The 72,089-nt window shown below is 44.8% G+C and overlaps 1 protein-coding gene across 2 annotated transcripts; it reads right to left on the bottom strand.

Annotated features, from left to right (window-relative positions):
* Positions 1-17,626: 17,626 nt before the first annotated feature.
* TRIM33 (tripartite motif containing 33) lies at positions 17,627-66,425 on the bottom strand. Of its 2 annotated transcripts, XM_084866157.1 has the most exons (20): positions 65,778-66,425; positions 52,828-52,946; positions 52,267-52,411; positions 51,974-52,106; positions 47,400-47,516; positions 44,300-44,414; positions 40,962-41,108; positions 40,402-40,519; positions 38,694-38,968; positions 37,645-37,809; positions 34,346-34,546; positions 31,660-31,792; positions 30,091-30,154; positions 27,859-28,018; positions 26,176-26,525; positions 25,649-25,772; positions 23,971-24,045; positions 22,254-22,406; positions 20,732-20,782; positions 17,627-20,653 (listed from the first exon to the last, which is right to left on the bottom strand). In XM_084866157.1, the coding sequence occupies exons 1-20, from the start codon at positions 66,304-66,306 to the stop codon at positions 20,441-20,443; spliced, it is 3,387 nt and encodes a 1,128-aa protein (XP_084722283.1). In that variant the 5' UTR covers positions 66,307-66,425; the 3' UTR covers positions 17,627-20,440. The 2 variants fall into 2 exon arrangements, with proteins under 2 accessions (XP_084722283.1, XP_084722284.1); XM_084866158.1 differs by lacking the exon at positions 20,732-20,782.
* Between the last annotated feature and the right edge of the window lie 5,664 nt (positions 66,426-72,089).

Here is a 72,089-nt window from a genome sequence, read left to right as displayed (position 1 = left end):
CCTGATCCGAGCGATGGCCGCTGTCCCTGACCTCCTGGGCCGGCGTCCTGACCCTGAGCCTGTGTCTGGCAGGGACAGGCGTTCTGCTCTCCTCTGGGTCTGTGTTCGTGTTCTCTCCACACTCCCCTCGGCAGGCTCCTTCGGAAGCCGTCCTCCGCTTCCGTGTGTTTACATGAAAGAAAACAATACCGCCAGGCCTGAGTGGCTCCGTTGGTGGGACATCGTCAAAAGGTCAGGGCACATCCCTCGGTTGCAGGTTTAATACCCAGTCAGGGCGCGTGTGGGAGGCAGCTGATCAATGTCTCTCTCTCTCTCTCTCTCTCTCTCTCTCTCTCTCTCTCTCTCTCTCTCTCTCTCTCTCTCGTCAATAAAAATATCCTCAGGTGAGGATTTAAAATTTTACAAAAACCCACATGAGCCCTGGCTGGTTTGGCTCAGTGGACAGACCATCGGCCTGCGAACCGGGAGGTCCCGGGTTCGATTCCGGTCAAGGGCACAGGCCTGGGTTGTGGGCTCCATCCCCAGTGGGGGACTTGCAGGAGGCACCCGATTCATGATTCTCTCTCATCATGGATGTCTCTCTCTCTCCCCCTTCCTTCCTCTCTGAAATCAATAAAAATATATATATTTTTTAAAACCCCACATGAAATAAACCATCTGTACATCCTCCCAAGGAGCTCAATAAGCTATAGTACTCTGAGAGCAGATGAGTGAAGAAGGGTACAACCATCAGGCCGTGTGTGTGTGTGTGTGTGTGTGTGTGTGTGTGTGTGAGGGGGGGGGGGAGAGAGAGAGAGAGAGACAGCGGCCTCAGCACACCCCTTGGGGTCTGTGTGTGATAAGGGACCAGTAGACAATCAGACCAAACAAGCATGCATCCATCAGTCAGTATTTTACATGTAAGTAAAGCTTGATTCTTTCTTCTTCTCAGCAGACATTTCAGTCTTTCCTTCCTGTTCCCCAACATATTTCCCTGCCCTGAGTTTCCCGCTCTCCACCCTGTGTGCCGGGGGGTCCTCACAGACTCGGGTGCTCTTGGGGTTCGCATCTGTGGGCAGGGTGTTTGGCTCCCCCTCTGAGTCAGACCACCCACAAAGAGGCCCCAAACCTTGCATGGCGGTAGCTAAGCCCCTTCGGAAAGACTCCAGGAGGCAAAGGGGGCGAGCTGCACGGCTCTCCACCGGCCCCAGGGCAGCCCCGTTTCTCGTCATTGTAAATAAAATCACAGCAGCAGACGACTAAGATAGAGAAGTCCACTCAGCAGGCAGAGGAGGAGATATACTTGAGGGAGGCGGGACAATGGGTTTTCTGGAAAGGCTGCTGATTTCCCCCCGGGCCTTGTGTGTCACTGTGCCTCCTGCCGCACCAGGACAGTCACCGTGGCCGCACCGGGGGTCTGTGTGGTCTCCGTGGCCGGACGGTCAGTCCCTCCGGCAGGGCCCATGGGCTTGGCGGCCTCGGTGCCGGCAGGGCGCCTGGCAGAGCAGGTGCTGGGTTAAGGCTGAGTGAGCGCCCTCTTGGGGATCATCGCCGTCACCTCTGAGGACCCTGAGATGCTATAAGGAAAGCACTTGCTCGGGGTAATTGCTCGGTAAATACACATTTTACTGCAGAAGATAATTGCTCAGTCAGCGAGAGCAATTTTATTATACTTTTCAACAGCGCTTTGTAAACTGCAAAATGCCACCTTAATCTGTGGTTTTGAACTCCCAGTTTCCACGGCAGAAACGAATCCCCGGGGGGGGGGATCAGGAGCCCGGAGCGCGCCCAGGCCCCGGGCCCCTCTGCGGGGTGAGGAGGCTCTGGGCCAGGGCGTACAATGGTCAGCGAACTCATTAGTCCACAGAGCCAAATATCAACAGTACAACGATTGGCATTTTTTTTGAGAGTCAAATTTTTTAGTTTTATTTTTTAATATATTTTATTGATTTTTACAGAGAGGAAGGGAGAGGGATAGTTAGAAACATCGATGAGAGAGAAACATCGACCAGCTGCCTCCTGCACACGCCCCACCGGGGATGTGCCCACAACCAAGGTACATGCCCTTGACCAGAATCGAACCTGGGACCTTTCAGTCCGCAGGCCAATGCTCTATCCACTGAGGCAAACCAGTCAGGGCAGAGAGAGCCAAATTTTTTAAACTTAAACTTCTTCTAACGCCACTTCTTCAAAACAGACTTGCCCAGGCCGTGGAAGAGCCACACACAAGGGTCCAAAGAGCCGCATGTGGCTCTCGAGTCGCAGTTTGCCGACCACAGGCCTAACCAGTGGCCCTTTACTCACTGAGGTCCTCCCAGATTCTCCACAGCCTCCAGTCGTCCTTTCCAGAACACCCACTAAAGTTCGGCTCCTCTCAGCACCCGTGTCGCTCACAGAGCAGAGATAAAAATCCCTCTCCATCCATCCGTCCATCCGTCCATCCGTCCAAAAAACAATGTAAAGGTGCCTGCCGGGTGTCCAGCAATAAGAAAGCAGGCAGAGACCCCTGACCTCACGGAGCTATGTTCTAACTAAGCTCAGTAAGCAGGTGGCGTCAGGGTGACCCAAGCCAATCAGCGCAGCAGCCTCGGGGCAGAGCGTTTGCGGGGTGGGGGGCTACACGTGTTAAAAGGGTGGGCAGGCGGGGTGCACACCTACCGGAGGGAGAGGGTGCGGCCGGGAGGGAGTGGGCCGAGGGCAGGTGCAGAGCGGAGGCGGGCGGCCTGTACCCAGAGGGGGGAGCAGGGGCAGTGAGCAGGGGCCACCTCCGAGCTGGTCCCGCGGGGCTGTGGGCTCTGTGCTGAGGTCTGAGGGAGACAGGAAGCCAGCGGAGCGGAGGGCCGTGAACTCATACGGTTCTAACCCGATCCCGCTGCTGCCCTGCCCATCACAGCCCCGGGAGGAGGGCGATGGAGAGCCAGGAGGTCGGGAGGGCCGGGCAGGGACCAGGCGAGAGCTGGTGGAATTTGGAGTGCGGAGAAGTGGAGAGGGTGAGAGGAACCGGATCCTAAAGACCTTCTAGAGGTGGAACATTTGGGACTTGCTGATGGCTTACATGTGAGGGTGGGAGCCCTGGCCGGTGTGGCTCAGTGGATGGAGCGTCGGCCTGCGGACTGAAGGGTCCCGGGTTCGATTCCAGTCAAGGGCATGGACCTTGGTTACGGGCACATCCCCAGTGGGGGGTGTGCAGGAGGCAACTGGTCGATGTTTCTCTCTCATTGATATTGATGAGACCCTCCCCTCTTATCCTCCTGGAGAGACTGTGACATGTGTGTTCTCGCAGCTTTTGCCCCTAAAGCAACGCAGGTTTCCAAATTTAGCTTTTCTTTTTTTAACGTTGCTCGGGGCGGGCACTTCTTGAAAAGTAAGTGTATTTGAAGCTTCCGGAAGAATCTACCCGCACGTGAACTATATGATTTGCATGCTCTGCAGTGAATATCAATCTTGAAAACGCCTTGCTTCCAGCAGTCCTATCAGCAAAATTAGAATTGCAATTTTGTTTTGCCTCGGTTGTCTGATTTAGGTCTCACTTAAGCCTGGGGCTCTGTTTCCAAAGCCCGATAAACATTTTACACACCTACTCACGTATTACCAAAGTCCTTCCGAATCAGCCTACAGTAAAATTAATTACCGTGTCATGAGGCTGTCACTTCTCCAGAGAAATCATAAATATTTACTCAGAGCTGATTGGCTGTCACTGTGTTCAGTGGGAAGGGTTCCATGAAAATGTATCATTAAGTTTTTAGAAGGCCATTTCCAAACCCAGAGAAGGCAGTCAATCACCGCATGCCTTCAAAGACCCCCGGCCCAGGAGACCCCCGCTTCCCAGTTCCCCCTGGGGCGGCTGCGGTGGGAGCAGGGCGGCGGAGCCCCAGGGGACGGAGGAGAGATTGGGGGGAGATGGCGGAAAGCCGGGGGGAAGTCCCTGCCCATGAAGGCCGGGCAGCACGGCAGCTGGACCCTGAGCGCAAATCCCACACTCGCCCCGGGTGGCCTGGAGCAGCGCGAGGCCTCAGGAGAAGCACACGGACACGTGGGCTCAGGCCCAGCTCTGCCCTGGGCGCTGAGTGACCTCAGGAGGGAGTCTCTGGGCCTGGCTCCCCTGTCTGTCAGAGGCTCCAGCTTCCCGGGCTGCGGTGGGGACGTATGTCAGGGCTCAAGACAACGGATACGCAATGGTACTTCCCAGTGAATTATGCCTATAGCCGGCGATAGAGAGATGATAAATGATAGATAGATAGATAGATAGATAGATAGATAGATAGATAGATGGATGGAGGGAGGGAGGGAGAGAGAGAGAGAGAGCGCGCGGGTGGGGCAAAAGTAGGTTTACAGTTGTTCATATAGAAAACGATGCAATAATTAATAACAATACAAAAGAACTGATTTGTGTGTACTCACAATTGTAAACCTACTTTTGCCCAACCCAGTATAGATAACCATCTATACATATACATATGCACACATACATGCAAATACACAAATAGACATAACTATATATACATATGTAGTATATATTCTATACAAATACATGATATACTACAACATACATATATAGTATATATACTACATAGTATAACACATAGCATATATGCCATATTTATAGTATAATATACACTATAGAGTATAGGATAGTACAGTATACATAATTAACTGAAGTCAAGAGGACTGACTTTGGCCCTGGCCGGTGTGGCTAAGTGGATAGAGCATTGAGCTGCAGACTGAGGGGTCCCAGGTTCAATTCCAATCAATCAAGGGCACAGGCCCGGGTTGCAGGCTCGATCCCCAGTAAGGGGTGCAGGAGGGAGCTGATCAATGGTTCTTTCTCATCCTTGATGTTTCTCTCTCTCTCCCTCTCCCTTCCTCTCTGAAATCAATAAAGAAATATATTTTTTAAGGCAGGGGTCCTCAAACTTTTTAAAGTGGGGGCCAGATCACGGTCCCTCAGAGAGCTGGAGGGCCGGACTATATGAACTACTAATTCCTACTGTAACACCTCGGCTGCGCTCACTGCCCAAAAAACCTGGCGGGCCGGATCAGACTCCTCTGGGGGCTGCATGTGGCCCGCGGGCCGTAGTTTGAAGACCCCTGCTTTAAGGACTGGCTGGGTTCCCGCTCTGTCACAGATGCTCTCACTCTTCCCCCCGGCGCACTCCGGCCGGCAGCCTGAGGGTTAAGTGGGAACACGTGGAGACTCTGCGAGGTACCCAGGTGCAGACAGGTGCGCCCTCCTGCTGCTCCTCCGCTCCCCCCTCGTTCCGCCGGCTCTCCGCCCTGGCGGCCGCTCGCTCCCGGGGTTCATGGGCCTGGGCCCGCCGACGGCCGGTCAGGCAGCGGCCGGTCACCGCCCCGGCTCAGGCCGCCCCGGGGCCTCCTGTCCTTCCAGCTGCCCCTCAGCGCCGGCGAGCGCGGGGCAAGGCCGTCGAGGCGGAGCCGAAGCCTGTAAGTTGAACCGATGGTTCTCTCTTTGTGCTCTGCGCCCGCCCGGGTGACTAAAGCAGCGACTCAAAAAAAGGAGCTGAGCCCTGGCCGGTGTGGCTCAGCGGATAGAGCGTCGGCCTTCAGACTGAAGGGTCCCGGGTTCGATTCCGGTCAAGGGCACATGCCCGGGTCGTGGGCTCCATTCCCAGTGCGGGGCGTGCAGGAGGCAGCCGACCAATGATTCTCTCTCTTCGTCGATGTTTCTCTCTCTCCCCCTCTCCCTTCTTCTCTGAAATAATAGATAGATGATAAATAGATGATAGATAGATAGATGATAGATAGATAGATGATAGATGATAGATAGATAGATAGATAGGTAGATGATAGATAGATGATAGATAGTTAGATAGATAGATAGATAGATAGATAGATAGATAGATAGATGATAGATGATAGATAGATAGATAGATAGGTAGATGATAGATAGATAGATGATAGATAGATGATAGATAGATGATAGATAGATGATAGATAGATAGATGATAGATAGATGATAGATAGATAGATGATAGATAGATAGGTAGATGATAGATAGATAGATAGATGATAGATAGATGATAGATAGATGATAGATAGATAGATGATAGATAGATGATAGATAGATAGATGATAGATAGATAGATAGATAGGTAGGTAGATGATAGGTAGATGATAGATAGATAGATAGATAGATAGATGATAGATAGATAGATAGATAGGTAGATGATAGATAGATGATAGATAGATAGATAGATAGATAGATGATAGATAGTTAGATAGATAGATGATAGATAGATAGATAGATAGGTAGATGATAGATAGATGATAGATAGATAGATAGATAGATAGATAGATAGATAGATAGATGATAGATGATAGATGATAGATAAATAGATAGATGATAGATAGATAGATGATAGATAGATAGATAGTTAGATAGATGATAGATTCCTTTAAGGGGCTGGCAGGGCTGACAGGTGGAGGGAGCCGTGGGGGGCAGTGGGAGCTCCGGGCGGCCTGGCTGTGGGGTCACCGTCCTCGGGGGCCCCCTCCCCCCACGGGGCAGGAGCGGGGGTAACGGAGAAGCCGCTCGCTCTGCCGCTCGCTCCGGACCCAGGGGAGCTGTGGGCCTCGCCTGCCGCCCGCCGCTCCCCGGGCTGCGGGGCCGGGCTCCGGCCGGTGTTCCCGGTGAGTCGGGGCCCCTCGGAGCGGAGGGCCGTGTGCGGCTCCGCAGGGGCCGGGGCTCCTCGGGGCGGCGGCGCTCCGGCTCCGGCTCGGTGTCTCCGTCTGCCCGCGGGCCGGTGCGCCCTCCCCGGCTCCGGTGCCAGGCCCAGTCCGTCGGCCGGGTGGGGGACGGGGTCTGGGCTTCTGTCTTGAGCCTGGTTGACATTTTTGATCTTTTAGACGAAGCGTACCTGTCACCTTGGGGGAAGGATTAAATTTAAAAAGCTAAAAGGAAGGCGATGCTTCCTGATCCCGGGCCTGCCCGCGGGCCCCGGACAGACCCTCTGACCGGCTCCGGGGTGGGGGCCGAGGCCCCGGGGGGGGGGCCGGGGCGGGGACGCGGCCTGTGGGCGCCGGCAGAGGGTTTGCGGTTCTCACCCGCCCCCTCCCCGGGCTGCCCGCTCCCGCCGTCCCCGCTCCCCCCGTCCCCGCCCCCGCCGTCCCCGCTCCGGTGAAACAGGCTCCTCCGGAGAAGAGCGTCTGCCCGGTAACGGTTCATCGCGATGTGCCCGCAGGGCAGGCGCACTCCGGCTTTAATCAAACCTCTTCCAGGGCAGCGCGGCCCCGAGGGGGGTCCGTGCCATCGGCCCTCGGATCGACCACCCAGGGCTGTGGGCCAGCTCAGCTCGCCCGAGCCCCCCTCGCCTCTGTGACCTCCCCTGTGAGCCCCCATGACCTTCCCAGTGACCCCCATGACCCCTCGTGACCCCCTGTGACCTCCCCTGTGACCTCCCCCATGACCTCCCCTGTGACCCCCCTGACCTCCCTGTGACCCCTGTGACCCCCCCATGACCCCTCGTGACCCCCCTGTGACCCCCATGACCTCCCTGTGACCCCCCTGTGACCTCCCTGTGACCTCCCCTGTGACCTCCCTGTGACCCACTCTATCCCCTGAGCCACACCGGCCAGGGCACGGCCGGCTCTTGGGAGGAGGGTGTGGTCTGTAAAGCTGGTTGAGGCGATGTCTTCAGAATAGGGAGCCGGTGGGCACCTCGCTGATGGACAGTAGTTACCCCCTCGAACCCTGTGGTTCCCCTGCTGGTGCGGAATGGAAACCATTGGTTTTTCTGTCCAAGTAACACGTCTTGTTCAGACAAACCGGCTTTATTTGAAGCGTGGAGATGGTGGAGGAGAGGCAGCACTGAGCCCTTCCTGCTCCTTTAAGAAGGAGGGCCCAGCTCCTCGGCTCCTCGGGGCCGGGCTCGCGGAGCCCAGGCAGGGACAGCCACCCCTTCGCCGCGTCTGCCTCGCTTTGACCTGACTCACGTCGCGCGTTAGACAAACACTGATGTGTATGTCCGCTCTGTGCTGCGCCCCCGCGCTGTGTCACGTTCTGTGTTAGCTCCGCCCGTCTTCCTGGCGCTCAGTAAGCTGTTCCCGAGAATCTCCTCTGGGCCCCAAAGTGAGATCACAATGGGCAGGACTCATTTCCATGTGAGGCTTCTTCTCCTGGAGGATTGTCCCAGGAACAGGAAATGAAGACAGTGAGTTCTCCTTAAGATGTGATTTGGGGATCGACATCAGCAGAGAAATTAAAAAAAAAAAAAAAAAGTGTTCCAAAAAGCGAATGTTTAACTCTGATAGAGCTGGTCGCTTGGGAAATTGGTATGAAAACAGGCCACCCTCCAGCCCTAGGAGCTAACCAGCTTGTATTTATTGTATTAAAAAATTAAAACTTTGTCACTAATGTTCCATGAAATGCGATTCCGTGGAGCACAGAACGGAGTTAACAGAGTGTAGTTGATGGCAGTCATCACCGAGCTTATGAAGCTTTCAGAGAGAAGATCACCCGGGATGGATGCCGTCCTCCGGTGTGGAGGGCCGAGGGTGGTCTGCCTCTCCCCGCAGGCTGCGCAGGGTGTTTGTCGGGTGGATGACGAGGCTGGAATCCTGGTGCCAACCGCTCTGTGCGCAGCTCAGCCTTCCCCCGTCTTTTAAATTAAGCATGAAGGCTTCAGAGCTAGCCTGGAACCCACAGTTCCCGCATTTTCCAAAGGAGATATGAGCCTCAGCCCAGGCTCACAGGAGATGCAGATATAAATATGGTTTTTAGAGCAGAAAGACGAAGGGTCCTTATTTTACTTTGGCAAAAAAAATGCTCGTTGCAGAATTCTTTCAAATAGCATTAAAGAGCGCTATGGATTTTGTACTAAAAGTGAAGCCGAAAATCACAAAAGTTCAACTTATGTGCCATGTGTAACACTTGACAGTGTGTATGTGTAATACATGTGTGTGTGTATATATGTGTATGTGTGTATACGTGTGTGTATGTACGCGTGTGTATATATACGTGTGTGTGTATACATGTGTGTGTGTATACGTGTGTGTGTGTGTGTGTGTGTGTGTGTGTGTGTATCCAGGGGCGGCCTGCCCAGGGGCCACCTGAGCCCGGCTTCCTCTCCAGTGCTGAGATGAGTCCATCCATTTGCCGATCAGCACTGGGTCTTGGATCCAAACGCAGTTAGGCCGCGGCAGTGGCGGCGGAGAACGGAGCCCAGCAGATTGGAAATGCATGAACCTTCTGGAAGAGCTGTTTCCTGAGCTCGTGTCAAATCCGCCCGAGTTGGTGGCGGCAGCTGCAAAATGGAGGCTCCGGGTGCAGATGGCACCCAGTCCGGGGCCGGGGCCGGCTCCCGCCCGCCCTCCCACCGCAGAGCCCTCGCCCGGAGGTGGGCCTCCCTGTGGCCACCGGCACCCACTCCGCCACCGCGCCCCCAGGAGGCGGGGGCAGCACCAGCGGGGTGGGGGGGCAGAGAGGGGGTGCTCGCTCTGCTACCACATGTGCCGCTGCCCCGATGGCGTGTGGAGAGCGGCTACGGTGTTCGAACGGGTTCGAGCCCGGGCGATGAGAGGGCAGTGCTCTCGTGGCCACGCGCACGGCCCAGCGTGGAGGGCAGAGCCTCCCGGCACACACGCTCGGGAAGTTCAGGCGAAGGGAAATCACAGTTGACCCTGAACCCGATTCCCTCGGAGTGCCACGAGCCTCTCCCCGAAACAGCTGTGGTGTCAGCGTGAACCTGGGGTCCGAACACGTGGCCCCACGTGCCTGAGTGACGTGGGCTGGATAGAGTTCAGGTGCGTGTAGTTGAGCAGATCCGAACCCCTGAGAACTCTGACCTCACCCTCACTGGGCCTCGTGGGATCCCGCTCTGAAATGCAGGGCTTACAGGCCGTGGCGCTGTCGCTAGCTCTCCATCAGGGAGGACGGCTCCACCCAGACCAGCTTCATTCTCTCGTCTGTCTTTTCTCCATCCTTCACCCCCACCACCCCCTCCCCTCCCCCTCACACCACCACCACCACCCCCACCCCACCACCCCCTCCCCTCCCCTCACACCACCACCCCCCCCCCCACCACCCCACCACCACCCCCTCCCCTCCCCCTCACACCACCACCACCACCCCCACCCCCACCACCCCCTCCCCTCCCCCTCACACCACCACCCCCACCACCCCCCCACCACACCCCTCCCCTCCCCCTCACACCACCACCACCACCCCCACCCCACCACCCAGCCCCGCTCAGGCTCACCCTTGGCCGTGCTGGCAAGGCACAGGCGTGGGCCTTGGAGGAGCATGTGCTGCCAGCACACCCAGACCACTTCGAAAACTCCAAGCTACTGCCCCGGACAGACAGCTGCGTCCAGCAACGCAAATCCTTCGCCACCCTGTTTCTTTTTCATATTTCTCCCCCTCTCCCTCTCTCTCTCTCTCTCTCTCTCTCTCTCTCTCTCTCTCTCTCTCTCTCTCTCTCTCTCTCCCTCTCTCTCCCTCTCTCTCTCTCCCTCCCTCTCCCTCTCTCTCTCTCTCTCTCTCCCCCTCTCTCTCTCTCTCTCTCCCTCTCCCTCCCTCCCTTCCCCCCCCCTCTCTCTCTCTCCCTCCCCCTCATTCTCCAGCCTCAGTGCTAAGCTGAAACAAACCAGGAAAGTGGTATAAACCACAGAGATGGCCTCTGCTAATGCAGAAAGGAGGGGGAGCTAAGAGGTGACCGCCCCTCCCGCATCCCTGATGCAGACACTCGCCACAGATGGGCTGTGGGCCCCTCCCTGCGGCCCACACTCTGCCCTGAAAGGCTCTCTCAGCCACGAAGAGAGCGACCCGCTCCTCACGTGTTTATGCCTCTGACTGTATTAGACTCGGAAAGAAGATCATTTCATGTCTAATGAAGCAGGGCTGGCAGACAAACTTTTGTTTGTTTGCTAGAGAATCTGTGAGCACCGTTGTTAAACTTTAACCAGCTATCCTGCGTCCTGTCGGTTCAGGGGAGAGCTTCATGGCACTCGAGGGAATCAGGTTCAGGGTCAACTGTGATTTCCCTTCGCTGAACTTTCCGAGCATCTGTATTCCCGCCGTGGGAAACAGCTGGCGATGTGATCTTTACACGCAACACCGGGGTCCGCAGGGCCCCCCTAAACGTCCACGTTAATACAGATTTGGGGGATGTTTATTTCAGGAAGCTGGTGTCTAGTAGACAATCAGTGAGAGCTTTCTTACTATGAATAGTGTAGCTTAGTATGATCTGCTGGAATGTGGCCATCAGCTGCCCGTTTCCGTTGCTTTTCCTGGCGCCTCACGCCAGCAGCCAGAGGAATGACCGGCCCTCCCTCTGCCGGAGAGAGAACCAGTGTTTGGAGGCCATGGGTGTGAGCCCCGGTTTCCTGGGCCATCGAAGTCCGCTGAGCGAGAAAAGGGGAGCAGAGATCGGACCCCCAGAGTTCTCCCAGAAAGCCACCCCCTTTCCTGCCGGGGGGGGAGGGAGGGCCGAGAGAGCAGAGACACTGTGAGCGCCAGCATTCTCTTCGGTTCAGAGCGGAGCCAGGCACCAGAGGGGCCTCCCCCTCCCCAAACCAATGACCCTCCCCGGCTGCACCCCTGGGCTCAGCCTGCAGTCCGTACGCCCACCCAGCCTGCCCCTCAGCGACCCTCAGCCAGTCCTCCACGCACCCCTCCCCGGGGCCAGAGCCCACCCTGGACGCCCAGGAGCAGCTAGGAGAGAGGCCAGCGGCAGGCATGGGACGTGCAGGCCTCCGTGTCTCTCCCGATTCCCCCTCCCGGCATCCGGGCCGGGAAGCCCATGGACACCTGAGTGGGCAGGGATAATCAGTTTAACTTCAGGAAACGCTCCTGCTGCTCCCAGAACAGAGAGAAGCTGGGCCTCCATCATTAGGGATTAACGCCTTCAATTGTCAGGGCGGAGCCAGGTGCCGCGCCTGGGCTGGTGAGACCGCTGGGCCCCATTCTGAGCACAGAGCGGGCAGCGGGAACCTGTCTCCCGCCCTCCATCCCCCGGTCCCTCCCCCCCCCGGGCCCTCCCCCCCCCCGGGCCCCCCCACCCCCCGGCCCCTCCACCCCCCGCCCCTCCACCCCCCGGCCCCCATCCCCCGGGCCCCCCCACCCCCCGGGCCCCCCCACCCCCCGGGCCCCTCCACCCCCCGGGCCCCCCCACCCCCCGGCCCCTCCACCCCCCGGCCCCCCCACCCCCCGGCCCCTCCACCCCCCGGCCCCCCCACCCCCCGCCCCCCCCCACCCCCCGGCCCCCCCCCACCCCCCGGCCCCCCCCCACCCCCCGGCCCCCCCCACCCCCCGGCCCCTCCACCCCCCGGCCCCCCCACCCCCCGGCCCCCCCCACCCCCCGCCCCCCCACCCCCCGGCCCCCCCCCACCCCCCGGCCCCCCCCACCCCCCGGCCCCCTCCACCCCCCGGCCCCCTCCACCCCCCCGGCCCCCGGCCCCCTCCACCCCCCGGGCCCCCCCACCCCCCGGGCCCCTCCACCCCCCCGGTCCCCCCATCCCCCGGGCCCCTCCACCCCCCGGGCCCCCCACCCCCCGGGCCCCCCACCCCCCGGCCCCCCCATCCCCCGGCCCCCCCACCCCCGGGCCCCTCCACCCCCCGGGCCCCTCCACCCCCCGGGCCCCCCACCCCCCGGGCCCCCCACCCCCCGGCCCCCCCACCCCCCGGCCCCCCCACCCCCCGGGCCCTCCATCCCCCGGCCCCCCCACCCCCGGGCCCCTCCACCCCCCGGGCCCCTCCACCCCCCGGCCCCTCCACCCCCCGGGCCCCCCACCCCCGGCCCCCTCCATCCCCGGGCCCCTCCACCCCCCGGGCCCCTCCACCCCCCGGGCCCCCCCACCCCCCCGGTCCCTCCATCCCCCGGCCCCCCCACCCCCCGGCCGGCTGCAGCGCCCCTGCACGCCGGCGGCCTGCCCGGCAGTGCCCAGCAGAGGGCGCGGTGCCGCTCGGATGGAGGCCGCCGCTGCGGGGAGGCAGAGGGGACAGACCGGACCTGGCCACCGGCGTCCGGGTCACGGCACGTCCCGCACACGCGGCCCGGGACGCCATTTCACACCGAAAGCATTTCCATCCTCTGCGCAGCCCGCTCCGGAAGCAGTGATGGTGTATGGTGGGAACAAGAACGCATTTATAATCGCCCCTGATGGCGGTCTCTGCCCCGGACACTCTGGTCTTGGCTGCTCCTGCAGGCATCACCTCAGGCGAGTCTCTCCCTCAAGTGTTTGCGAATGTTTAACTAACAATGCTCATCCGGCTGTGAGGCTCCCATCAGACCTCGCAGAGACGCTCCCTTCCCTTTAAAGACGAACCCGCGGACGGGAGAGGTATCACCGGGACCTTCGCCTCAGCTGGGGAACCACCCTGTTTATCCGCCAGCCTGTTTCATTCCCCGCGCTGCCTCCCCGGAGCTGGGGGCCCTCCCTCCCGGGCCCGGGGGCGGCGGGGTCCCCCCAGTGCACCCCCTGGCTCTCCGGCTCATGGCCGGCCCCGGGCAGCTGCCTGTGTCCAGAGGCCACAGAAGATGCAATCCCAGCAGCTGTGAGCACAGCCTCCTGCCCCACCCCGGCCCCCGGCAGCCCCCTCCCCGGCAGCCCCCTCCCCGGCAGCCCCCTCCCCGGCAGCCCCCTCCCCGGCAGCACCCACCTCGGCAGCCCCCTCCCCGGCAGCACCCTCACCGGCAGCACCCTCCCCGGCAGCCCCCTCCCCGGCAGCACCCACCCCGGCAGCACCCACCCCGGCAGCCCCCTCCCCGGCAGCCCCCTCCCCGGCAGCCCCCTCCCCGGCAGCCCCCTCCCCGGCAGCACCCACCCCGGCAGCCCCCTCCCCGGCAGCACCCACCCCGGCAGCCCCCTCCCCGGCAGCACCCTCCCCGGCAGCACCCTCACCGGCAGCACCCACCCCGGCAGCACCCACCCCGGCAGCACCCTCCCTGGCAGCACCCACCCCAGCAGCCCCAGGCCCCCAGGCACCGGCTCCCACGCCCGGCAGGTGCCTCCTGAGGCAGACATGGCTCTGGCTCCCGCTGGGCCCAGAGGAGGAGGACCAGTGGGCACCATGGCCCTCTCCCCCTCCCCCCCACACCCACACTCACACACACACTCACACACACTCACACACACTCACACACACACATTACACACACACACACACACACTCACACACACTCACACACACACACACACACACACACATTCACACACACACACATTCACACACACTCACACACACACACTCACACACACACACTCACACACACACACACACACACACTCACACACACACACACTCAGACACACACACACACACACACACACTCAGACACACACACACTCACACACACACACACACACACTCTCATCATAACGGCCCTTCTTCCCAGCACTCCGCTGAGGGCGGAGGGGGCCCCAGAAGCCAGTGACAGGGATGCTGAGAGGCAGGGCGTTGTCATGGTTACACCTGAGGCCAAGCGAAGGCCTAAATCTGAGCTCTGCCCCTTCCCAGCGCCAGCTTCGAGCACACTGTGACCCCTGAGCCTAGTTCCTTCATTTTAAATGGGGCTGGTCAGGGGTCACCCCCCGACAGCCTTTACCAAGAGCTGCTCCAGGCCAAGTGCTGAGCGGCCCTGCAGAGCGTGCGGCCGCCGCCACTGTCCCCGCAGAGGCCCGGAGGCCGGCGGGGGGATGAGTGCCCCTGCGGGACACACCACGAAGGCTCCCACCCCGGGTGGTCACGTCCTGCTCCCGGCCCACTGCCCAGACTGCCCACGCCCCCGATGAGCCACCTGGCCTCTCCTCCTCCCTCCGGTGTTCGCAGTGGCTATCCTTGTTCCCTCCCCCTCTCCACTTTGAAACATCACTGACTCAGTTTACCCTATTCTCCGACCACAACCTTCAATCCTCCAGGCTGTTCAGCTACCCGGGCCCCAGCAGATCAAAACCCCCGTCCATCGAAGTAACCGCCTCCTCCTCTCAGCCCTCAGCTGCTCCCCGGGCTGTGGGCCTCACACTGGCTTCCCGCCTGCCCTCCGCCAGCTGCCAGCGTCACAGAAAATGAGCAACAACCAACGCCCGGCTGGACGGCGGCCCGGCCCTTTTCCCAGTGCCCCCACCCACTGCGGCGCTCCCCCGCGACTGAGAGCAGGACGGCTCTCCCACCGCGCAGGCGAGGCTCACACCCAGCACGTCCATCACCGTGAGTCCGGGTCCTGGGCAGCCCCTGGCCCGTTACCGACCCACTGCCCTCCTCCATCTCCGGAAAACTCTTCTCCGCGGCCAGGCAGCTGTCAGGGCTCCTGGGTTCCTCAAGAGCCGACACCGCCGCTCCGCTCCAGCCTCTCCCCGGCCGCCCGCAGGGAGATGGCCTCCTCAGGCCGCTGTGCTGCTGTTCCCCAGGGGCCCCTCCACCCCTCAGGGCTCCTGCTCACTGTTCTCCTCCGCCTTCCTCCATCCCAGCCACCGGCCTCAGCTCCTGGGATGCACACATCCTTTCAGCCAGGCTTGTGTGTTTTAGCCTCTTTTCTCTCTGCCCGCACCAGCTTTATCTGTCATTAGTGAGAGCTCACCGCCCTGACTGAAGTGCGGGCTCGATCCTTTCCTGTGTTCCTGCCACTCTGATCAATCTGCCCTGGCCCTCGCCGTCTCACAAGGAGTCTAACACTGTGAGGGCAGGGCTGTCTTTTCCCGAGTTCACTACTGTCCCTCCGGTGCCTACAGCAGTGTAAATATTTTTAATGAATTTAAATGATTCTCAACTCAATGAGGAAGAAAAAAAGAAATTCATTTGAAAACATTTTCAATTTTCTAATTTAATAAAAATAACCAAAACAATGTGGCTTTCAAACAAGGTTTAAACTAATCTAATACAACTTCTATAACACATTCCAGGGCATTATAACAAGGAATATTTACAGGCAGCTACTGTATTAAATAACCAGGAAAAGAAAATCTTACTTTTATTACACACCAGCAAAACACAGGAACGGAACAACTAGAAACTGCAACCTTGTTTTAAAAAATTAAATATGATTATTTAGAGAATACAATACCACAGAAACAGCACTTTTCCTTTAAGAATCATATCGAAGGGTAGGTAGCTATGTGCAAAAAGAACAGAAGTTGTGGGAGGAGGAATAAAATGAGGGGAGGAACCAGGAAGGCTGTGAATTTAACCCTTTCGTGTGTCAGCATTTCTACACAGGAAATTAACAGGCTTTCAGATTGCACAAATCTTTTCTCAGAGGTTCCTGTACATCTGTCACTGTGATTTAAAACATAGTAAATGCCTCCATTTTTCAGACCAGGAGCAGACATGCGTTTCGTTAGGATTGAGATTTAGGCCGCACTTGAAAGGGAACATTGCAGTGGCACTTAGGAAATCATTCTGTGCCTTCCCCCATACAAATCTGGTGAATTTAAGAGAACAGCACTTTTCATTGTAAAGATCACTTGCTAGAAAAGGGCTAAACTTCATTTGTGCATTTTGTAGTTTGATTATGACAAATATCCAAATGGATTTATTTTTTAGGATAATTGTTTCTCCGATACAATAAAAATATATATATAAAAGACCACAAAGGCAAACACGAGGAACTAAGACTGAAGAAATGCTACACATGCATTTTAACCAAGTAAAAGGAACCGTTATATCTCAGAGTAACATGTTGAAATCTGAAATGTCTATGTAAACTGAGGCATATAAATTTTTTTCTTAAAAAAGTACCTTCAATTTTTTTACTCAAACACCTACTTTTAAAAAAATATGCAACTTTCTCCAATTTTTAAAATAAAATGCCACAATATATTGTCATTAGCTCCAGCATACACTTTTCTTCATTTTTAAAAGACAGACTGGGTGATATGCATACAAACTTTCCTATGGAGTCACGTCCGGGAGCGGGTGGTGGCGTGCTGAGGCAGCGGACAGAAAGCGTGTTATTGCTTTGTCAGGGAGGAGAGGACCGTGAGGAGAACATCGGGTCCAGCACGTGATCAAACCGGGATGCCCCCGGGAAACCGTGGCTCACCTTCAGCGGATCACTGACCCCGATGGCGGGAGCGAAGAGCTGATGTTTCACTTAGGAGAGACGGGGTAGGTAGATTTTATAAAGCTACTCACTGACCTAATGCTCATTATGCAAGTAAGCAGTGCTAGCAAGAAGTGAGACTTTCATCCTTCATTTGTTGGGAGTGCAGGTAGGTAAGGGTGTCTGGCCAGTGTGGCTCAGTGGATTGGGCAGTCTCGTGCACCAAGAGATCTCGGATTCCTGCCCAGGTTGCAGGCTCGATCCCCAGTAGGGGGTGCAAGAAGCAACCAATACATTATTCTCTCTCATCATTGATATTTCTCTCTCCTTCCCTCTCCCTTCCTTCCTTTCTTTCTACAAAACAATAAAAACATTTTTTTAAGGTAAAGTGAGAGGGAGCCACAGCATCTACTCCCATTTTGGACACTAAGAGACTGTTTAATAACATAGGGTAGGCCATAATCCAAGGGCATAGTCAGAAGACCTAAATCTTTTAACTTATTAACACTAATCACTAATAATTACATGGCAGGATGCCTGCTGAGGTAATTGATAAATCTACAGATTGCACACTATAAACCTTTTGCTTCTATTTAAAAACATTGTTTCTTTGGATTAATGAAAAATTTTAAAAACTGTTACAACAAAAAGAATTAACTGACTTTAAATTTTATTTAAAATTCCCCTATATAAGAAACAGAGTCAGAAAGTACCTTGTTGATTCCAAAATGGGTAATTGCAGCAACAGCTCCAATGCCTGGTCACTGCTCTGGGCCGGGGCTTGCCATTCCATACAGAGCATGGCCGGCATGTCAGGATGTGGACACACACGCTTCACCTTATACAGCAATTCCTTCAGGGAACCAGCTCAGCGTTACAATATACAAATGCGGACCAGCAGAACAGACTAAGGAACACTTCATTCTTGGTGTTCTCATAGCAGAAATGTGGCGAGAGCTTTGCAAGCTTTTGAGAAAACATTAACATCTCCAAATCTAAAATATTGCCTTTCAAGGAGGAATACAAATGCTAGAGTATAAAAACAAACAGGAACTGATACACAATGTTTGATGTTTATCTTTTTAAAACGTAACAGGAAATCGTGTAAAAATATCAAGTTAATACTGTTGGACAGTTATATTAGTGCACAGATCAGCTTAGAAACAGTGATCTGTGTGCAAAAAAAGCAGCTTTAAATGAAATCTAAAATGAACCGCTTCATTCAACGGCGGCTTTCTGACAGCTGCATGAGTTACCTTGTTAACAGAAACGGAGCCGATCAAATGTTGACACAGTGGCTCTTTAAGAACTAATCCTAAAACAAAGGGGCCAAACCCCATCTGACATGGTAACGCCTTTAAGGGACACATTATCTTTTAAGGCCCCCGAGTACTGAGATATAAATACTTGCTAAAATTTTGTTTCTTCTGCCATGGTAGAAAGTATTTATGACTTACTATCTAGTAATAGTGAGAGAGAGCAAACAAAAAACAGACAAAATGAAACCACACGGCCAACTCTTCACTTTTCAAAAATGTGCCTTAGGTATGTCTCCTGATAATGAAATCACAGATATAGGAAAGAGGGAAATAAGCACAGATAAAAGCGTTTTTCAACAATATTCTCCCTCTTACCAGAAAACTCTTCTATAAAATTTGAGCAAGATGAGTTTGGAATATGTTTAAGTTTACAACAAAACTGAAAGAGAAGCTGGAGGATGAAATTAGTCAATAGCAACGATAAAATCAATCCCATCAGAAGGCTGGATTCATAGTCACGTTTATCCCCACCACTTAAGAAAAGAAAAACAACCCGAAGGAGTTTGCATAATAAGTTCTTTAAAACACTTTATTTTATTCAATATGCACTAAAAAATATTTACCTCTTAGATAATCAAGTCAGATAATTTTTTCTGAGTAACCTGTCTGAACTGCTTAAGCTGGATTTTTTTTAAAAGGCAAACGATTTGCCACAAATCTGCTGATTCTGAAAACATCTAATGGCGGGTCTTCTGTTTTGGTCACTTTGTATTCTGTGTCCATACAAAAGCAGGACTAACATTTTTAATCCAACTAAAGAGAAGCCTGTGTACAGTCTAGACACACATCTGGGGTACGAGCATCACAAATGAGGAGGAGAAAAATGAAACAGCCGGTGGCTTGTCTGCCTCGGAGCTGAAATCGGGGTCAGGTGGGTTACTCCAGGACCATTCAAGTGGGGGTTGGCTCATTTCCAGGATTTACTTACAAGTCTCTTCTCTGTCCTTTAGGCCCAGTCCATGCAATGTCCCACTTGGTGGACAGATGAGTAATCTAACCCCACCGGGTTTATTTCAATAGTTTGATATTTTAATAATAAGCTGCTTCTGAAGATTTTCTGAGAAGTCTGTTCTCTATTAAAATAAGATAGAACCTCAAAATATGAATGTGAACATTAGAAATAGACAGCATATATTACAAATCCATTCTTGATAGGAACATTAGTAAAGAATACACATTAGCTTAAAAAACAGGCTCAGCAAATGTTGCCGATCTGCCAGGAGTTTTAGTTCGCTATTTACAAATAAGACAACGTGAAATACAGAAAATCTTACACATTTGGTAGCTGACAGATTACCGTTTGCCAATAGTGGTCTATCAGAAAGCTGACAGGAAGGAAGACTGGTAAGAGCCAGTTATCCCTTCTCAGTCAAATCTCACACACAAAAAACTAGTCAATGGTCAACATTCTGCCTTCATGGGAATAACTAGGATCCGATGATTTGGTTAAGAGGTGCAACTTGTGGACGTGTTTTCTGGGAATGATTACTCTAATTATGTGATCTCCTACTGAAAAGTTACTGTATTTATTTCAGTAGACCATTAAAGTTGATTAAATAATGATCAATGGTCGTGTTTCCTAGACTCCAAGTATGAACAAAAAAATACTGTTGAGTTCTTTAAACCAATATAGAAACCAAGGCCCAACAGCATCAAAGTGAGAAAAAACGTAAGTGTATGATTCAATGCACATCTGTATTGACATAAAAAATGTCAACTTTCACTAGAAAACAAGCCATTGTGTGTGTGTGTGTGTGGAGGGGGAGGCATCAGAGTTGTTTAACAGCTATCCGCTGTGGTCCACAGAGACGGTTTGTCAAGTGACATGACCCTCCAGTATTAACTTATACATCCAGCATCCTGCACCAATCAATCAATCCCACATAATCATCTGCCAATTCTAACAGAACTCTTCTCTTTAGTAACAGAAATCTTCCGAGTATTTCACTTTTGCTTTTAGTTTTTACTTTCAATGGTGCAGAGGTCCTCCCCTTCTTGACAGGAGAGTGGTTTCTGTCCGCTGTTTCGCTAATACTGTGTGAAGCTCTCAGTTTCTTCAAGGAGGCGCCCCCACGGTGGGCAGACTTTCAGGCAACACGTACAAGTGTGTTTGCTCTCTGTTTAAACAACTGGGTTAAGTCCGTGTCTTTACTTTATATGTATCGGTCTGTCGTCTGACTTTAGGCGTTTCCTGCGGGGTTGAATAAAGTCTTCGTCAGAGTCCTCCGTTACCTCCCCGTCATCCTCTTCCTGCTCAAACTCGGGCAGAGGTGCGAAGGTCCTGTCTGGGTAGATCTCTGTGAGTTTGTCTTCAAAGTACAACGCGACTGCCTTCCCTGCCTGAGCTACCTCTGAGTCAGCCTGCAAGCAAAAGACAGGACAGTCACCCACTGGGAACGCACATTCCTTCACCAAGTGTGCATGGTCTGAAAAGCTTACCTTCAAATTAATCTCTTGTGTTTCTGCATAAACTTGAACAACTCTCATCATCTAAAAAGGATACCAGAGTCAAAAAAAAAAAAAGGGAAATTATAAATCCTTTCTAAAATTATTCAACTGCATAGGATTGGCGACAAGAGTCAGCCATACGAGGGTGTCAGGTTATAAGTGCGATGACCAGACCGTAAGTGCTTCCTAAACTTTTACAGAACATGGACCACTTTCCTTACAAAGTTCTAGACTAAAGCTACTGAGACCTCAATAATTATTGTCGCAAATTCTGAATTTCTTCAAGGAGGTGCCAAGCTAAATAGAAATTGGTCAAGAAATTGGTCAGAATATATCAATCTATTTAAGAGAAATATATCTGTGAAATGAATAATGTGAGAAATGTTGCTTTTAAAAATCTGCCAAACTTTCAACAAACCACTTAATCAGAATGCCATCTATCCGGCAATTTGTTAACCATAAATTGTTTAACTATTGCTAAAGCAGAAAAAAATGGGCCTTCTTCCTGGCAAATGATAGCTATAGCTTATGAAAGCATATTTATTTAAAATAACCTCAGTGCATTAGAAAACAAGACAAAAACTTGGGACTGTATTAATGTTACTTTGAGTGAAGTTTTACTGTTCTCTGTGCCATACTGCTATTGAGGTGACTAGACTTTCACCTAGTAAGAACTTTTTAAAATTTTCTACAGTCACCTAGGTGCTTCCAGAAGCAGCTATGAGTACATTTTAATAGAGTCAACGTGATTTATTTTAGTGATAGTCACATGGCACCCAATTTTTACCAGTAATAAAGATGAGACTTTAGTAATAAAGTAATCCTTTTTTAAAGATTTTATGAATTCTCATCCAATCCATTTTCTCCTCCTGTAATAATGAAAAATTTCCATAACAATAGGAGACTTGACTTTTCCCAAAGATAACTAAAATTATTTCCTTAAGGGAGGTATACATATGTATATCACATTTCTTTTCAAGATAGGGTTAACAAATTCTTATCCTCATAAAAATACAAAGCCGTTAATGAAAGTCACATTGCTGAGATCCAAAAACTCAACATATATACTCTGGGCTACTGTTCAAAATGAGCCACCAGAGGGTTGTTGGTGATTTTAAGGTTGTACATTTATATAGTCAATAATAAAGTCAAAGGACACTGTTACAAATGTCTTTCCTCAATGTATCCAAAATTTAGGCGTTTATAATAGTTTCCCACAAAACTTATTTAACTGGAGACTACTTTCTATACATATCTTAATCCTCAACTTGTTCAAGAAGGGATATTTAATAACATTCCTGATTTATTATATTTAAATATATACTTCAAATCATACACAGTAAACTTTCTTCTTTGAAGCTATAGATGACAATTTTACTCTTGACAAGAAGTGAAGCAGAAAAAGAAATTTTAAATCCAATTAGAAAAATCACTTGGCAAGAAAAGCAAAATCCAAACAATAAAACAAACAAATAAAACTAATAATCCAAGACCAGTTTGGAAGCGAACATACTTCATTAAACCTTTCACAGTTCTTGAAGATGAGACGCACGTCAGCCACAAAGTCATCGGGCACCTGGTAGTGTTGGGAATGCTTTTTCTGAAGCTTCTTCTTCACGGTCGATAAGTCCATTGGTTTCTTTATAATTTTATAGTAGTTTGGTATCTAAAAGAGCAAATAAATACAGCTAGATAAGGATTCTCTCAAATGCCAAACTGCTTTTGATTTGAAAATCCATAGCATAATTAACTTCAGGGGGGAAATGTACTGACTAATGAGCCAGCTACTCGAAATTTTTGGGTACAGTGAATGTCCTTTTGATCTTTGGCCCCAATTTTATCATGAAAATCAAATCATGTTCATAGTATGTGGCAGTAACCATGTTATGAAGGCCCCAAAGTTCTATCTTTAAGAAGAAAATTTGGAAAGAAAGCAAATAGCAATGAGAGCCAGTCACTAATGTTAAAGATACATCAAGCGCATTAGAATTTCATGATTCCTAAAGAGGTTATTTTAAATAGGAAAGGGAAGAAATGGTTACAAAAGTTGTTGTTATTAGAATATGATATCTTTTAGAGGACATAACTTTCTGTCTGGACAGCAACAAAGGAAGAAAAACTGGAATAACACCAGCCCCGGCGAGAAAGTTTTTGTTAACCACTTAGTGATCGTGCTGGGAAGTTCTGGCTCCGACCGTTGGCCAAAAGTTTGTATCCTTGGGAAATAACTGAGCATAGAGAAGCTTTTGCAATGGTTCATGAAAAATAATTTGAAAGTCACTTTCCACCATAAAGTCCCTGAACTTAAAGACAAGACGGACTTCCTAACATCAGATGATTACTATTTGCACAAAACATATTCCTTGTGTCTAGACCTTCTGTGCTGTAAAGTTCCTTTCTGAACCCATTCCGTGCACAAGTCTGCTCCTCAGTACTGCACAGCACATCTGGTATTCAGTAACATCTTAACTCAGCGAATGCTGGCCACAAATAAAGGATGTGGCAGTCTCAGGGCATTTATGACGTGCTAAGCACCTCTGTGTTCCGTTTGCTGCAGGACTTCGGAGGTTTCATTCCTTACTAACATCCCCTTTAAGTTAAACACAAAATTTCCCAATCTTTTCTTAATCTTGACTTTTCATAAAAGAGGGCTTATAAAGGCAGAGCCAGTATAAAAGATTCAATTTTACATGTTTATTCAAATACTTACATAGTTTTCTCCCCAACATACAGAACCTAGAATCACAGAACTAGAATCTTAGAAATAACCTAGTCCAATATTCCCATTGCACAGTTTAAAAAGTAAAGGCAAGAATTTATGGAATTTTCCCAGTTATAAAGAGAAGTTGCCTCTGACTTCTGGGTTCAAGATTATTTCCATTATACCTATCACCCCTTACCGTAAAGGTAATAGAGGGCATGGGAATTAAATTCACTACGTCTCCATCAAAGCAACAAAATCTGTAAAAACAAACTCCAATTTTACTAAGTGGACCTCATATCCACTTGGCCCTACTAAAATTTCTGATTAATAATAAATATTTAAAATGCTATTAGGTCTGATGCTAAAACATGTTACACAGGTCACCATAGATGTGTATCCCCTGAAAGAACCCAATGAGGGAAGAACAGTGTTAGGAAAGAAAGCTTGAGCCTTGGAGAGGTTGAGAGATTCTTCGAGTGTTAACAGATGAGTCCTCACCAGGGTGGTATGAAGGAAAACAACTCACCGAAGCAGGAACTGGCTCCTGGAATTCAATACTTAACTCGTGACAATAGAGGTAAAGCAGAAGACGTTCACATTTCTGCCCAAAGGAGAAAAGAAACCCCTTAGTTGTTGTTTTTTTTGCCTAATAAGCCCTTGAGAATAAGGACTTGACCATTATAAAGCACTAGAGGCCAGTGCACAGGATCTGTGCCCTCGGGAGGTCCCTCAGCCCGGCCTGCCCCCGCTCGCAGTCCGGGAGCCTCCGGGAAGCGGGCCCCAAGCCGTCAGTCGAACATCCTTAGTGCGCAGTGGAGGCGGGAGCTCGCCAGCAGGCTTCAGGGCTTCTGGCTGAGCAGGGCCCCCTGTGGAAGCGCACTGACCACCAGGGGCAGCTCCTGTGTTAAGCCGTCTGCCCCCTGGTGGTCAGTGCGACTTGCATGTAACCCTTTTATTATATAAGATTATTACTATTTGCTCTCCAATAAACATACACCCAAAGAAAGCCGCTTCTTTTCCCGTTCAGTTTTGAAACTATCTTCTGTTCTACTTTAAATCACTTATCAAAGACACAGTGCTTCTGTTCTTATCTGATAACAAAGGTAATTTATCTACTATTAATGCAACTATTTATACACATATAGCATTTTGTACAATATAGCATTTTGTACAATAATTTATAGATTACTTGGTAATCTATAAATTATTGCTCTTGCTTCTTAAGTTGTAATCCACTGTGGCAGGCCAGACATGTTTTTATTTCCTTTCTTGAAATTATTCCACTCAGGTTCAAAATTATATAAAAACTGTGTGTCTTCTCAACCCAACTCCAGAATATTTTTTTAAAATATATTTTATTGAGTTTTTACAGAGAGGAAGAGAGAGGGATAGAGTTAGAAACATCGATGAGAGAGAATCATCGATCAGTTGCCTCTTACATATCCCCTACTGGGGATGTGCCCACAACCAAGATACATGCCCTTGACCGGAATCGAACCTGAGACCCTTGAGACCATAGGCCAACGCTCTATCCACTGAGCCAAACCAGTCAGGGGCAAAGGTATTTCTCTATGAAGACCAGACTCTGGACTACACGGGCAGAAACCCGACTGGAGCGAGGAGGAGGACTTTAACTCTGTTTTTAATACAATGAGAAGCTATTAAGGGATGTTAAGCAAGGGAGTGACAGCCTGGCTTACATGTTTAAAAAGAACGCTATGGACATACAGAAAATGGTCTCTAAGGGGGCAGGAGTAGAATCGGGGAGTCCAGTGAAGAGATTATTATAGCAGTGCAGATGACAGACTATGATGGCTATCTCATAAAGTAATGATTAGGGGAATAAGAACATAATATAAGTCACTCCTGATTATTTTATTTCTCACAGATTTCTGGCTTGAGCAGCCAGAGATAATGGTAATATCATACTGGGTGAGAAGTACAATTTTTTATGTTGTTATTTGCTTATTTATTGCTTTTTGAAGAAGAGAATTAAAAATGAAGATTTTGGTTGAGGCATGTTAAGTATGAGAAAACTGGGTGTAAGAGTCTAAAGCTGAGGGCTAGAGATAACGTTTTCAGAAGTCATCAATATATCATCAGAAAATGAAAATGTATCAGGTCACATGTATATCACACTTAAAAAATGTACAGCCAGACAACTACAGAATCCCTAGTAATACATCAGCGTATTTCACACTCACCCTTTGGTCCACAGGGCTTAACCCCTGTGCCGTTTTCCCCTTCTTACTGTGCTGCAAATTGTCGCAATCATATTCAACCTCTGGCTTCCCAATATCTCTGCAAAACGTACAGATCCAGTCCCCACTGAAGAGGAAAACAGGCAATTAGTCCAGATAATGACAACAAAACCCACTCTCGGGAAGCTAAGTCCCTGGAGGTTAAGATTCTAATTTGTTTGTTTTCTCTCTCTTCTATTTTTTTATAAAGTGGAATTGTATAATAAAACCTTCCCAAATTTTTCCCAGTCACTCTTCAACTGATTACCTTCTGGAGAGCAATATAAAACCAGTGTCTATACTTTATCATTAATGCTGCAGCACTGACATCTTGGACATTTTATTGTTAAGCTGTAAGTCTCTAAAGGCCCGTCTCACTATGTATGCACTGGTTAACGAAGGCCGCCTGCCCTGACTTTCTGGTGTTTTGTTTTTTGTGGGTTTTTTTTCTTATAAAAGTAAACAACAAAAAGTCAATTCTCTCACGGTACCTTGGAAAGCTAAGAAGTGTTGGAACATGACAAGTCAGATGGAAGACCTTGGGGCATTTCTCACAGCACAGGAGATCCCCTCCGTTCTGGCAGACAGCACACCAGTCCTCATTCGGGTCGTCGTCTTTGCTGTTGCCATCTCCTCCCATCCTTGCCGACCTGTGCATGAGGCTTCGAATTGAAGACTTTCCATTAACAAGGCTGCTGAGCCCTGACTGTTTGCAGCTTTCATTCGTATCTGTAGGCTCAGTTTTCACATGGTTTTCCACTCCTGGTAATGCATCCAACTCACTCTCTAGATGCAGGTTGGTTGAGAGAGGTGGTGTCAAACTACTCTCAGGACTGCTCAACTAAAACAAAACAAGGACAACCTCTTGAAGAATCATTTAATCCATTATTGTTAGGTGTGTGTGTGTGTGTGTGTGTGTGTGTAAACCTTATGTCAACATGTATACAGATATACTGACCTAACTTAAAATTACTTTGGAAATCGTATTAGTGACATAAAGGAATAAAATTAACCCCAAATTTAGATAGGCATGTTAATCTGTGCTTTTAGGGAGCAGTCTCTGAAATACCGGTTCCCTCAGATAGTAAGGAAATGAATTTACCAGCTAAGCACACTCCTGGGAGTGAGCATGTGGTTATACTTTTCCTAAAGAGATGACATTGGGGTGTGATTTTTCACTCAAGAATCTGCTGCATAGCTTTTGAGGAGCATTCTTCTGCCCACTTATCATTCTACAAATGTAGGAAAATTATGACAATATACAAAAGAATCTTCTAAGCTGTTGTGGAGGTACATTCCAGGTTAAGTTCTGGATGAAGAGGTGACACTGCTCCAAACCCAAGACTAACCGTGCTGTTCTCTAAACCCACACACACTGCGCTCCACACACAGCAGCTCGAGCTACATGTCTGTGTGCCAACCACACAGAAGCCCGAGCAGGAAGGAAAAAACCAAGACAGAAACTTCCCAACAGGGAGACCTGCGCCTTCTTTACCCTGTATTGTAAGTTCTATAGTGTGCCATCGGAGAACTCCAAAATGACTAATGATTCCTAAGCTAAAGGCAATCTTCCCCCATGACAAAATATTTTATTGTTAAACTTCTTCCATGTCAGCAGCCTTAATTCTGAATGTACAAGTCCAGGCAAGTAGCCAAGGGTCATCTGTGGCCTGAGATGTTTAAAAAATTCAGATTAAGCCGAAACCGGATTAGCTCAGTGGATAGAGCGTCGGCCTGCAGACCAAAAGGTCCCAGGTTCGATTCCGGTCAAGGGCATGTACCTTGGTTGTGGGCACATCCCCAGTAGGGGGTGTGCAAGAGGCAGCTGACTGATGATTCTCTCTCATCGATGTTTCTAACACTCTCTCTCTCTCTTCCTCTCTGTAAAAAAAAAAATCAATAAAATATATTTTTTAAAAATAAAATAAAAAATAAAAAATTCAGATTAAGATAGAACCTGACTTAGAATCATGGCAAAAAATATGACCAATTAAAAACAAAAAGATAATTTTAAGCAAATCCTTAGTACAATTCTTTTCTGATAATTACAGCTCACATTTGGAGACACTGTGGCTAGTACCAGGCACAGAAATGCGAGCATAAGGACCTGTTCACTGACACACTATTCAGTCTACCCCGCTCGGAGGGAAGAGGCCAGCTGACCCTGGCTTTACCATGCAGGCACTCCTCCGGCCGTCCTCCGTCTTCTCCTGCTTCACGGCTCCCAAAAAGCCACATATCTCTTCTTCAGTCCCAGGCTCCTGCTTGACCTTCACTTGGTCAGACTTGAAACTAAGACTTGTCTTCTCAGCAGTTCTTCCCGATGACCCACAGCTAGTAAAAAACAAGAAGGCCACATATGTCTGACTGTGCGGTGTGTATGACAGTAATGTTCATTAATGTGAAAACAGTTTATTAATTTTAGGATGATAAGACACTTCATAATGTTAAGAAGAATGTGGTATAAACTTAGCTTCTAGTTCTTAAAAATGTAAATCAAACTTTCAGAAGACCTTAAAAACCCGCTATGTTCTGAGTCACTACACTAAACCAGATAAGAAGTCTAGTGAACATTTTCCCTTCTCTCTATAAAAGTAGTTTCAATGCTTCTCTACCCCGAACATCTGAAGGAAATATCTACCATCCACGGTGGCTCACGAAGCCTTCTCAAAGGAATGGCTAGTTTAGTCTTTACAGGCGGGGATTGGGAAAGGATAACAGATAGTAAACAACCTACAGTGCCGTTATCTGAAATCACTGTGATGATACCAGACTAACCAGTTCTATCTAGAACACAAAGCAAAACCACTGGCCAGAGAAGGGAGGAACTGCTAACGCTGTGTTACTTCTAAGAACGAACACCTGCTTTTTCACTCCCTTTATACTCTTCTTCTAAAAGTACTGATTATTAAAGTATAATTATAAGGTCAACCTTCAAAATCCAATAACATAAATCTTTTTTTGCATTAATTTAAATTATTTAAAGAGTAAAAATCAGTCAACATTATTGTATTTTACCTTAAACACACTCTCTCCCACCACCCCCATTTCCTTAGTTCTGTCACCAAAAAGGGGTAAGAAACAAGGAAATATCTGCATTTTCCGATCAATGAATTGTAATGTAAACATCTGTGTCTTAGGCGACCACTCTAGCGGTTCTCAGCCTGTGGGTCTGCTGCAGAGCCTATCGCCAGCGGAAAGCACAGATATTCACATGCAATTCATTAACAGTAGCAAAATGACCGTTACGAAGTAGCAGCGAAAATAATGTTCTGGTTAGGGCCACCACCCCATGAGGAGCCGTGTGAAAGGGCCGCGGCGTTAGGAAGGGTGAGAACCCGTCTTAGAGAAATGGCTGATTCCAGCTCTAAAGCAGACAATGGACAAGATGAACCTGGACAATCATTTCATAACAACAAACAAGGAAGCTGTCAGAGGACGCTGGGATTATACCCCCCAAAAAAGCTCTGACAGGCCAAAGATAGAAAACTTGAAGCATCAACAAAATAACAACTACAGTGGTTTGGGTCATAGAAAATATATTTAAATATATGAGTTCATAAAGCTAAAAATTAGAAGAAAACTGGTCACTGTTGCAGGTGCTGGGAAATCAACTCAACTGGTAAATAGAGAGAAAGAATCTATTCACTCAGCTTTTCCCATAACTAAATAGCTGGTGACAGAAAGTGTCTCTTTACAGAATTATTTAAAATAATAAACCAAGAAGGAATAATACAATAACTTAAATACATAATTTTTCCAGTTAAAAAAGAGTTAGGCAATGATCACTAAGGGTCACTAACACAGAACAAACAGTACGCGCCTTCCTGGGAATACACAGCACCACGACCCTGCCCCCAATCAAACCTGAACCCAGCACACCTCCTGACCTAAATACAACAGAGAGAAAAAGCAGCAGGCAGTGTATTTAAATGACAAAACGGATGGAATGCTATAGGAGAAACAATAGACCTCACATACACGGATTCTGACTTCCACATATATATTGATGGCAATGTAAAGGTATTTATGAGAAATGTTAAAGGTATTTATGGGAAAAATTGGGACATCTGAACATTAACTGAATCTCTAGTAATATTAAAGAATTATCCATTAAATTTTTTCTAGGTGTGATAATAGTTCTGTGGTTATAAAATTTTTAAATCCTTTTATTTTTGTGATATATTCTGAAACAGTCACAAGAAAATAAGATATCTGAGATTTGTTTCAAAATAATCCAGACTAAGAGGGAATGAACAGGAGAATTAAGATTGGCCATAACTTGGTGATTACTGAAGCTAGGTGGTAAGTATATAAGAGTTCACTGTAAAATTCTACTTTTTAAAGTACATATTTGAAATAATTCTTAATAAAAAAATTATATCTATTAATAATGTAATACTCACCTGCCTCTGCTGCCAGTACTAGACGTACTAGGGGGTCTTACAGGGGTGTGAGAATTGGATAAACCTACAAATAAGTCAAAACGAGTATTAATGCAGGTAAGATATTCAGAATTCTAACTACTAGTTACAGATTTCAAGATGATCAAAATTCAGTTGGTTAGAGCGTTGACTGATAAATCAAGGTTGTGGGACCAACAAATCAATCTGTTACTCCCTCCCTTCCTCTATACAAAATCAATACATAATTATTTTTAAATTTCTTGAAAATCAGACCCAGGCTTAGCCCTGGTCAGGTATGGCATTTGTAACCACTGGCAGACCTCAACCAGCTTTTCTCAGCTGAGCACCATCCCTAGCCTCTCAGCAACACCCTCCGACCAGTGAACCTCACCGAGAGAAAGCTACGGTGTGTGCCCTTTCCCTGTGTTATCTGGTATATACACTACTCAGATTCCTATCGTTCATTCTTTCTTTTTTTTCAGAGTTCTAGAATAATTACATTAAACCTCAAAAATTGTATGACTCAAAAATGTATTAATGATGCATCTCATGCAAAAACCACATTTAAATTTGAACTATTCTTTCTCTAGAAATAATGAGGTACTCCGTTTTAGTGAGAAAACAGTAACATCTAATTTATACCAGAAAACTATATCCCATACACGCTGCACCGGAACCGGGGGGAGCTGCTCCCTCACTCCCTCCGTGGTGAGGTCAGAACACCGGGTTTGGGAAGAGAGCTACAGCTCACGGGTTTGATTGGTCACATTTAACAGTTTCCAATAAATTTAAGTTTTTGTTTTAAAATTGCCATTTGAAAATTCACTTGCCTTTCCTCAACTCTTTTTTTAAAACAACTTTTCCACTTTTCATTATTTTACAAAGTGTTTTGAACTTGGGTTGAAACCAAAGAATTCTTCAACAGATGATCTATATCATGAAATATAAGACATGGAAAGTAAATGTAACTACAAACCCAGCAATGAGCATGAACAAAGCTGGGGAGAGGGGTACACTGAGTTCTGAACAGTGTGCACTACGATAAAAACCAATGCTACTTCAGTTAGCTGAAGAAGGCCTCAAGTACTTGAAGAAACCAGAGCAATCAGGAAAAATATACGTTATGAGATTGTTACTTTTGTGCGTCAACTAGTACCAGTGGTTTGTCCAAATATCGGCCTAAATGTTATTATGAAGGTATTTTAAGATGTGATTAACACCTAAATCAGTTCATTTAGGTAAAAAAGATCAACCTCCAAAATGTGTTTGGGCCTCATCCTATGAGCGGGCAACCTTGAGAGAGGACTGAGCCACCAGAGGAGGCAGACTCTGCCTCTGCACTGAAGGGCCACGCCAGCTCTTCCTTGGCGCCCAGCCCGGCATCTGCCCTGAGATTTCAGACCTGCCCGCCCCGACAATCACATGAGCTGTTCCTCAGCCTCTCTCTCGTCCCCTCCTACCCGCGCACACATCTCCTAGGGACTCTTCTTCTGGAGAACCTGATGCATACACCGGGAGAGAATTTCTGTAAGGTGTGGAAGAAGTGAGGAACGCCTCAGCTGGTCTTACCTGATGATCCTGGCGACAGGGCAGAGGGGCCTGGAGAGGGATTCATGGTACTCGTAGGCTGTGGGGGGAGGTGAGTGCCTGAGATGTATCTACTTAGTAGATTATCTAAACTACTGGAGCCAGCATCTTCCAACTGAAGAGACAAACAAAAAAGACAAATTTGCTTTGATTAAACAGAGACATCGTTCATCTCAATAATATAACCATTTATGCTGTTTCCTTAATAGATTAGCCTACATACAAGTCGGATTAACTATTGCTTCCTTAGGCTCCCTGAGGCTCCATACAGAATAAAGTTGATGTGAATAAAGCTCTACTAATAATATTCAACGAACACCTGGCAGATCAGGACAGAGGCAGCAATCCTCTAAGTTCTTTGTTCTGCCATGAAAACGGTGCTGACACACTCTGGCATGTCTGCCTTTTCTCAAAACTGATGCAGGACCTTGTTTTTCAATATCCTTGTCCTGTCTTCCTCCCTTTATTTCCTCAAACATAGCTCCCCCAAACCATTCCCCTAAACAGAATTTTAAAGCTCTCCCTTGTCTTTATACCCCACAGAGAGCCTGAGACGGAAGGTCCCCCATTGCACACACAGAGGGGCAGTCGGCAGGCCGTGGGTTAGACACACCCTGGAGCTGACTTTGGCCTGATTTCCAACTGAACATCCATTTCCTATTTCTAAAATATTTAACTACACTGAGAACTGTGATGATGAAGTGAGAAAATATATTTGTAAGAAATAAACATATACTATTTAATTATGAAAATTACCATAAGTAAAAGTTTATACTAGTCCTTATAAGAGATGATCAAATTCTTCTTAAATAACTGCTACCCTTGCTTACTGGTCTGTTTGTATCCACACTAGTGCCTTTTACTCTCCTCTTCTGCTAGAGGTGAGATCACTTTTTGAAAACTGAACACATATATTTATCTCTTCCTCTTCTTTCCTCTCAAAAACCACACTGATTTCCATGACTATAAAACAGGAAAGCATGACATTGAAGCAGAAACTGTGAAAGAAACTATACATACAAAACCCAAGGTAGAATTGGATTGACAGAAAACTGATAAGAATAAAGCAGCCTGCCGAAACCGCAGGAGGCAGCTGATCGATGTTTCTCTCTCATCGATGTTTCTAACTCTCTATCCTTCTCCCTCTCTCTCTGTAAAAAAGTCAATAAAATATATATTTTTTTAAAAAGTAAATGATACTCTAATAAGAAGGTATATCAGAGAAAACGTGGATCCCATTCTCTGCACACTTTAAAAAATTAGGCACTGAGGGCACACATTCCAGAGCTGCTTGTCTTGATCTCATAGCTCTTCTGGGCGCGATGACAGGAAAGCACATGCACCTCTTGCCTGTGATGCCCAACTTTCCAGAGATGTGAACCTCTACACTTCCACCACCTGGTCTGTGAGAGAGAACGAGGCCACGGCCAGAGTAACCCTAGCAAATCACTGTAAGTGTGACATCAGCAACCTTCCTTCTCCCTTTGAAAGTTTCTTTAAGAATTGGAATCAAGTCCTATTTATCTTTTTACGAGAGGCCTGGTGCACAAATCTGTGCATGGGTAGGGTCCCTAAGCCTGGCCAGCTATCAGGGCTGATCAGGTTCCCCGCATCCCCACCTCCCCCTTCCCTTGCTCCCTCAGCACCCCGCCACATGTTCTGCACCGCCCCCTGGTGGTCAGAGCATATCATAGGAAGCAATCAAACTCCCGTTCTCCTGGCTGAACTCCTGAGGAGACACTTTGCATATTAGCGATATATATAGATAGATAGATAGATCAATAGATATAGATCATTAATGCCCAGGACTTCAGCATACATAGTGCTTAGTAAAATGTCAATGACTCCTTAAACATGTACACACCTCTCTCTGGTTGCCCAAAGCCTCTGAAAACGAATAGCTTTCCAGACCTCCAATCCCAAACTATATCCCTGCAATTTCTACAAATATTAGGGAGAGAACTGGACTTGTAATCAGGAGTCGAGGTTTACAATTACAACTTTTCCAACACATTTATTTACTGGGTGACTTTGAGAAAGTCAAAAACTTCTTAATCTCATCCATAAAGTAGATATATTACATATATATATAGCCCTAAGTGACCGGTAGACCAATCGACCATTTGACCAGTCGCTATGACACGCACTGACCACCAGGGAGCAGACACTCAATACGGGAGCTGGCCCCTGGTGGTCAGTGCGCTTCCACAGCAGGAGCGCCACTCAGCTGACTGACGCAGGCCAGGCTGAGGGTCCCCACCAGTGCACACGGGCCTCTAGTGTCATATAAAATGATTTCAAGCATTAAACTGATATAATGTCTGTTAAAGTTCTTTGTAACTTAACAGTTTTATTTTTTACACACACATTCCAAAAATTTCCATATAGTCCACACTCCTAGTACCAACACAACTAGAATTTGCTTAGCCAAAAAAGCTCTCTCCTAACATCTGGAAAGCAATCAGGTTAAAATAATTTACAATGAATCCCTGACTTTGAAACACTATTGGAGTTATATTGAGGATTGCTAGTTTTAATGCATGTAACTTTTAAAAATTCAAATATATTCTAAATTTAAAATGCCTCAATTTAAAAACAACCAGAAAAATATACTCAAAATCCCTAATTAAGTCAAGGTTTGAGTCTTTCATCGAACTTGGATGCGCACCTGGATGGGTGGGATGTCCGGCAGTGACGGCAGGTTCTCGGGGTTGGTGACGGAGGGGATCAGCTCTATGGCCGTGACAGACGGGCTGGTGGGACCTCGGTTCGCACTCGCCATGGTGGCTGTGGTGGGGCTGGTTGGGTTGATCGTGGTGTTGTGCACAGACACAACAGGAAAGGGGCCGGCATGCCCTGGGTTTGAGTGCTGTTAGGAAACATGCTATCGTTATTTAATCAGCAAAGATATCTTAGTGTGAATATATCTTGACAACAATTTTTAATTTAAGGAAGGTTGTACAAGTGTCTGATAACTGTGGTGAAGAAACAAAAAAGTAAACCCTCGCAAACATATACAGAAAATAAATAATAATCCAACTTAGCCTTTTCATTTTTCTATTCATGTTGTGTAGTATGTAGGAAAAGCCAAACTTGACAATAATTTTCAACCCGTCAGTCCGATGACATCTTATTCAGAACAAAGATGCATGTAAATAGATCATCTGGAAGCCCCCGAGTTTTCAGAGCATTTCTTAAAAGCCACTGTTTTGTCTACATTCCTCTTTGACTCTTTTTTTTTTTAAAGTAATTAATTGTGTATTGTATAATTTATATGTAAATAATGACTCTACAAACAGAAATATTATAATACATCAATTCCTGACTCTGACACATGTGACAATCTCAGTAATTTAGAAATGTGTATAATGATGAACAAAAATGAACATATCTCTTATTGTGAGGGCTGCTATGAGGATCATTTAAGATCACACAGATGAAAAGCTTTGGAAAATAAATTTCTATACACATATACATTGAGTGGCCAGATTATTAAGATCTCTGAATGCATAATAATCTGGCCACTCAGTATATGTATTAGAGGCCCGGTGCATGAATTCATGCATGGGTGGGGTCCGGCCAGCCTGGCCAGGGGTAGGGGACATGGGTAGTTGGCCAGCCTGCCTGCTGGTCGAACTCCTGGTCAAGGGGACAATTTGCATATTAGCCTTTTATTATATAGGATATACATTGGTCAGATTATTACGCATTCAGAGATCATAATAATCTGGCCACTCAGTGTAAATCATTTAAAATATTAAAAAATTTAAAATTCTAAAATTCAGGGATTCTGGAGGGACCCTAAAGTGTAAGGGCACTGGTTCGTGTGATTCTGTAGCTCTTGCACTCTTCCAAAGGGTGTACCTGCCCCTCCGTAACCCTTGAAGGCTTTCCATTACAAAGGGGTATATGATTATGTGAACACTTCTAAGGCAATTAATGACCAGATCCTCAATCTCAAGTACTTTTTTGCTAAAGAAAACCCAATTTACCTAAGAATGTGCTGTGGTCTGCAGGTTCTTTTTTCAGTACTTTTGCAACTACCCTTCTCCACACAAAAAACAGCAAACCTCTGACCCATTCCTAATCTTATCTAGCACATTCCCCCAAGGTAAAAAACAAACAAGAGACAAGTAAAGGTACAATAAAGCTGTCACATTGTTGATCAAGTGGCCTGACGCCAAAACCTGTCACACATTTTTAAGTGGGTTCTGATATTTGATGAGCAACAAGAATTAAGGAAGACCTAAAAAGCCATCAATTGATGATATTTTAAAGTTTTGACAGCTCATTGTGAGATTCAGCTTTGATAACCTAGAAAATGTTCAAAGAATTGAGGGAAATTCTTATAATTACCAGGCGCAAAATTCTGTGAACATGTCTCCTGAGCATGAAAACAAAAAATCAAGCTAGTAATAAAAACTGATGTTGAATTCTGACTTACTCTACCAATAACACATATAACTGAAAACTCAAAGATGTAGATCTAAAAGAATTTTACTCTTTTTTTCCCCTAATATTCTTAAAACATGTAAATTAATATGCTGCTTAAACAACTGTATAGGAATAATTATAATACAAATTTGGTCCAAAGAAAAAGTTTTAGTTTAATAATAGCCTTACTGTGCTGGAAATTTAACAATTTTTATTTCGTAATGAACATTTTTTTTCCTGCAGAAAAACTGCAAAGACTGATTGATTTATAACTTTATCTAACATAAATATATTTTTATAATAAATGCTAGAAAAAGTAGAAGAGATTTTCAAGTCCCAGCATAAAATTTTGACTTTCAAAAAAAGAGCATGCTGTGCTATTTGAGACCCCAGTGGAACCGTTTACTAGAATAAAATGTTAGGGTTTTACTTTATAACGTCAATATTTACAATATGCTAGAAATGATGTCTTTTGCAACTATTTAAACTTAAACTTACAATGGAACGTTTAAATGTCAATCTTTAAATGTGAGGGAGCACTTACTGTTTTGAACAATATCTGTCAGCTTTAGTTTGCAGATTGATGTAAGAGAATAAGAGTCCACTCATTAATGAATAAGCCCTCCTAGAAATCCTGATTCAGTGGGTGTGGCTCAGAATCCATTTCTGATAAGGCCTCCCAGTCATTCTGATGGTCTTTTAAAGAATATTAGCTGGTTTAGCTCAGTGAATAGAGCCTCGGTCTTTGGACTGAAGGGTCCTGTGTTAGATTCCGGCCAAGGGTACATGCCTGGGTTGCAGGCTCGAACCCTGATAGGGGGTGTTGATCAATGATTCTCTCTCATCATTGATGTTTCTCTCTCCCTCTCACTTCTTCTCTGAAATCAATAAAAATGTTTTTTTAAATTTTTTTAAAAACCTTTAAAAGAAACATCACTCCAAATGTTATAAATGAACTGCATTCTTTCATAACCAGAAATCCTATGTCAAAGTAGCTTCATTTTATAATCACGCCTCCTATACAAAGATAACCTATTATTCAGACAAAGAGTAGAAAACATGTCCCTAAATATATTTATTTTTAAGGGTGGGTATATCTACATCCCAAAAAGAACAATACTAAGTAGAGAGAAGCAAAAAAGTAAAAATAAAATTTTAAAAATACGTGGTTTTGTTCTCAGAGTCCTTTTTTATATATTGAGTTCAAAATGTCACATTAAAAGAGCAGAGGACCATTTCTGGAAACTATGGTTCTAACCTTGGTTTTACCGTTATCGCTTGTGACTGGGGTCAATAACAAGCTCCGTTGTTACTTAGATCTATAAAGTGAATTGGCTGGACTAGATCAGGGGCCTCAGCCCATAGTACATAGAGGGCTTCATGGCTTCAAAGAAGTTATTAAAATTGAATACAAAATGTTATGTCTTCATTCTCAAAAGTATTAGTGACTCTCCCCCAACCAACTGATCAAGAAAAATGATGTCTGTTAGTTTTAGAATTGTACGGTTCTTACAAATGTAACTCTAGGCATACTTGTCTTTGGAGGTGTGGCTGCATCATGGAATACTGGGGGGCGCTGTGCCTGGGGATCGCTGGTATCCGGGCGGCGTTCTGAGCCAATCGCATCTGATGGGCTTGGAAAGCTCCGCAGTTCATGTTGTTTCTTTGCATTGTTTGCACACTGATCAGTCTTGGAGGCTACAAAGGGTAGAAATTGCATTTATGTAATTATGTTTTTGTAGATTTGTTTTCAATCATTAAATGTTATATAAAAAGATTTCAGTAGGAATACAGAAAAACATAAAGTAAAAAGTGTAAGTCATTCTCCTCATCTCTAGCTCCAAGCACCTTCTCTCGGTATATGTGTGTGTTTAAAGCATTAACTTAACCATCCCTGGGTTAACAGCTCTGACTTGGATGGGGGAGGGGAGAGCAGAGAGGTACAGGGATGGGAATGATTCGAACAAATGCCTAAAGAATATATCAGGCCCAAGCAGCGTGGCTCAGTGCTTGAGCGTGGAACTACGAACCAGGAAGTCACGGTTCAATTATCAGGCAGGGCACATGCCCAGGTTGTGGGCTCGATCGCCAGTGTGGGGCATGCAGGAGGCAGCCAATCAATGATTCTCTCTCATCATTGATGTTTCTAACTCTCTCTCCCTCTCCCTTCCTCTCTGAAATCAATAAAAATATTAAAAAAATATATATATATATATACATATATATATATATATATATATATATATATATATATATATATATATATATATATTGATATATCAGTATTGGGCAAAAATAATCTGGCTCTTTGCCCCAAGATCACACCTGTAAAACAAAAAAGATCTGGTTTGGAGGAATAAAAACTTGTGTCCTAATGAGTTAATTTTGCTTCCCATGGTATTTACTTACTGCCCCTCCTCACTCTTCCCAACATCCCTGCGATCCCCAGAACAAATATTTAAGCTCTGACCTTCCAGTGTTCTCCATGCTAGTCATGTTGAAATGGGTAACTCATTTATAGAGGACAGAGTCAGCCCTGAGGTCTCCACAGTCTGTACCAATCATCAGTGACATATGCTCACCTGCTGTTGTAACATCTGAGGGGCTGCTTGTCGCGGGTGCTGTTGTGTTGTTGTTGTTGCTGTTGATACAGGAGCAGGCGGTTGCTGTATCCTCATCTGTTGCAACTGCTGATGCTTCTGTGCATACACTTGTTGTTGCATGTGTTGGAGTCGAAGTTGTGCCAAGTTAATCTGTCCAGGAGTTTTACTAATGTGGTTTGTCCCCGGAGGAACTTGCCCAACTACAACGTTAGGAGTATACCCAGGCGCTGGTTTACTCTCTATTACTAGATTACCTAAAGAATTTAAAAAATAAGAATAGTTTGCATATAATCAAATAAATCATCTACTTTGTGGATTAATCAATATCTTTTCCTTTCCTCTGACAACTGTCAGTACTCAAAACTTTCAACAGTGTAGCAGGGATGGGAGCTAGGTTTAAAGATGATAAAAATCAGAACCCTAATATAGTCCAAAGCCAAATAATAGGCTTTTGATTGCTTAGATTACCTGCTCTTATGCTTATTTACGTAGATTTACAGAAAATTTAAGAGTTGAAAGAGATGTTATTAGAGGAAGCCCATCTAGTCCGTCTAAATCAGCGGTCACCAACCAGTGGTCCACTAGTGGTCGGTGAGGTCCGAAAGGTTAGGGACCGCTAGTCTAAATCAATTCTCTGACAAGATTCAAGAATATTCAAGATTACTATTGCTGATTCCACCTGCTTTTGAATTGCCAAAATATGCAGGCAGAGTATTTGCATTGCTATAAAACTGTCTTCTGTGGAAATCCTGAACGTTTTAAACCACTTATGTCCTTAAAAATGACAATTTTCCTGATTTCTCCTATCAGTGTCCCTGTACCTCTCTTGCTCTCTCCCTTCCCCCATCCAAATCAGAGGCCACTGCTTTCTAAACACAGCAGGCAAATTTTAGGAAGGTTTGATCTAAGGTCGAGTTGGCAAACCTTTCCTATAACGAGCCAGATATTTTAGGCTTCATAAGAACTGTCATATGTCCTTTGTTTTTTATTTATTTGCTTTTACAGCCCTTTAAAATGTAAAAAACAAACTTAGCTACCTCGCCACACAGAAACAGTTTGCCGATGCCTGACCTAAGGCCTTAGCCAAATCCGAATCGACACAAACACCACTTTTTCACGGAATGCTGGCCACTTCTGCTTTGCCAGCTTCTACACAGTTCTGAGTGTTGGGGAAGGTTGGGGTTTTGCCTTGTTTTAAACTGAGCTGCTGGTCTGGCGCTCTGTAACTTCCACCTGTGTCCTCAGGTCCCCGTGAAGTAACAAAAGCAAAGCCCGTTTCTCCTCCGTGTGAAAGAGCTGCTTTTCTCCTTCAAACATTCCTCAGTCACAACGTTCGGGCACATCAGCATCCTGGACATCTTCCTCCGGAGGACAATTTGGTTCAATGAACATACAAACTACTGAGCATCTAAGAAATTCCTCCGGAGAAGGAAGACCCGTTAGCTAAGCTTCAATGAAAGAGCCAATGTCACTTTAACAGATGTGAAGAAATGTACATATTTTTAAAAACTATGCAGGAGACTCTCAACATTCTTAAAGACATAATGAACATATAGTTTGAGTTTCCAATGAAAAACATATTTTCCAAGAGCCAAGTTAAAAAACTTTCAATATATAAAATTTGCTTTAGATGCTTTCTCCTAACTCAGTGTTCCAAGTTATATTCATAAAACGAATGATTTCTTACCTAAATTGACTACGTTCTTTGCCCAGAAGGTGGGATCACAATGAAAACGTATTGCTCCGTTAGCAGCGGGGACGGGATCACAACGAGCTTTCAAAATATGGCGCAACTGAAAAGTGATCTTAAAGGGGAAAATTCACATTAGTACTAAAATTAAATATCACTTAGAAAAACATAAGAAAAGACATAAAAGCTCATGTAGCCCCACAGTGTCAGTCTCAAATGAAACAATATCAGTGTGTCAAAGACTGCCTATATCAGCAATCAAATGCACATGCTCGCATCTCTGCCATTTCTGATGATAAACTGCATACAATACTAGGTATCTTCAAAACAGAATACTGTATGATTCCAGTTACATGAAATTCTAGAAAAGACAAAAATCAGACTAATAGCTGCCTAGGGCCTGGGGTAGAGGAACAAGGGAACCTGATGGAGGTTTTGTGTGTCTCACTGTGGTGGTGAATACATTTGCCAAAATTCAAAATCTACACTTTAAACAGGTGTAGTTCTGAATGCATAATAAAGTCCACCTACAGAAAAATGAAGACAACGTGTCTCACCAGTCGCTTGCTGTACAGGAGGGCGGTGCTGCTGCCACTCGCAATTGCCCAGTTGGTAAAGTTCATGACGTGCTTCACCTGCCTCGAGAGGCCCGTGATGTCATTCTGCTGCTGTATCAGCTTCATCTGTCTTTCCTTTGTGACAGTCTGAAACAGAAAGAGAGATTCACCCAAGAATTCTGAATGAAAAACATCAAGTCATTATTTCTATTGAAAAGGAACACAGTACTGCCTGGCCGGTGTGGCTCAGTGGTCGAGTGTCGACCTATGAACCAGGAGGTCATGGTTAGATTCCTGGTCAGGGCACATGCCCAGTTGCGGGCTCGATCCCCAGTAGGGAACGTATAGGAGGTAGCTGATCCATGGTTCTCTCACATCACTGCTTTTCCCTCTCTCCCTCTTCCTTCCTCTCTGAAATCAATAAAAATTTTAAAAAATAAAATAAAATGAGCAAAATACCTACTAGTGTATATCTATATTTTTAACATGGAAAAGTAAACAAACTCCTCGTTATTTAATGAGCCTAAGATCAAAAGAAAAGTTATTCACAAAAGTGGGACTAAAACTTCGTTCTCTAGAGAAATTGTTACTTATATCTCTTTTCTCCTTTCAAAAGATGAAACATCTTTGTTATACTGTCTTTCTATCAGGCTAATCCAGAGATTTTTCAACCAGTGTGCCACAGCAAGTTAGAAATGCAATACTTGATCTCTTTTCCCTTATAATGTCAAGTAAAAAATGACAACAGCCAACACAACAATAGCCATCCAATGTGAATGAATCAAAATTATATCTTTTTTGGGAGGTGAGATCAGCAAAAAATTGTTATTAGTTTAAGTATGCCATAAGATGAAAAAGGTTGAAAATCACTGTGCTATTATACGGAGTCTAGAGCATCATAAGTTGACTTTTAGAAATAATGTTATATAATCTTAACTCACTACACGTTTCAGGCCAAAGAAAACTTTCTGTTACCAGTGCCACCTACTGGTGTGGCATGAAGCTGATGTTCAAATCTCTTCTCTTAAATACCCAGACAAAATGAGAAAGATGAATTCCACAGCTCTAAGAGTAGAGATTAGGGAAAGTTTTGATCTGACAAAAGGAACAAGTGAATAAGTGAAGGGTGAAGGAAAGACTAACTTGGAGAAAATGCTGCAAAGGAAGGAAATAACCTGCTTTTGGGGAAAACAATCTGCTGTGGAGAAGGAAGAACAGGGAATGTCTGTCCTCTGACAATCAGCACCAAACAGCCTACTACTTCGCTCTCAACCACTTTCTTTTTCTTTTTACAAAAATGACTCGATTTATCAGACAATTTTTTCTCTAAGAAAACAAGTTGCCCATTTTATAATGTAGAATCAGTGAATAACGGTATTTGACTGTCAGAAGTTTGACAACTTTCCTGGAAATCTTCCCTCTTATAAAACTTGGGGAAAACTCTATTTTATAAGTTTAAAAACATATTACACTAGAGAACATCTATTGTTTAAATTATCAGCACATTAGATTTAATATAAGGTATTTATGTATATTTTAGCATTAAGAGGCATCTTTTAATTCTAAAGTTCTTGAAATGGTTTAAAGACATTATTTTAGACCTATCATTAAAATGTATTTACAGTAAATTAAAAAATACAAAAAAATAATTACATGCCCACTATTTGTTCCCATGGTCCTTTTGAAAACAAAAATCTATCAGGGTTAAGTGCAACCGGCTGGATGTGTATTAGGAAAGAGACCATCATCTCTAACAATGTGTGTTAGAGAACTTTTAACCTCACAATGTGCCTCAATCGAAAGACGATATTCAGAAATAACACTACACTGACAATTTCTTTCATGTATACGTAATTATATGTCTAATATTTCTAAGTGCTCTATGAGGAAACCGAACAGAAAAAAACCTACTCTGGAAAATTTGAGGTTAATAGTAATGAAGTTAATAGTTATGAGGTTACAGTGGATAGAGCATCGGCCTGCGGACTGAAGGGTCCCAGGTTGATTCCGGTCAAGGGCATGTACCTTGGTTGCAGGCACATTCCCATTGGGGGTGTGCAGAGGCAGCTGGTCGATGTTTCACTCTCATTGATGTTTCTAACTCTCTGTCCCTCTCCCTTCCTCTCTGTAAAAAAATCAATAAAATATATTTTTTTAAAAATAAGGCAATCAAAAAATACTCATGTATGCCCTGGATGGTGTGGGTCAGCGGTTAGAGCGTTGGCCCACAGACCAAAGGATTGCAGGTTTGATTCCCAATCAAGTCAGATACCTAGGTTGCAGGTTCAATCTCTGCCCCCCAGTAGGGGCATGTGTAGGAGACAACCAATCAATGTGTCTCTCACATCAATGTTTGCTCGTTCTCTCTCTTTCTTTCTTTCTCTCTCCCTCCTCCCTCCCTTCCACTCTCTCTAAAAATCATTGGAAAAGAATCTGTTCAACAGTGTAGAAAATATAACCCCATATCATGTAAGCCTACGTAAGAGCACAAAATTTTGAGAACCAATCAACTATAGTCAGTAGAGATGATGAATCTTTGATTAAAACTTAGTTTGGGTTTCACAAACTAATTGGATTCGCATATAGAAATTTACATCTACATATTAATCTCAAATATGTAAAACAAAGATCTAATATAACAAAACTACCAATAAGTTTGAAATTTATAAATTTCATCCAGCCAGTGTGGCTCAGTGGTTGATCGTCTACCCATAAACCAAGAGGACACTGGCTGGATTCCCAGTCAGGGAACGTGCCTGGTTGTGGGCTCAGTCCCCAGTCGGGGTGTGCAGGAGGCGGCCACTGATGTTTCTCTCTCACTGAGGTTTCTATCTCTCTATCATTCTCCCTCACTTTCTCTCTTTAAAAAAAGAAATCAGTAAAAATCTATTTTATAAATAAAGCTTACAAATTGCAAAATGAGCAGCTCTTTTTGCAAAACTATGGGAAAATTTTTTAATTAAGTGAAACATGCAAATGACTCAAGCGAACTCCCAATATACATTCACATGCATGTAAAGGTTAAATTGAGGACCTGGGAGGAGGGGAGGGAGGGAAGGTGGCACAATAAGGTGGGTCAGCTTTGTCTTCAGTAATAATCCTTTCACTCCTAAGAGGACAATACTAACTTATTCAGCTAAAATCATTCGTATTAAATTGTGGTGCAAAGTAACTACCTCAAAAAAAGGTCTATTGTCCAACAGAACATTTAAAAAAAAATTTAGTTTACTTCCTTATCCCCCCAAACCAATCTAAAAGACTTTTCGATAAACATTAAAAAAACAAACAGCTAAAGATCAATAGAAGCAGTTTTGTTTGACTTTGGCTTTGAACCGTACCTCTAGCTGCTGTAAGAGAGATTTTCCTTTCTTATTAATTTCATTGATAAGGGTGAAAATGGCCACTTTTATTTCCTGTTCTACTCGTTTGTTAGTCTCATTTACTTCTTTTATCCTGAATAAGAGAAATGCATCATTAGGTTATCAATTTATCTCTAAATCATCAACTTACAGAAATTCAACTGGGCACTTAACAGAGCAATTAAAATTAAACCTTTGTCAAAATGTACTACTATTATGTTTCAGCAGACCTGAGAACTCATTTTGGTCCGAGCAAGTTATGTATACGGACAAAGAATGGATGAAATAGTCAGTCTTTTTAAATTAAATTCATAAAGGCCAGTTTATTGATTGGGTTGGTAATTTCCTTCAGTTCCCATGACATGAATGTCATATACAAATATCTGACATCAATGCTTGCTGGTATCAAATCTGGCACACTGGTTCTATTTAATCTTAATGCTTTTGAAGAACAATGTGCAAAAACAATGTTAAAACCAATAATTATCTTTTCAAATAATAGGAATTAAGTTTAGAAGCATTAATTTTCATTTATAACTTAACCATTTCTAATATGGGTTCTAATATGCCCTTTCATAAATCTTCTCAAAATGGTTTATTGTATACAGTTAAAGGCATAAAACATTTTCAATCCATTCTTTTAAAATAGCTGTTAGATGTTCTAGAAACAGGTATAAGCTCCCACTGTGGTTAGAAAAGTTTTGGTTGCATATTTTATTTACAAAATTAATAAGGGAAACCCCCACCAATATGAATAAATAAAATGTTAAACAACCATAAGAAGGAAACCTTCAACTTTTATTCACTCTACTTCTGTACAAACTATAACCCACACTTTCAACCCAGAAATTGACCTTTAATTGCCAAATTCAAATCTGAGGACTTTAATACACTTAATCCTAATAACATAGTTTTCTCTCCTTTGTACATCAGTGCTTGTTTGGGCACTTAAAAATTTTATTCAATTCTATCCTTAAAGTCCTTTTTTTAAATGAGAGTACTGATTACTAATGATAAGACATATGGGACTCAAACTTAAAATTATTTTGGCCAAAGATTGAAATCATTAAGCATGCTGAAAGCAGAGAGCATTTAGCCAGAGTCAGAATCTCATTGGATTTTAGTATGTCTGCTATATGTTCAATTGTGAAGGAAGAAAAATATGAATGTACATTGGAAAATGGAGGAAGGTCACCAAAAAACATGTCTAAGAAGAGAAGCATCAATACCTTTTTTTAAAGTTTTCGGAAGATGAAAACATCAATCTCCCCAACCCTTTGCAATCTTATAAAACAAACTTATTGCTCTACTTCTCTACATAAATTCCGAAACATACATACAAAATATGTATAAAACATAAACAAAAATATGAGCCGAAACCGGTTTGGCTCAGTGGTAGAGCGTCGGTCTGCGGACTGAAAGGTCCCAGGTTCGATTCCGGTCAAGGTCATGTACCTTGGTTGTGGGCACATCCCCAGTAGGGGGTGTGCAAGAGGCAGCTGGTCGATGTTTCTCTCTCATCGACGTTTCTAGCTCTCTATCCCTCTCTCCTCCTCTCTGTAAAAAATAAAATATATTAAAAAAAAAAAAAAACAGACAAAAATATGAGACTGCCATATGAATCAACTCATCCTTTCTCTGAAAAGAATGTCCATCTATAATTTATGAGAAGACAGTAATGTCCAATATCACCCGCAATATATCAACATACCCAAAAACCCTGACATAGCCATAAGAACTAACCATCCATGATGAGTCTGTATATTTACATATATGTGCAACTTTTAAAATAAAAATTCTACCCCCTTACTGTCCAATAATTTACTATTTTCTAACATATAATGTATATTCATTCATTCATGTATTTAATATTTTTTAGTATCTACTAGGTGCCATCTTAAATAATCATAAATGAATTTTATACCCTTTGCACTCCGCTGTCCCCTCTCAGGGGACATCGGAATTCTAGCATATCACTCGGATGTCCCCTCTCAGGGGGGACATTGCAGTTTATTAGTGATTACGGGGAATTGAGTTAATTCAACACACGTTTCCACCGCAAAGTAGCGTCGAGTAGCTGGTAGCCAATGTCCAGAATGGTTCGGAGTGCAAAGGGTTAATATTCCAAGAGTACCTAAAAGTTCTAGCATTTGTGAATCTGAATAATCAGCATCTATCAACTCTATTCATAAATCCAGGGATATACAAGCTTTAATTATGCCAGCTCCAAGTGTTAGTCTTCCTACATTAAGGGCCCTCATTTTATTCACTTATGAAACTTACTCATATTTGCCTTATCAATAAAGTTGATTTAGAAATGAACCAAAATCAAATTTTTTAAATACTAATGGTGTAACTGATAAAAATAATGGCAACGATAAAAATTTGAGTTTGCTATGTGCTGTATATTCATCTTATAATATAACACTTTAAGAGAAGTACTGTTTTTAATGCTTATTTTACAGATGAGAAAATAAATCTGTCCACCTTCTTCCTATCCTCTCTCCTGTGTCTTTCAGAGTCTCTAGTTAAATTTGATAATTCAGCCTTGGCCAGGGGGTTCAGTGGTCTGGAGCGCTATTCCGTACACCACAAGGTTGCAGGTTTGATTCCCAGTCAGAGCACACATCTAGGTATGGGTTCTATCCCCAGGCGGGGAGCGTACAGAGGCAACCAATTAATGGTTCTCTCTCACAGCAATGTTTATCTCTCTCTCTCTCTCTCTCTCTCTCTCAATAAAAACATATCCTCGAGTGAGGATTATTTTTTTTTAATTTATAATTCAACTCTCTACATATTAATTGTATTTTTCACATTTAAGGTTTACAAAGATTAGAGTCTTATTAATTATAAAACAGTCAAAGATATATCCTAAAAAGCTATTCAAAAATTGATCAATTAAATTTTACTGAATTAACAAATATTATACTCCAAACTCAAACTTATACCATTTACCCCTCCCCAAAACTAATATTTTTAATATGCTTAGTATTAATATATTTTTTAAAACATTTAAACTGAACCCCCTGTATTTAATAATCCTTTAAGTGAAATCATAGTTTTAAGGCAACTCACTTACCTATTCTGCACCTGAGTAGCTGCAAAATGAACATAGTTCTTCTTCTCAAGAAGCTTGGCTAGTAGATTCTCAATTGCACCTTTCTGGTTTTGAAAAGCTTCTTCCAAAAACTGGTACCTTAAAGCCAAAACAAAAACTACATTTAAGACAGGAAATTATTAAGGTTTTGGAAACGAGGAACTGCTGCACAGGTAAATCTAGAAAGCTTAAATGATCAGCATTGTATGCTGACCACACATACATTACGTCAATAGCAACTTTTAATTACCAATACCTCTCCAGCCGACCCGACCCTGAAAAGCCATTGTAAGATTAAAAAAAATAACAAGCCCTAATCAGTTTGGCTCAGTGGATAGAGCATCGACCTGTGGACTCAAAGGTCTCAGGTTCGATTTCGGTCAAGGGCATGTACCTTGGTTGCGGGCACATCCCCAGGAGGGGGTGTGCAGGAGGCAGCTGATAGATGTTTCTCTCCCATCGATGTTTCTCTCTATCCTTCTCCCTTTCTCACTGTAAAAAATCAATAAAATGTTTTTTAAAAATAAATAAATAACTTAAAAACTGTTCAAGTGCTCTTACATTAGAGTTCTGATTCAGGATGACTTTTTTTAGTCCAAATATTAGCAGAAGTTTAATAAACAAGCTGCTTTCTCTCTGATGATAAATGTACCTTATGAAAATAATACGCATAGATAGGAAACCTTGATTTGTCATCATAGCTCTAAACCTAGCTCCCTGAGAGGACTAAGAGCAGATATGAATTTGTCATTTCTACCAGCTATTTGGATCTCATCTGAAAAGCTTTTTTAACTTTAGAAGAATTTACAGAAAAAAACAAAAATGAGTTTGGCAAAGGTTTTTCTTACGGTAGTTGTTCTCAACTTTCACTGAGAAACTAAAACCATCTAGGATGGTTTACCAGTATTCTTCAAATACTTTTAAAGGTTCTGATGTCCAAAATGTAATATAAGATTCTTTTTTTTTTTTTTTTTTTTAATATATTTTATTGATTTTTTTTTACAGAGAGGAAGGGAGAGAGATAGAGAGCCAAACGTCGATGAGAGAGAAACATCAACCAGCCGCCTTCTGCATACCCCCCACTGGGGATGTGCCCGCAACCACGGTACATGCCCTTGACCGGAATCGAACCCGGGACCTTTCAGTCCTCAGACCGACGCTCTACCACTGAGCCAAACCGGTTTCGGCAAAATGTAATGTAAGATTCTTATTAACCAGGCTGAAGTAGCACTAAGGGATCAGTATTATTTTAAAGCTCTCTAGGTACTAATATATCTAAGATTGCAAATATCTACTTTAAAGCTTATTTACAGATATTCATCAATCCATCCAATTTTTAATTTAAAGCTCAAATTCCAAGAAGCTATTTCTTTAGGAAAATACTTTCAACACCATTATAAACCATCTTACTCTTTAATAAAAATGGACATCAGGTTTTAAGCAACCACTCTCTTTTAAACCATATGAATGCTCAAAAATAATCCACAAACCCCCTTCTCTCACTATATACACAAAACTGCAACGGGGGTAAGAAATATTAAGGTGGATCAAAGGACACTTTCACTCGCGGCCATGACAGAGTAATGGGTACCACACTAGCCCCGCTACCAAAAACTATAAAATAAGACAAAAATATGAGGCAGCTGTACTCAGTCATTAGAAAACCTTTGCCAAACTCATTTTTCAGAGAAACTCTGCAGTCCTTCAGAGAGAATCACCATCACCCTGCCTCTCTGTCTGTGCACAATTCCATGATAACTGGCAGAGAGAGCTAAGGGCCAAGCAGAGTACAAAGTTTCTTTGAGCTGAGGAGGCAGAAACCAGGGCTGGAACTACTAAGCACCTGGAAGCCGCGGAGTAGGGTCCTGGAATGAAGGAGCTGTGCAGAGAGGCTGAGGACTAAGCGGATCCCTCACAAACCTCTGTGCAGTGTCTGTGCCACACGCGCAGAGTGAGGTCTCGCTGCTGTAAAGCTGACTATGGAGAACAAAGCTAGAGGTCACGCGGCTCTGGCAGACAGAATTCCAGCTGAGCAGTGGGGGCAGGGGCTTTGCTCACCGCCCAGGCATCTACCTAAGAAACCAGAAAGGCCACACCTTAAAGGACAATAACTATAGTTGGAACAACTTCTACCCTCGGCCTATCTTGTCCTAACAAAGCCTAAAACCACATCTTCATTTGATCTTTCAAGAAACACAATTCAGAAGTTAAGTCCAACCAAGTTACAGACCTGGGAAATACCCGGGGCTTTTCACAGACCATCCCTAAGTAAATGTAAAAACAAGCTTACAAAAAAAGGTGATCAACCAGTAGCTTAACTGCCCCCTAGAACAGTAATTAAAGAGTCTGCAGAGAAAGAGAATCCAAAGTTTCAATAATATATCACCCACAGTATCTAAATCTCAATAGAAACTCACTAGGCATTCAAAGAAATCAGAAAGTATGACTCAAAGGAAAATATACTAAAACAAAAACAAACAAACAAACAAAAAAAACCTGACACAAGATAATCCAGATGTTCTTTAAGCTAAAATTTTAAATGGTCTATCATACATTTTTTTCAAAATTTAAATGATAACAGGTTCTTAACAGTAAACTGGTGGGAAAACTCAGCAGAAAAAAACGAAAACTATTAAAAAAAAAATGGAAAGTCCAAAAAAGTACAGTAATTGAAATAATTCACTAGATGGGTGTGACAGCAAATGGGTGATGGCTGAAGTAAGGGTTAGTGAAAATGAACACAAATAAAAAGTTTTAAAGTCTGAAGAAGAGGGAATAGATTTAAGGAAAATGAACAAAGCCTCAGAGACCAGTGTGACAAAATCAAAGTTTAACATATGTGTGCTTTGTTTAACAAGACAGTAAGAATGTGGGGGGAAATTTTTTGAATACTGGTCAACTTCCCAAATTTGATAAAAGCTATAAACTTACAGATACAAGAAGCTCTGAGAACCACACACACAATCTATAGAATGGAACACATACCTAAAAACATCACAGTCAAATGGTAAAGACCAAAGAAAAAGAGAAAATCTTAAAAGCAGCCAGATAAGTCATTAAAAACAAAGGCCAGAATAAAAAGTAATGAGAGCTTTTAAATGTTGAAAGAAAAAAATGTCAACCCAGAATTCTATAACTCGTGCAAACATCTCCTAAACTGAGGCTATTCCAGTGACCAGAAATGGAAAGTATTCATTCCCAGCAGACCTGCAAAACAAGAAATGTTGAAGGATATAGTGCAAAGGAGCACAATAAGAGATGGTAACTCATATACTGGAAGGAATAAATGGGTAAATATATATCCCTCTCTCTTCCTGTCTATAAAAAAAATCAATAAAATATATTTTTAAAAACAAACATATATATGTTTAAAAAAAAAAAAACTAAACAGGAAGCCCAACATTTGGCTGGTGTATTTAAATTCTGAATATTACCACACCTGGTAATATCACTAGTACTAACCGATACAACCATCTCAAAGGTCATTCGTACTTGAATGGGGGCAGTAGTCTATCTCCAGGTGTGTTTGGGCCCTATGATCCACACTCGGAAGGATTTTGGAAGTATCAGCAACACAGACTGGAGTTATGGGGATGGGGTGGGCTAGAGGGGTCAATGGAGGAAAGGGGGGGACGTGTAATACTTTCAACAATAAAGATTTAAATTTAAAAAATAAAAATAAAAGAGATGCCTGCAAAAAAACAGAGAAGGGGATAGGGGAGGAGGAGGAGGAGACATCTTACAGTTAAAAAACAGATTAAAGTGTGGTTGATTCAACTTAACCTACTCTTTTATGGCAGGAGATTCATAAAACCCATTTCCAATTCAGCAGAACTGTTGTAAGAAAATTCTGTATGGCTAAACAAGACCATCTTTTTAATTGTAAAAATAGATGTCATGTCAACTGGGAAATTTACCGATGGTCTTAGGCGACCCACAGGTTGAGATCTGCTGCTGTAGAGCCTAAGACCATAGGAAAACACAGATATTTACATTATGATTCATAACAGTAGCAAAATTACAGTTCTGAAGTAGCAACAAAAATAATTTTATGGTTGGGGGTCACCATAACATGAGGAACTGTATTAAAGGTCATGGCATTAGAAAGGTTGAGAACTACTGATTTAGATGCTTATAAATCCCTGATTTTTCGGCAAATTGTAATATCTAAAATGAAATCCGTTTATTTATGCTTTAATGTTAAAATGGGTACCATTTATCCATACCCAGGAGAATATTACCTTTTTTAAATGACAACTTATAGCCTAAATAACACAGTACTTGAAAAAAAGTGTATCTGAACCAAGTCAGAGCAAACAAATACAATTCCATTCTTACAAACCCAAATCCATATAATGCATTTTTAACAAATCATAAAAATATTAGTTATGAATGTGAAAACCATTAACTTATCAAAAATGATTTAAGAAATATATAAAATTGAGAATTAAAATGCTAACAAACAAAATTAAGGAATACATATTTGCTTTAGAAAAAGTAAGAATTTTTAAAGAACTTTCATAATATTTCCTGATAAGCAATCATGACTTCTGTACCTATGTTCTTTGTGCTCCAATAGCTGGCAGTCTCTACATGTCAGTCTATCACATGTTTCACAGAAAAGTTTCAACTGCTCTTGTTTGTGTACAGGGCAGAAAACAGGGCGCTGACCAGATGCTCCAACAGACTCTGTAGCAAAATAAAACATATATTTTTAAACTAAACAAAATTTTTGTCTAACTTTCTAAATTCTTATTGATACTGGTATCCAAAGCTTACAAAGAATACGCAGAAATGCCATAGGGGCAAAGAGGGGGATTAATAATCATTAAAATTGCTTCTCTCTTACCTGAGACATCTTCTTTCTTCCTGATCAAGTGATCTTTAGTGAACTTTACTCTCTGATGTGCTTCAATGCATGTCTTACAGAGCCACTCTCCACACTCTACACAAAAGCCAACTGCACTTGCATTGTCTTCACAGCTAGTACATACCTAAAAGAGGAAAGAAATACTAAGCTACATTAGATTTACAAAATACAGATCCACAAAATAAAAAGGTGAAAACTGTCTAACTTGCTTCCAAATATACTAATTTATGTACCCAGAATAAAAAATTTTTATTATCCATTTATTTTTAATGAGATCCTCTCCCTCCATATCCTTCAGTGGATTAAAATCTAAGTCTCAGAACACAAAATCTATAAAAGATTTCAATTTTTCAGTAATGATCTTTTGTCTCACTGAGCCAGATGTGAGAGGATGTAGAATAAAGATATTATTTATTTTCAATTTGAAAGATGTAACTATAGAAGAATTAGCCTAATTTATGTAACAACCCAAACATGCTTTTTTAGTAATTTACATTTTGATATTAAAATAGAAATATAAAGAAAAATTGAGAAGCATACCTGTTCTGATTTCTCATCAGAACTGCTAGGAGCTTCAGATGTATCTTTCACAAAATAATTATCCACAAGGTCTATCTGTCTGCATTCTTGGCGGCATACTGGGCACCGTATCACACCAACTACAATACAAAATGTCAACATTAAGAAATATTTTTCAGAAAAAAATAAGGAAAACTGTGCATGTTGCCCATATGAAAACTATCCATTCAATATGTCACTGACAAGACCAAAGAAATGAGCATTAAGAGCTGAGTAAAATAATCCACTGAATTATTCCATTGGAAAAAAAATGATATTCTATTTAGGAAGAGAGAAAAAAATAATATGCAAAAAAAGTTTAAAGCTGCATCTTTATGACATTGTGTTTTTCTTTTTTTTTTTTTTTTTTTTAATATATTTTATTGATTTTGTACAGAGAGGAAGGGAGAGAGATAGAGAGTTAGAAACATCGATGAGAGAGAGTCATCGATCAGTTGCCTCTTGCACACCCCCTACTGGGGATATGCCTGCAACCAAGGTACATGCCCTTGACCAGAATCGAACCCAGGTCCCTTCAGTCCCCAAGCCGACGCTCTATCCATTGAGCTAAACCGGTCCCGGCAACATTGTGTTTTTCAAAAGACATCCAGGTCCTACTCTTGGAAAACCTGTCAGTGTCACTTATCCAGCAAAGGGGCTCTGCAGCTGTGATTGAATTAAGGCTCTCGAGATGGAAATGCTGTCCTGGATTATTGGATTGGCCTTAAATGCCATCACAAGCGATCTCATAAGAGGAGGCAGAGGAAGATTAGATTACAAAAAAAGGAAAACCAACTGATAATGGGAGCTTCCGATGGAGCCACAAGCCACGAAATACAGGTGACTTCAATAGCGGCCGAAAAACACAAAGAACCAGACTCTCCTCAGGCTCAGACTCTTTCTGGTGGGAAAGCCAGAGCTGCTGGCACAGACTCTGCAAGACACTCAGCAAACTGAATTCAAACTCTTAGCCTCCAGACCAGTAAGAAAATAAAGTGTGTTGTATTAAGGCCACAAGTTTATGGCAATTTTGTTACAGCAGCAACTGAAATATACTATCTGTCATCTTATAAATTCTCACTTAGTTCAGAACTACATGAATTCATGTTAGTGTGGGAAGAAAGATCACCTGCCCCTTCACCTGCTGTCGCTCTAGCATCTAAAAACAGATAAGCCTGCTGAGGTAACAACAGATGTTAAAGTTAACAACTAAAATATAGCACCACAGTCAACGCAACAAACTGATTACTACATCTCAGCCATACATTTGAGCAGGGGTCTTCAAACTACAGCCCGCGGGCCACATGCGGCCCGCAGAGGAGTCTGATCCGGCCCGCCAGGTTTTTTGGGCAGTGAGCGCAGCCGAGGTGTTACAGTAGGAATTAGTAGTTCATATAGTCCGGCCCTCCAGCTCTCTGAGGGACCGTGATCTGGCCCCCACTTTAAAAAGTTTGAGGACCCCTGCTTTGAGGATAGAGCATGAACGACACAATCCTTACTTTCGAGAGAGGGTTCCAAGACTAGTATATAAAGTTTATTCGTTACACCATGCAGAGATAAGGAGAGATGAAACGACAAACAAGAAGAAAGCTAAGCCGAAACCGGTTTGGCTCAGTGGATAGAGCGTCGGCCTGTGGGCTGAAAGGTCCCGGGTTCGATTCTGGTCAAGGGCATGTACTACCTTGGTTGTGGGCACATCCCCAGTAAGGGATGTGCAACAGGCAACTGATTGATGATTCTCTCTCATCAATGTTTCTAACTCTCTATCCCTCTCTCTTCCTCTCTGTAAAAAAAAAAAAAAAAAATGAAGAAGAAGAAGAAGAAGAAGAAGAAGAAGAAGAAGAAGAAGAAAGCTAAATAATTGAATGAGGAAGTCCAAGAAGAAGAAGAAGAAGAAGAAAGCTAAATAATTGAATGAGGAAGTCCAGCATAAGAAGAAGAAGAAGAAAGCTAAATAATTGAATGAGGAAGTCCAGCATGTGTCAATCAGAAATTCCTAGAAGTTCATGAAGGAAAGGAGGCAGAGATGCTTTATAAAAGGATAATGACCAAGAATTTCAAAACTGATCTCTCTCTCAAGAATTTCAAAACTGAATAAATGAGTTCTCAAATTGCAACCCAATTCCTGAGCAGAATAATTAAAAATAAATCCACACCTAAACAAACCAAAGATGGAGCAAACACTCTTCATAACTGCTAATACTAGAAGACAATCAAGACTAACAACAGAACCACCTCACCAGAAAGAAAACAATGCCAAAGATAACAATCTCTTCAAAGCTTTCAGCAAAAATAACAGCCAATCTAGCAATCTATTATATCCTGATAAAACTATTACTCAAGTGTAAAAGGAAATTAACTTTTCAGACATATAACAGAACTATTCATTGTTGTAATAACTAGTGAAGTATTAAGGTGAACCACATAAATCTGCCAAATACAGCAGTTTTATACAGTTCAACCTAATCTATCTATACTAATAACAGAGGAATATTCAAATTGTCCAGGACTCCATCACAGTAATGACTGAACAGCAGGCTGTGTGGGGTGACCAGGCTGGGGGGGGGGGGGGGGGGGTAGTTTGGGGCAACCAGACCAATGGGAGGAGTGGGGGGCAGTTCAGGGAGACCAGGCCAGCAGAGAAGTTGGGGGCAACCAGGCCGGCGGAGGGGGGAAGGGTGGTCAGTGAGGGGCAACCAGGCTGGTGGGGGGGCAGTTAGGGGCAACCAGGCCAGCAGGCAGGTGACCAGTTAGGAGCCAGCGGTCCCAAATTGTGAGAAGGATCCCGGATTGGAGATGGTGCAGGCTGGGCTGAGGGGACAACTCCCCCCACACCCACCCTGCACCCATGCACGAATTTCGTGCACCGGGCCTCTAGTATACATATAGAAGATTAGTGACCAATGGTACATCCCTCCGACCGATACATATGACACACACTGGCAATTTAAAAATAAACATTGATTCACACATGCACGATACATATAAAGCTCTTGCTGAAAAGAATAAAAGGCTAAGTGACCGACCTGACACTTCTATTACAGAGAAAGGACCAATAGCGATATTAAATACTTCTAATTAATTTCCTTTCAATGTGCACAAATTCATGCACCAGGCCACTAGTATTTAAGAATGTGGGAAAATAGAAGCGAAATTTCAAAAATAATTAACAAAGGCATCGATAATAAATATGCATGAGCTAAAAGTAAATATATAATATATTAATTTGGAAATAAAAAATACATGAAATTAAAATATCAAACTATAATCATCTATTCTAATTCAACTTCAGCTAGGAAAAAAAAATTCTAACTACAATATGAAAAGGAAATTGAGATAAAAGGTAAAAATAAGGTACCCTGACCCAGCTGGTGTTGCTCAGTGGTTGAGCAACAACTATACACTAGAAGTTTGTCAGTGTGGTTCCAGGTCAGGGTACAAACCTGAGTTGTTGGTTCAATCCCTGGTTGGGACACATGGAAGGCAACCAATCACACTGATGTTTTTCTGTCTCACTTCCTCTCTCTAAACATGCCCTTGGGTGAAGATTAAAAATAATCAATTAAGATCTGGGGGAGATAAGAGATCAACCGAAGGACTTGTATACATGCAAATAAGTACAACCAATGGACACAAAACTCTGGGGAGGGAGGGCATTTATGGGGGAGGGGGGGAATGGTAAGATATGTACACAGATAATTTAATTAAAAAAAAAAAATAAGGGGGAAAAAAAAAGAAAAAAAGAATAAATAAAAATAATCAATTAGCCAAAACCGGTTTGGCTCAGTGGATAGAGCATCAGCCTGCGGACCTAAAGGTCCCGGGTTCAATTCCAGTCAAGGGCACATACCTTGGTTGCGGGCGCATTCCCAGTGGGGGGGGGGGGGGGCGTGCAGGAGGCAGCTGATCGATGTTTCTGGCTATCTCTCTCCCTTCCTCTCTGTGAAAAATCAATAAAATATATTTTAAATAAATAAATAATCAATTAATATAAAAAATAAGGTAAAACTCTGCCTTAGCAAAATAAGTGAGGCTCCAAAATGCAACTGCATAAAATAGAGTCCAGTTACTGGAAAGTAAAATAATTATATAAACTTTCTTACCCAGGCAAATTAAGACTAACACAAACTAGACTGTAGTTTGATGCCAGGCTGAAGCTGTTGTTTAAGGAATTCCAGGAATCTCTTATTGGTTGGTGCCATTTTCCCCACTCGATTCATAAAAATTGGCTCAGACCATTGGAGCTCTGCCACCCACATCTCTTCTCTGATGTCTCCCAACCCAACCTTGCTCTGCCCAGCACTTCTGCCCTCACTCCAGTAAGAATTTTAACCTGCCTATTTGAGAATGAGGAGATAATCATGATCAAATTATATTTACATCTACATTAATACAAAGTTTTACTGTAAGGCCCGGCCCATCAGTACTTATTGAGAAATTTATATGTATTAGTTCAATGAATCCTCAAACAGCTCTTAAAGTAAGTTCAATTACTATCACCATTTCAAAGGTGAGGAAATTAAGGTTCAGAGCTCAAGTAACAATCTCAAGATCATATGGCAATATAAACAGGAGCTGAGAGAAGGGCCAAGATCTGAGACCATGATGTCTGAATATACTCTTCCTCTTAAATCCTATGCTAAACTCTCTCTCTAGTTACAAGGCTGGTTCATTAGTCACAAAAATGTGTGCTAACACCACGAGGCGGCACAGCCGGCAGTCAGCAGCTAGGGAAGGGAGGCCCCAGCCGGCCCTGAGGGCCGCCAGGCCTAGAGACCCCATTTGTGCACAAAATTTGTGCACGGGCCTCTAGTATAATAATCATCTGAAGATTTTTGTAATACAAATTTATAAGAATTGCAAAATTCTTTGTGGGAGACATTTTACTTAGCTGGGAGGATTTAATTAACTCACCATCAGTGAAGAGCTTTTTCTCACCTGGCTAACAAATAATCCACCCAGAAACTTACCTTGATTTCATTTTTTCACCTTTAAGAAATTCTGCTGTGATGAGATATTCCAATTTAAAATTTCTAACTTCTCTGTCCACTACTTTCCTTGAGTTGGGAGCACTACAACCAGTACTCACTCTAGTGTTATCTACATGCTGTACTCTGTTAGCAGAGCTACAGTAAAAGTGTATAATAAACAGCCAACTAACTCAAAAGGAAAATAACTCCCATTCCTCTGTGCCTTAAAAGGGTGCCACTTTTCTCTTCTCGTCTTGCTTTAAATGATAGGTATGCATTGGTAATTAAAGTATTTTTGTAAATGTCATGCTATAGCCACACATATATGCTTATTAAGTTATTACTACAACACTGCAATTTGTAGTGCACCAAAAAGCAGTGCAAAGCAATGAGTGCAGTCTTTGTCAGTTATTCATTCTGCCATTGCAGCATGAAAGCAGTCATAGATAATACATAAAGAAATGGGCATAACTGTGTTCCAAAATGTTACTTATGAACAGAAATTTTAATTTCATGTAATTTTCACATCACAAAATATTCTTTTGATGTTTTTCAACCATTTAAAAATATAAAACTCATTCCTAGCACATGAGCCATATAAATCAAGACAGCAAGCTAGATCTGGCCCATGGCTCTCGTTTCCCAGCCCCTGATCTAAAGTGAAGTCCAACAGCTCTGGCAAGTGTGACTCTTGTTGCTTAATCATCATCTCATGCACCGAAAGGTCACTGGTTTGATTCCGGGTCAGGCACATACCCAGGCTGCGGCTTCAATCCCGGGTCCGGTGGGTGTGGGCGGCAACCAATTAATGTTTTTCTCTAGTTCTCCCTCTCCCTCCCGGTCATTCTAAAAGATCAATAAAACCACTGAAAAAATAAAGAGAAGTCCAACAATTAACAAACAAAACCTCCAATCAGTTTTCTTGTCTCACTCAAGTAGGACGAGCACAAGGGCTAGCCACCCCTTGAGGAAGCCTCAAGCCAAAAGGGACAAAGAGATCAGCATAGAAAGAAAAAAGATTAGGAAGTAAAGTCAATGGAGAGCATTATGCTAAGCAAAATAAGCCAGTCGGAGAAAGTTCAATATCACATGATCTCACTCATATGTGGGATATAAGGAATATAAACTGATGAACAGAAATATATCCAGAGACAAATGGCAGGGGGCAGAGATCAACCAAAGGACTTGAAAGCATGCGTATCAGCATAACCAATGGACAGACACTGGGGCAGTGAGGGCTTGTCCTGGGGGGGTGGGGGTGGGGAAGGGAGGGTCAATGGGGAAAAAGGAGACATGTAAAACTTTAAAAAATAAAATAAATATTAAAAAATTAAATTTAAAAAGAAAATAAAGTCAAGATTTCTCAAAATGTCAGTTGAATAAGAAAGCGAACAGAAGGAAAACATAAGAGAAAAAGTAAGAGAGAGTATAAAACCAAGAGTGCCAACATCCAAAGTGCACCAGTTCCAAAAAGCGTGTGTGTGTGTGTGTGTGTGTGTGTGTGTGTGTGTGTGGTGTGTAGTGGTGATTGGGGAAAGGACGGTATCCTTATGAAACATTTCTAAGTTTACAGTTTTGTTACTAAAAGCAAAGATCACCAGACTAATAGAAAACAGTGAGCTATTAAAAACTATTGAAAGGTAAAACAATAGAGGCACATCACCAAATTTCAGAATGATAAAGAGATAATTAAAAGGTTCCAGGAAGAGGTAAATAAAAACAAACCTCAACTGGGATTGTACAAAGGAGCCAAATCAGACAGAATGGCACCAGCAACACTGATTTCTTAAGAAAATAGAAGATATAGCCTCAAAGTCCTGAGGAAAAAATATTTTCAACCTAGAATTTCATATTCAATAATGCTTTTTTTATTTTTAAATATCTCTTTAATGTCTGGTCTAACAGAAGATGACAACATATGCTTTTGCATTGAATCTGTTGTGATGACTTCCTTTATTTGAAGAATATGAAGAACACCTGGCCACCCTAGTGGATACAGTGTCAGCCTGCGGACTGAAGGGTCCAGGGTTCCATTCCTGTCAAGGGCACATGCCCAGGTGGCGGGCTCAATCCCCAATAGGGGGTGTGCAGGAGGCAGCCAATCAACGAATGCCTCTCATCACTGATGTTTCTCATTAATGTTTCTCTCTCTCCCTTCCTCTCTGAAGTCAATAAATATATATATAGCCAAAACCAGTTTGGGTCAGTGGATAGAGCGTAAGCCTGCGGACTGAAAGGTCCTGGGTTCGATTCCAGTCAAGGGCATGTACCTTGGTTGCGGGCACATCCCCAGTAGGGGGTGTGCAGGAGGTAGCTGATCGATGTTTCTTTCTCATCGATGTTTCTAACTTTCTATCTCTCTCCCTTCCTCTCTGTAAAAATTCAATAAAATATATTTTTAAAAATATATATATATTTGTGTGTGTGTGTGTGTGTGTGTATATATATATTATTTTTTTTTAATACAGAACACCTGGCCTCTTACAGCCATGTATTTTTTAAGAGGGAGAGGCCTGCTCTCTGTGGCTCATGGATGAGAGGGTCGACCAATGAACCAGGAGGTCCCAGTCTGATTCCCCCCCAGGCGCATGGCCAGCTGCGGCTCAATCCCAGTGGCATTGTGCAGGAGCCAGCCCACCAATGATCCTCTCATCACTGATGTTTCTACCTCTCTCTCCCGCTCTGAAATCAATATAAATGTATTTTAAAGAAATAAATTTTAAAAAAGGAAGAGCACCCTGGCCTTTTCAAATATGTGGCTACTTACTCTTCTTTCATACAATACAAAAAATATAAGACGTGCAGAGCACTTATTTCTTAAATGTCTGCCTCAAGGTGAACTTCAAACCGTACTGATGCACTTTTACCACACTCTTATATTAGAACCTACTGGTCGTTTTAAACTCGGAATCTTTTTCTGTGTGTGATTTTGTAACATCATGCATTGGTCATTTGTGGAAAATATTAGTTCACTATGTAGATTTTACAAATGTTGACATTTCATTGCACCATATCCCAGAAAAAAAGAATACTAATATCACTACCAATTTCATAAAAAATACCTCTTTTTAATAGTCACTCTATTATTTTTGTTGTAATTCCTCACCTGAAGCTATTTTTCCACTGATATTTTTAGAGAGACTAGGAGGGGAGAGACAGAGTGGAACACCAATGTGAGACAAACACATTAACTGGTTGTCTCTCGAACCCATCCTGGCCAGGGCTGGGGACCTAGCCTGCAATCGAGGTACATGCCCTCAACTGGAATTGAACCCAGGGCCCTTCAGTACAGGGCTAACCTCAACCCACTGAGCAAACCAGCAAGGGCAAAAATCCCTTTAAATATGAAGAATCTGTCAAGCTCATGGCAGCAGATTAAGTTTCCCAAAATTCTAATTTTTATTTAAAAGCTCTATATCTTCCTCTTAATTAAGTATTTTTAAAAAGGCCATTTCCGGGTAGCTCATTGGTTAGAGCATTGTCACAAAGTGCCAGGTTTTCCAGATCCCCAGTCGGGGCTCATATAAAAAGCAAACAATGAATGTATAAATAAGTAGAACAACAAAATGTTTCTCTCCTTCTCTCTCTCAATCAATAAAATAAAAAAATTTAAGGGGGAAAAAAAGGAGTCGCCAGAAGAAGCCTTTCTTAGGAAGCAACATTTGAAGTGAGGAGCCCTCCACTCAAGGACACTGGTTCTCAAACTTTGCATCAGAATCACCTGGAAGAGCTGTTACAGCCTGCTGACCGGGCCGGCCGTGGTGGGCACACAATGTGCATTCCTAACAAGCTCACAGGTGATGCTGACCATGCTGGTCCGAAAGCTACAGGAGGAGGCAGAGATCTCAGGGAACGGCTAAAGGGGGAATAACTTCCTTGTGTTAAATAGAGGAACAGAGAAAAAGGTCAGTTAGCAGGGAGGGCAATGTACTTGTCATCACTTCAGAAACACTTAAAATGGTGAATTAAACTACCAGCTATGGCTTCCCAGGCTAGAGCTGGAATCAGGCTGTTCAACAATACTGCGCATCTGCAAAGCGTTTCAGTTCATAAAAACACGTTCATATTTATTTAATTTGACTCAGAGAGACGTATGTGAAGGACTATTAGCTACATTGTAGATAAACTGAAGGACAAAAACATCATGAACCTGAGGGAACCAGAAAACAAGTAGCAGAACTACATTGCCCAACACCAAACCCAGTGTTCCTTCCAGAACAGCAAGCTGGCTTTTTAAAAAGCAAAGATACAGGAGTTAATACTAACCAATTATTTCTCAATTCCATACCGAAAAACATGGTGGCTCCAGACTTCATTCGTTTTAGATACTGGTTGGAAAGCAACATTTCCTTAAGATTAACAGTTTAGTCCCACCTACTTATTTCTACCAGTTCAAAAACAAAGCATGTAGAAATAAAGAGGGAATTTAGGGAATATTATTCTCTTGCCTGCGTATACATTAGAGAGCCAACGGCATCACTCCAGTCCCTTAGCCACAGCAGTCAGTTTTCATCCTGTGCTCCTTCTCAATCTCCCACGATCCAGGTTCCCACAGAACACTGAGCCCCACTTCTTCCTGCTCAGGAGGCCCTGAGCTTCTACACCTCTAAGCACCTATTACCACTGAATATCTTCCCACCAACCAAACCCTTCTCTTTTGTTCTGTTAATCGCACCTGAAGATACCCCCATCCCCCTCTGATTTTTAGGAGAGTGAAAGGGCCCTGCGGGCAGTTCGCTTCCCGCCAGGGCATCTGCCCAGGTTTCAGGCTCAATTCCCAGTGTGGGGCGTGCAGAGGCAGCCAATCAATGATTCTCTCTCAACACTGATGGTTTTATCCCTCCCTTCCTCTCTAAAATCAATGACAATATTAAAAAAAAATGGGAGGGAGGGAGAAGCATTGATGTGAAAGAGACACGTCCATAGGTGGCCTCCCGCACACGCCTCTACCAGGGCTAGGATCAGGAATCAAGCCCAGATCCTTAGGTCCCTGGGCCAACACTCTAACCTTATTCTTAACATTCTTACCTGAATGCCTCAATACTTCAAACCCAAAACATCCCAAACTAAAATAATACCCTGCCTACACCACACAAACACACCCTGCTCTGAGCCTGAATTATTTTCTTTTTAATGTTCCGATAGATTTAAGAGGAAACATTGTGAGAAACATACATTGGCTGCCAGGGATTGACCCAAAACCTGGGCATGTGCCCCCAGGAATCGAACCAGCGACCTCGTGGTGCATGTGACAACACTAAACCAACTGAGCAACACAGGCAGGGCCTGAATTCTTTCATTTGCTATCAGCACTGTTCCCATCTCCATTCCCATGGCTACTCACAATTAGTTTCTAATAAAAAACTAGCTGCCATTTCATTAATAACTACCAATTAGTACTAGTTACTGTATACACATCATTCTATCAATAGCCCTATGAGGTAGGTAATTCTGTCCTTATTTCACAAATGAGAAAACTTAGACTGAGAAAAATTAATCTGTCCATGTCACAAGTAGGAAGTGACAAAGTAAACATCCAAACTCAAATATATCTCCCCAAGTCCATACCTTTGCCCCATAGCAAAATATTTCTTTAATACCTGATATCAGTCCTCTACTACCCATTCCAAATTTGTCACCTAGAGAACTTCAATATCCTAACTGGTCCGCCCTCCGTCCTTGCCTTCCCTTCCCCTTCAATGTACCAAATGATCTTCCTGGTCACAAGTGCGATCCTTTTATCCTCCTGACATAAAAGGCCTTCAGGACCCCCCTTTAGTCTACACTAGGGGTGTCGAACTCAATCAGAGAAGGGGCCAAAATCTAAAATCCAGCCTAAATCGCGGGCCGAATGGTTTACTGAACAGTCATAAACTGACAATGTCATAAACTGACAATGTCATAAACTGACAGCGGAGTGCAGTGATGACAGCGCGGTGCGGGCCACATTGCAAGGCCTGGCCCGCGGGCCTTGTGTTTGACACATGTGGTCTACACTGTACAGGTACACCCTACAGGACGAATGCCAAACCCACAATCCCTTACCTGCAGTTCCAAACCTCAAAAACTTTGTACAATTTTTAATATTTTTCATAAATATGCGCCCTAACCGGTTTGGCTCAGTGGATAGAGCGTCAGCCTGCGGACTGAAAGGTCCCAGGTTGATTCCGGTCAAGGGCATGTACCTTGGTTGTGGGCACATCCCCAGTGGTGGGTGTGCAGGAGGCAGCTGATTGATGTTTCTCTCTCATCAGATGTTTCTAACTATCCCTCCCCCTTCCTCTCTGTAAAAAAATCAATATATTTAAAAAAAAATTTTTGCAACAAAACCCACCCTGAATTTGGAAGGCTACTTATTGTCTATCGCATTAAATACATTTTAAAAAAATATTTATTTTATTGCCGAAACCGGTTTGACTCAGTGGATAGAGCGTCGGCCTGCGGACTGAAAGGTCCCAGGTTCGATTCCGGTCAAGGGCATGTACCTTGGTTGCAGGCACATCCCCAGTAGGAGGTGTGCAGGAGGCAGCGGATCGATGTTTCTCTCTCATCGATGTTTCTAGCTCTCTATCCCTCTCTCCCTCTCTGTAAAAAAAAAATCAATAAAATATATTTTAAATATATATTTATTTGCTTTATTGATTTTAGAGTGGGAGAGAGAGAAGCATCAATGATGAGAACCATTGATCGGCTGTCTCCTGGGGATCAAGCCCGCAACCCAGGCATGTGCCCCTGGCCAGAATCCAACCCGGGACCCCTCAGTCCGCAGGCCGACGCTCTACCCACTGAGCCACACCAGCCAGGGCATTACATCAATATTGTGTTTGATAATGTGTTAACCCACTCCTCCCCTGGAGTATTAAAGACTTTACCAGGAAGAAGAAAATTTCCAAACTATTCTGAAGTCTAAAATCCAAGGGTTTCACAGAAGACGGGGTGGGGGACACCCTGAAATCACTTGGTCTGGGCCTGCCAAGGCATTAGGGGTGCGTTAATTAAATGTTTGGTCAAATATAGCAAGCTAATAATTTTGTATGGCTAATAATTTTGTATGGCCCTCCAATGACGTTATAAACATCCAAATGGCCCTCAGCCGGGAAAAGGTTCCCCACCCTGAGATAAGGCATTAGAGACCCCTCACCTAATCAGTCCATGAACCCAGATTCCCACCAATCCCCGGGCACATCCGTGCAGCAGAGGGACGTGTACGGCGCCCTGAGCTGCTCACCTTTCCAGAGGCGCTGGGGCTCTCCCCCCAGCGAAGTCTCCCTGACAGCCTCGCCTAGCTTGTGCCTCGCCCGCGGCCAGGGCCCCTCCGCCGCGGTAGGTTTCCTGTCTCCCGTGTGAACGGGCTCCGCACCGAGCACCTTATTCCACCCACAGCGGCCGCAGCGCTGGGGGCTCATTAATGCACAATGAGCTGGAGTGCGTGCCCAGCTCCCCCATTCCCAGTTCCCTTCAGAGCCCCTCTCCCCCTCACCCCTAAACCCCGGTGTTCCCCCCCAGCCGCCAGGCCCCTCGGGGCTATCCTCCTCGTCAGAGTTTCTCCTTCCCAATGTCATCGTAAGATTACTTTCCGCCAGGCGCCTTCTCTTCGCCCCAAACTCTCCGAGGCCCTTTCTCTCCTCTCCAGCCCCTGGTCCTTCCCCTCTCCCAGCGAGACAGCTCCTCTCAGCCTCCTCTCCCCGGCTCCCTCCACGCCTCTCCCGGCTCCGGCTCCGGCCTCCCCCGCCCCTCCTCTCCCAGCCGCACCCGCACTCGCACCCGCACTCGCACCCGCACCCGCACGCCTCCCCGAGGAGCGGGGTCCCCTCCCCCGCCCCCGCGGCCGGCACCCCCTCCCTCCCCGTCCCCCGCTCCCCGGGGCCCGGCTCCCCCGGGACCTGCCCCGCAGGCCGGGCCTCCCCCCGGGGCCGCGCCAGCCCGCAGCCCGGCCCCGCAGCCCGGCCCGCAGCCGCTCACCCTGCTGGACGTCGCCGTTGCTGCCGCCCGGGAGGGGCACGCTGAGCTGGCGCTCGGGCTCGGGCAGGCAGCGCAGGCAGAAGGAGTGCAGGCAGGGCAGCAGCTTGGGCTCCGCCTCGCGCCGGCTCTGCAGGCTCTGCTGACACACGGCGCAGGTGTCCAGCAGCGAGGCCGGCGGCCCCGGGGGCGGCCCCGCCGACGGGCCCGGGGCGGGCGCCGCGGCCGCGGCCGGGGCCGGGGCGGGCGCCGGCGCCGCGCCCCCGGGAGCCCCGGGCCCCGCGGAGGCTGCCGGGGCTGAGGCGGCCGGGGTCGAGCCGGAGGCCGCGGCCGCCCCCCCGTCGTCCGGCCCCGCCGCGGCGCCCTCCGCGCCGGCCCGGCCGCCTTCCTCCTCCTCCTCCTCCACCAGCACCGCGGCGAGAGGCGGCTCCGCCTCCTGCGCCGCGGGCCCGCCGGCCCCGGCCGGCCCCGGCGCGCTGCCGCTGCCCCCGCCGCCGCTCTCGCCGTCGCCGCCGCCTTTGTTTTCCGCCATGTTTTCCTCTTTGAACCCGCCGGACCGCCCCGCGCCGCCCGCCGCCCGCGCCGCCGCCCCCAGCCCAGCCGCAGCCGCAGCGAGAGCGGCCGCCGAGCGCGAGCAGGCGAACGAACGGCCGGGAGCGCGCGCGCACGCACGCGGCGCCCCCGCCCTCGCGTCGCGCGGCTGAGGAGGGCGGGGCGCGCGCACGCACGCACGCACGCAGGACGTCCCGGGGGGCGGGGCCTCGGGGCCGGCGCGGGCGCGGGGTTGGCCTCGCCGCTCCTCCAGACCAGGCGGCGGGCGCCGGGCGCCGGGCGTGTGCGCTGCCGGGTGCCGCTCGGGGCCGGAGCGGGAGGCCCGGGCGCGCACCGCCTCCAGCCGCGCCTGTGGCCGGGCGCTCCGGGCGGGGCGGGGAGAGGGAAAAGGCTGGAGGGCGGGAGGCCGGCTGGTTCCTGCCGGGCGGGCGGGCGGCGCGGTCCCCGCCGGCGGCGTCTCCCTGGGCCTCAGCGGCGCGGCCCGACGCCCGGGCCTCGGGGCTGCGGGGTGCGGCCCCCTGGGCCTCAGGGCCGCGTTCCTGCGGGTGCTTGTGCCTCGGGGGCGCAGTAAAAGGGCTTTATTTTAATTTTGTTTTTTTTCACGGGGGCCGACCAGAAATAGCCGGAGAGGCCGGTGAGGAAAAGACTGACAGCTGTGTGGGCTTCCTCAGGGCTCGGCGTCTCAGACGCGGCTTCGTATCAGGAAACCGATCAACCGAGCGCCCTGTCCCAGCCAGATAGCGGGACCACAGCCGGCCTGCCCCCGGGGAGAGGGGCCGCGGGGCGGAGAAGCCGCCGGGCCACGGCGACCGGCGTCCCGGGGAGCCCCCGGCGAAGCCGCCTGTCGGACCCCGCTGTCCCCCTCAGCCTCCCGGACCGCTTGTCTGACCCCGCTGTCCCCCCGGAGCCCCCGGCGTCCCGGGGAGTGGGATGGGGAGCCCTGCCGGTGCGGGCCATGGGAGCCTTGCGAGAGGGTTGTCTCTGTTTGACAACACGCGGGGGGCGGGGGGGAGTTTTGCAACGTCCAGCTTTTTAAATATATATATATATTATTGATTTTTTACAGAGAGAAAGGGAGAGAGAAACATCAATGAGAGAGTCATCGATCAGCTGCCTCCTGCACACCTCCCACTGGGGATGTGCCCGCAGCCAAGGCACATGCCTTTGACCGGAATCGAACCCGGGACCTTTCAGTCCGCAGGCCGACGCTCTAGCCACTGAACCACACCGGTTTCGGCCAGACGTCCCGCTTTTTTAATAATTTGTCCTGCGGCATTTTAAACAAGTCCCGATTTTTTAAAAAGTCGGGACATTTTTTAAAACCCCGCGGGAACGTCTAGTCACCTTAACAAAGGTCGTTTTCACGATAGGATCCTGAAGGGCTTTTCTCCTGTTAGCTGGTATAAACCCTTCCAGGAAGCCACCTGAAAACACTTGGAATTGATCTATCGTTCAGGAGATACTGACCTCCTCTATGCATCATGTGTCAGGCAGTGTTTTAGAGACTCGGGCATTACAGCAAAGCGCAAAGGGGGTTCTTGCCCTCAAGGAGTTTGCAGTCGAATGAAGAAATAAAGTGGGGTCACTATAGTCCAGCTGCTACATTACTGAAATCAAATAGGTTGAGGTAAGAGGAAACAGTTCTATTCTTGCTTTAACTAGCCTAGGGACTTAAACTTTTAAATTGCCAGCCCCCACCTCCCATAAACAAGTAAATAAATAAACAATCAACTTGCCAGTCTTGCAGCAATGCCTGGACATGCATCAGACCTCCAGATAACCCTCTTATTACCCCTGAAGGACTCGCCAATTTGGACCACCTGACATGGCACTGCTAACTATCTTGGACCGATCTTAGGGCTAAGAATGCAGGACCAATTATGCTCAAGAATGCTGCTTCTATAGGAACTCTTTTCTTTCTTCTTACGGGGTTTCTACTGTTGTGGCGTAACCAGGAATCGCACAAAGGACACTTCAATCAAGAAGTCGAATTAGGGGGCTACAAGGGAGCAATAGCACGCCAAATCTCGCAGCCCCGAAATGCTGGCACCCTCAGGCTTATATAGGCAAACATCACAAAGGTATTGGTGACATCTTCGGGTTTGGAATGAGGAAGCCAGTTTGTACAAAGCAATTACAGAAGCGAAACTGAGCAAGTTAGTTGTCTACAGGAGTTAATTATAGTTTTGGATCTTTGGAGCACTGAATCAATGGAAACATTATCTGGAGCCACGGAGGCAATTTAGAAGAATTGTGCCGTCTGGTCTTGGGACCACGGAGTCTACCGAAACGCGTTATCTGGAGCCACTGAGGTTCCCCACAATTTAGAGTAATTGTCTGTCCTGGTCTCCAGGTTCAGAAGAATGTGTTTCGATGACCAGTAAGATCACAATCGAGGGGATATTCAAACCACCGCCAATGGAGTATTCAATCCATTGGGATGGCGTACGTAAGTCCAGAAAATACTTTTCTATTGTTTTGTCAAGCAAATGAGTACACAGCCACACAGCAGGGTTAAAGTTAAACTGCAGTTTCTACTCAAGATGATTGCTACCATGCTTCATTGCCTAGTTGTGTTTCCAGCTTGCAAACCTTAAGATCCTTGAATAGCCGAAACCGGTTTGGCTCAGTGGTTTGGGCATGTACCTTGGTTGCAGGCATATTCCCAGTGTGGGGTGTGCAAGAGGCAGCTGATGGATGTTTCTAACTCTATCCCTCTCCTCCTCTCTGTAAAAAAATCAATAAAATATATATTTTTTAAATCCTTGAATAAATCATTTATTTCTAATCAAAGCCTCCAAACTCTTTGAGTACATTCAACACTAATAAAGGAAGATTGGAAATCAATTTCTGACAATAACTTAATTATGGGCAAGGCCTTCCATTTAGGTTCTTTAACAGGCAGGTCAAGTTCCTCTTGAACCTGCAGGGACTTGGTTGCTTTTAGCTCAAAATAATCCCCAGGCCCAAGTGGCACATCTTAGGGAGACCTTTATTCACAATATCTAGAATGTGGAAACAACACGTGTCCATTGATTGATGAGTAGTTAAACAAAATGTGGTGTGTTATTCAGCCTTACGAAAGGGTATTCTGACCCATGCAACAAAATGGATGAAACTTCTAGAAATTATGCTAAATGAAATAAGCCAGGCACTAAAGGACAAGTACTAATATGTTTCTACTCACATGAAATTCTTAAAGGAGTCAAGTTCATAGACAAAATATAGAATGGTGGTTGCCAGGAGCTGGGGGAAGGAGAAAAAGGAGAGTTAATTGCCCTAACTGGTTTGGCTCAGTGGATAGAGTGTTGGACTGCAGACTGAAAGATCCCGGGTTCAATTCCGGTTAAGGGCATGTACATTGGTTGTACATCCCTGGTAGGGGGTGTGCAGGAGGCAGCTGGTCGATGTTTCCCTCTCCCTTCCTCTCTGTAAAAAAATCAAAGAATATTTTTAAAAATAATAAAAAATAAAAATAAAAGTTTACATAGATCCATATTTTTATAATGGCTTTGTGTTGAGAGAACCAGCTTGTAAAATCCACAGCATTTATGGATTACATTTAGTAACAGTTTTATGTTCACATTAAATATATGTATTTTCGAATATATTTATATGTACGTCGTGGATATTTTTGGCAAATTACTAGAGGATTTTATCCTCTTATAAAACAAGTACTTTAGCCGAGACCGGTTTGGCTCAATGGATAGAGCGTCGGCTTGGGGACTGAAGGGACCCGGGTTCAATTCCGGTCAAGGGCATGTACCTTGGTTGCAGGCATATCCCCAGTAGGGGGTGTGCAAGAGGCAGCTGATCGATGACACTCATCGATGTTTCTAGCTTTCTATCTCTCTCCCTTCCTCTCTGTACAAAATCAATAAAATATATATTTTTTAAAAAAATAAATAAAAATAAATAAAACAAGTACTTTATAATGGAGACTCCTGGAAGACACCACGTGTTCAAGGTTACAATCACCAGTATAGATATAAAACATCGTGTTGTACCTCACGCTATAATGCAATTAGAAGGATGTATCACCTTGTAATATTCTTTCCAATAATGCAGAGCCTCAATCTAATCATGAGACAACATCAGACAGTGGTGAATGACTGTCCCAGCTGCTGGCAGTCTATAAAATAATTGACCAGTATTCTTCAAGTGTCTATGTCTACTTTGTAGTTACTAAACATCTTGTGTGTTCATTATTTTTTAAATCATTTTTTACTTTTCAATTACAGTTGACATACAACATCATTTTTTGAGTAATCTATCTTTCTCCACTACTTTAAAAAGATTTTTAATACATTCTAAATTTTATGCACATCTAAGTCTAATTTTCTGCTTTCAATTTTTTCCCTTTGATCTGATTTAGATCCTGCACTACTGCCAATATGTGTGAAATATTATAGCTTTATATGATTATCTGGTTATTTGATATAGCTAACCACCTGTTCTCATCTTTATCAAATGTTATCTGGCTCTCCTCACACCCTTATTCTTCTATAAACTACAAAATCAATCCAGTAACTTTAACCAGATAAGCAAACACAAAGCAATAGGTATTTAGGTTTGGAGCTATAATGAAATTACAGGTTGATTTTGTTAAAAAATTGGTATGCTTATGATAGATTTTAGTCTTCCTAGCCAAAAATTTTTAAATTGTAGTAAATTATTTCTTTAAAATAAATTTTATTTTTAAATATATTTTTATTGATTTAAGAGAAAAATACATTTCATTTTAATAAACATGTTCTGGATTGCCCAATGTGTATTAAATGCTGTACTAGGCATCAGAGGCACAAAAATTAAGCTATGGCCGTTAGGAACTCATACCTTGTCTGACAACTAAGCAGTAGCTCTGCTGTCATGTGTGATGGGTAAATATGACGAGGCATCTACTACTTAAAGAGCAGAGATAGAGGAGAGCGGGACTGCCAAGGGCGGGAGGGCAGCAAGCAGGGCTGCAAGAGACACCGCCCCTCACCTGTTCTTTGAAGGATGAGCATACCTTCATCAGGAGGAAATGCGGAAGGTATTCTGAGGAGAGGCAATAAGCATATGAAAAGAGACAAAACAATAAAAGTGTCTGTCAAGGTGGGTTTGGAGAATTAGGAACATTTCACTATTTCTTCAATTGGTAGATAAGACTTAAAAGGCATCTGGTCTTAGATTTAGAAATGATGGCAGAACTTACTATGCAGTTTATGTGTTTTAATTAGCACGTTCCTTACAACAACCCTAATAAGATAGGTACAAATTTTGTGCACATTTTCCACCTGGGGAACAGACACAGAGGGTAAAGAAGCGGCCTTGAAGTCACCGAGCTGTACTTGACCATCAAAGTTTCCTCCTGGAAATCCGACAAGCAGCAGGCTCACTGCCTGCTTCTCTGGAAAGCTTTGTATGCCACGGCACCAAGTGTAGTTTTTAACTACAGGCAACAAAGAGCCAATAAAAAACAATTTTTTAAGTGACTTCATAGGTTAATTTGGGGGGATATTAGCTCGGAAGGAGCTCTGGGGGAGAGGTAGAGGGAAGGAATGTTTACAAGAACAGCGAAGAAGCTATTCCTCGCATTTAGAGATGAGCACCTGAAGTCCTGGCCAGCAGCGATGCATACAGGAAGCTCGGGATTAGGGAACAATTCCAAAGTAAATAAACAGGATTCATGGCCAGTTGGATAAAAGGATTAAGGAGGTGCTAAGGATGAGTTGAGTCTGAGAATCTGGAAAAACATGCAGGGCCCCTGGCTAAAGATAA

This window comes from Pipistrellus hanaki (assembly GCF_964339955.1).
Source record: "Pipistrellus hanaki genome assembly, chromosome: 18".
Lineage (NCBI taxonomy): Eukaryota > Metazoa > Chordata > Mammalia > Chiroptera > Vespertilionidae > Pipistrellus > Pipistrellus hanaki.
Note: the sequence above shows the minus strand (reverse complement) of the source record. Positions and strands in the feature narration are given on the sequence as shown.

Excerpts from the sequence above, each read along its gene's own strand:
- TRIM33 (XM_084866157.1), bottom strand. The coding sequence starts at position 66,306 with ATGGCGGAAAACAAAGGCGGCGGCGACGGCGAGAGCGGCGGCGGGGGC. Across the intron at positions 41,109-44,299 it reads CTCTCTTACAGCAGCTAGAG|ACTGTCACAAAGGAAAGACA; the intron begins GTACGGTTCAAA and ends TTTCTGTTTCAG. Across the intron at positions 28,019-30,090 it reads AGTACTGGCAGCAGAGGCAG|CTGTGGGTCATCGGGAAGAA; the intron begins GTGAGTATTACA and ends GTTTTTTACTAG.